General features: G+C 42.4%; 1 protein-coding gene across 1 annotated transcript; it reads left to right on the top strand.

The window, feature by feature from the left end:
* The first annotated feature begins 12359 nt into the window (after positions 1-12359).
* Positions 12360-36248, top strand: SLC40A1 (solute carrier family 40 member 1). The gene is made up of 8 exons (XM_006113332.4): positions 12360-12675; positions 14146-14213; positions 22796-22955; positions 23908-24023; positions 24469-24595; positions 27689-27934; positions 32043-32699; positions 34074-36248. The coding sequence occupies exons 1-8, from the start codon at positions 12633-12635 to the stop codon at positions 34391-34393; spliced, it is 1737 nt and encodes a 578-aa protein (XP_006113394.2). The 5' UTR covers positions 12360-12632; the 3' UTR covers positions 34394-36248.
* Positions 36249-72089: the final 35841 nt, after the last annotated feature.

Genomic DNA, 72089 nt, shown 5'->3' with positions numbered 1-72089 from the left:
GGTTAAGCTAAAAGGGGTAAAAAACGAGGGTGATATCATGCTAGGAGTTTACTACAGGCCACCTAGCCAGGTGGAAGAGGTGGATGAGGCCTTTTTTAAACAATTAACAAAACTATCCAAAGCCCAAGATTTGGTGGTGATGGGGGACTTCAACTATCCAGACATATGTTGGGAAACTAACACAGCAGGGCACAGGCTATCCAATAAGTTTCTGGACTGCATTGGAGACAACTTTCTGTTTCAGAAGGTTGAAAAAGCTACCAGAGGAGAAGCTGTTCTGGATTTGGTTTTAACAAATAGGGAGGAACTAGTTGAGAACTTGAAAGTGGAAGACAGTATAGGGGACAGTGATCACGAAATAATAGAGTTCATGATCTTAAGGAAAGGTAGAAGGGAGACCAGCACAATTGAGGTAATGGATTTCAGGAAGGCAGATTTTGATAAGCTCAGATAACTTGTAGGTAAGGTCCCATGGGAAGCAAGACTGAAGGGAAAAACAACTGAGGAGAGTTGGAAGTATTTCAAAGGGACGTTGTTAAGGGCCCAAAAGCAAACAATTCCGCTGTGTAGGAAAGATAGAAAATATGGCAAAAGACCAGCTTGGCTTAACAAGGAGATCTTGCATGATCTCAAAATAAAAAAGGAGTCATATAAAAAATGGAAACTAGGACAAATAACAAAGGATGAACATAGGCAAGCAACACGGGAATGCAAGGGCAAGATTAGAAAGGCAAAGGCACAAAATGAGATCAAACTAGCTACAGGCATAAAGGGAAACAAGAAGACCTTTTATAAATACATTAAAAGCAAGAGGAAGACCAAGGACAGGGTAGGCCCATTGCTTAGTGAGGAGGGAGAAGCAGTAACAGGAAACTTGGAAATGGCAGAGATGCTCAATGACTTCTTTGTTTCGGTCTTCACCGAGAAGTCTGGAGGTGTGCCTAACGTAGTGAATACAAGCAGAGAGAGGGTACGTTTAGAAGATAGGATACACAAAGAAAAAGTTAAAAATCACTTAGGAAAGTTAGATGTCAGCAAGTCACCAGGTCCTGATGAAATGCATCCCAGGATACTCAAGGAGCTGATAGAGGAGGTATCTGAGCCTTTAGCTATGATCTTTGAAAAATCATGGCAGACAGGGGAGATTCCAGAAGACTGGAAAAGGGCAAATATTGTGCCCATCTATAAAAAGGGGAATAAGAACAACCCAGGAAACTACAGACCAGTCAGTTTAACGTCTGTCCCAGGGAAGATAATGGAGCAGGTAATTAAGGAAATCATATGCAAACACTTGGAAGGTAATAAAGTGATAGGGAATAGCCAGCATGGGTTTGTGAAGAACAAGTCATGCCAAACTAATGATAGCTTTCTTTGATAGGTTAACGAGCCTTGTGGATAAGGGAGAAGCGGTGGATGTCATATACCTAGACTTTAGTAAGACATTTGATACGGTCTCGCATGACAGTCTTATTGATAAACTAGGCAAATATAACTTAGATAGGGCCACAATAAGGTGGGTGCATAATTGGCTGGATAACCGTAGTCAGAGAGTTGTTGTTAACGGTTCTAAATCCTGCTGGAAAGGGATAACAAGTGGAGTTCCTCAAGGGTCTGTTTTGGGACCCGTACTGTTCAATATCTTCATCAATGATGTAGATATTGGGATAGAGAGTACGCTTATTAAGTTTGCAGATGATACCAAACTGGGTGGGGTTGCGACTTCTTTGGAGGATAGGAACATAATTCAAAATGACCTTAGCAAGTTAGAGAAATGGTCAGAGGTAAACAGGATGAGGTTTAATAAAGAGAAATGCAAAGTGCTCCACTTAGGAAGGAACAATCAGTTCCATACATACAAGATGGAAAGCGACTGTCTAGGAATGAGCATGGCGGAAAGGGATTTAGGGGTCATAGTGGACCACAAGTTGAATATGAGTCAACAGTGTGATGCTGTTGCCAAAAAAGCAAATATGATTCTAGGTTGTATCAACAGGTGTGTGTTGTAAGCAAAACTCGTGAAGTCATTCTGCCGCTCTACTCTGCACTAGTTAAGCCTCAGCTGGAGTACTGTGTCCAGTTCTGGGCGCCACATTTCAAGAAAGATGTGGAGAAATTGGAAAGGGTACAGAGAAGAGCGACAAGAATGATTAAAGGTTTAGAGACCATGACCTATGAAGCCAGGCTTCATGAACTGGGCTTGTTTAGTTTGGAAAAAAGAAGATTAAGGGGGGACATGATAGCAGTTTTCAAATATCTAAAAGGGTGTCACAAGGAGGAAGGAGAAAATTTGTTCCTCTTGGTTTCTGAGGACAGGACAAGGAGTAATGGGCTTAAAGTGCAGCAGGGGAGGTTTAGATTGGACATTAGGAAAAAATTCCTAACTGTCAGGGTGGTCAAATATTGGAATAAATTGCCAAGGGAGGTGGTGGAATCTCCCTCTCTGGAGATATTTAAGAACAGGTTAGATAGACATCTGTCAGGGATGGTGTAGACGGAGCTTGGTCCTGCCTTGAGGGCGGGGGGCTGGACTCGATGACCTCTTGAGGTCCCTTCCAGTCCTATTATTCTATGATTCTATGATTATGATGCACTGTCATGGACATAGATTTCTGTCACTCATGCAAATGTTTGCATATTCCATTTTTTAATTTTGTGAAATTTGAAATAAAACCTTGTACATTACATTATACTGGACATATTAGTCTATTCTTTTTATTCACAACATGTATTTTTAAATTAATAAGAAGTATTTTATATGCCTTCCTCTCATTCCAAGATATTCTGTACCTTCAATTGGTTTTTTGTACCATCTACTACTACTGTCCTGTTATTTATTTCTTTTTGTGAGTTCTAGTGCACCTGTTGCCAGAACAGCTAGACACTGAGGGTGTGTCTACGCAGCCCCCGAAACTTGAAATAAGATACACAATTTGTGCTATGCAAATTGTATAGCTTATTTCGAGTCTATTTCGAAATAGCTTATTTTGTCATTTGGTGCTATCAATGCAGCGCCAGATTACGAAATAAAGCACTATTTCGTGCCTTCCCTTACTCCTTGTAGAATGAGGTTTACAGGGATGGCGAAATAGCACATCCACTATATTTTGAAATAGTGGACATGTTCAAAAAATGTGGGGTAGCTATTTTGGGATACCTGTGATATCCCGAAATAACTTTGCTGTGTAGATATACCCTTATTTACAACATTTTCAAACACATTAACTAAAGCTACTCGTGGCAGTAGTAACAACCATATTTTCAAGGAGAGGAAAATCAACCCAAAGGTATCTATTATATATGTGAGAGAGTCTGTCTGTTTGTCCAAGAACTCCTAACCTGTAAGAGGTAGGTCCACCAAATTGGGTATACAGCTTCCTCTAATCATAACTTAAAGCAAGGTAAGGGTGTGGTTGTGCCAGGAAAGTGGAATGTGCCTGGAATGGGACTGCCTTTCAGAAAAGAGACAGAATCACCAGGCAGGTGAAAGGGGCTGGCTACCCATCCCAGACTGCCCCATCTCTGAGCCTTCCTCCCCTCCAGGTGCACTTTAGGGAGGGTGGGGGAACCAATTCATACCGGAGCATCGCTGGCTGTTCCCCTGCCAGCAAGTGAGGGGAAAGTGCAGAATTTGCTTCATTCCTCCCTCTGGCTGGGGAGTGCAGGGGGCAGATGAACCTGGACTTGCCCCAGCTTGGGGACATGTATCCCTCCTGCAGCTGTGGCCACTGGAGCTGCAGCAGCCATAGAGACGTGCTTCTTGCTTGGCTTCAAACTGCTGCAGTAAGAGAGGGCTGGGGTAGTCCTCTTTCCCTGGGGTAGCCTTCGTCCTGAACGCCTCATCCCCAGCCACACCCCAGAGCAACGATTCAAATGAAGCATGTACATTTTCATTTTATTTTTCAAAAACCAAAATTACTTGAGTTAAGGACCTAAGTGACGCTGGGTCAATCTTCTAGTTCTAAATAAATGCAACTTGCCTCACGTTTCAAAGACTGCTAGTACTGGGTTCTGGCAGACTACAAAGGGAGTGAATTCCAAAATCAAAGACTTTTAACTGAGAAAGTCCTGCTGGAGGACTGGGAAGGTATGGTACTAGGAGCTGTCAGTAAAAGCCTTCTAGAAGCTATGAACAGCCACAAAAAGTATAGGGCTTGGGGATAGTCTCAGGTAATTAAATCCACACCAATCTGAGCCTCAGACACTTTCCATCACCCACAGGTGACTTGTGGTAACACTCGGGAGGTGCATTGGTCCCCTGGGCCCCTGCCAACATTTTAATTGCCAAATGAGGTGCCTCCTCATGCCCTCTCCCTGCTCATGTGAATGGCCCTCCCTGTACCTTCTACCCCTGCAGGCATCAATCACCTAATTGCTCCCCACCACTTTGAACTGCACACAGACGCAAACAGGGAGCCAGTGTAGACACAAGACTACAGGGTTAATAGATGCTTGGAGAGGTCTACATAATTCAGGCAAACCACTGTATTTTACACCGGCTGGTGCTTCTGAATGGTTTAAACTTATTTTAGAAGACAGTAGAACATACCAAGCATGGCCAGACTTTAACCCTCTGAGCCACATATGACAATCTTCAAAAATTTGAGAGCCCCTGGGCACACCTGTTGGAGCTCAGGGCTTCTTGTCTGCTGATCCTTCAAATCCCAGCAAGCATTCTTGGTAAGGCTGAAGTACTGAGATCCTCCTCTTCTAGCTGGGCAGAAGTTCCTTCCCCCATACCCTACAGCAAAGCAGCGGTCCCGAGCTATCTCACCCCCCCCCCCAAAAAAAAGACTTGTAGTTAGAGAATGGGAGGTGACGTGTGGGGCTCAGCGAGGCACATTTTAATTGCAAAAATACTGCATATGGCTTGTGAGTCCTACCGGATTCTGATTTAATTCTGCAACTGAATCCATGTGAGTATATTCCTATGCAAAACCCAACAGATTTCAGTGGGGATTCACACAGGTCTGGAGGGAATAATACAGAGGCAAAGTTTGGAGGGAAAAGGATGCAAGAGAGATTGTGAACTTAGCACACATCTTGTTAGTTCAATTTTTATGTTCAGAGTCTTGTTTTTGGTTGTTGTTTTTTCACCCATCGCAACACGTCTTTGAAGAAGGTCCTAAGTTATTTGGCAGAAATGTGTTTCAAGGAGGAAAAGATAGAAACATACTGACCTCAGTCAGAGATGGGGCCTCAGATGTAAGTGCTGAAAAAAATAAAGCTCATTGGTAAGATGGAGAGAAAGATATGAAGATGGTAGATGGAGAGGTGTGAGACATGAGAAGAGACATTCCAGAGTTCAACAGTTTTATAAGTAGAATGCACCTAGCTGAGAATGAGCACACTAAATAGGAGGCTTGGTGAGCATGAAGAACTTTTCCACCCCTCTTGTTCCCCTGCACATGGGCTAGGCATATGCTTGGTCCTCATGCTGCAGGTGTCCACGGCCTAGGAGACAAACCCTGATAGCTAAAATCCATAAAGCCAGAGGAGGACAGAACCCTAGCACTACTGCCTCTGCACATGGGCCAGCATAGTAAGGTTTCTGATTGCTGCACCCTATAAAACTGCAGCAGAATCTCCCACTATGTACGCTCCCTAGCACTACTGTCTCTGTCTACACTAGAGAAGTTCACAGAGAAACTCATATCAGAATGGGAGCCCTGATACAGAAAGGATTACAGCAGCCTCTGGCGTTTTTTACCATCCTGTTAATTAAACTTACTGACATCTTTAAGTAATCTGGACAGAGAATCACATTCTACATGAAGTCTCATGCTGACACTAACGCCTTTTCTAAATCAGTAGTAGAAATGGTGAGTAATATGTTGTAAGGTTCCCCAGTATAGATAGGGCTCTGGTTGCACCATGCAGACCTGAATCTATAGGCTGGGAGCACTGGCTATATCTGACCAAAAGATATTTAGCTTCTTATTCCAATTCAGGTGACAGGGAGAGAGAGAGCTCTATCTCAGATAAAGAATTTAGGGGCACGTGGCAAGGGCAAACTGAAGACAATACTAATTTATTGAAACCATTATTAAAACAAACAAACAAAAAGAACAACAAACATTATGAAGCATAATGTTACAACAACATAATATAATTCTAGTACTACTTCTGGTAACATTTCTAAGACAAAGAATTTCTTAGTCTAGTATACTCACACCCCTTCCTGAAGATTTGATGTTAAGAGAAGTAGACGAGGTGTGCCCCTGGCATGCCCAATGAAGTTGAAGGGCCAAGCAGATAGAGTATTGAGTGGCTAAGCTATACTGTAAAGCTGCACTAATAGTTTATAGAGCATTGAAACACAGGGCGACAAAAACTTAAGCTGAAATGATGATGGCAACAACTACCTTTTATAGTTTTTCATGGATATTTTTATAGGGCCTTGACACTGGTTGATTCTGGCCCAACCCAGCATGACCAAATTTTATTTCTTCACCCTAAGAAATGTTTGGGTACAGTTACTCTATAGGTTAGTAGATTATGACACATATCTCTACATATTAATGAGGGAAACCATTATCTTTGGCCTTTTTCACAGCTTCCTTACCCTGTAGTCTGTCCTGTGGTTACCCACTGGTTCTGGGCACTGGATGAACCGGCTGAGCTCTGTGTTCAGTTCCCTTAATTTAGTTCCCCAAAATTGAGGAGTAGCCAAGTAGGCATTTTATTTAGGTCACAGGTCACTTATGCTAATTTATTTTACTAATTTGCTTTAGGTGTTCATACAGGATACAGGCTTGTAGGTTTCTTGCATTACAACTTAATACTATGGATAACCATGAATACCTAAACAAATACCTATAGCAAATACATACTATTATACTAGATATAATATCAAATTAGTATAAATCAACTCAAGAGGCATGTTATCTGGTATGGCAGGCAAGCATCTTAACATAATGGGCTACAACTGTCTCTGCCACAGGCTCAGTGCCTCTAGTGGGCAATGGCTCAAAGGCACATACAACTCCCCCAATAGTTTTATGTAAGTATTTTTCCTGAAAATATATTTTAGTATCCCTTTAATCCAGTTTATGTCACAATTACACACATACTAATAATTAAAACATTTGTTGTTGTACTTTGCAATGTTATTGTTACAACACACTGTTAGTCAGAGATGGGTTGATATGTCACAATTCCTTTCAAGTAGGAATAAGAAATCCTCCAGAAAAGGGCTTATTTTCCGGAGAATCACGTCTAGACTGGCGCTTTTCTCCAGCTTATCCCCAAGCCGGAAAAAAGCGGCAGCCATGTAAATGCAAATGCCGCGGGGGATATTTAAATCCCCCGCGGAATTTGCAATTCCGAAGTCTACATTAGCATCCCTTTTCCGGAAAGGGTGCCAATGTAGACACAGCCAACGTGTATGGAGTCATTCCAGTTGTTATTAGCATTTTATACTGTATTTTGTAATTTTATTGTATTAGTGTTTCTGTATTTAAATTCATCCCACCTTCATCTTGTGACGCTCAAAATAGAAAAAAAAAAAGCATGAATAACTTTCTATCTTAATACTGTTTTCCTAATATGGGTCATTAACATTAAATGTATTTGAAGAATCATAGCAATAATAGAAAACTATCTAGGTCCAGTTCTGCCTAACAGAGAAACATCATAATTGACATATTGAATGAAAATCAATATTCTTGGAGGCCAGCATCCTGCCTTTGACAGTGGTCAGATCCAGAGGACTGTGATAGACTACTTCTATGCTGTGGAGCTATTTCGGGATACCAGAGGTATCCCAAAATAGCTATCCTGCATCTTAACAGCACACCCATTATTTCCAAATATTTCTGGTTATTTAAAAAACTACTAAATAAGCTATTTTGAAATTAACTCAAAAAAAAAAAGCTACGCAATTTGCATAGCTCAAATTGTGTAGCTCATTGTTTCTCAAACTGTGCTCTGTGGAGCCCCCGGAGCTCCCGAGACATCTCCAGGGGCTCCATGAGGTTGACAAACTGGAAACATCGATAGGTACAACACATACAATCAGTGGACTGCTGGGGCTCCGCATAAATTTTTACGTATGTTAAGGGCTCCGGAGCCCAAAAAGTTTGAGAACCGCTGGTGTATCTTATTTCAGACTTTGGGTAGAGTGTAGATGCACCATTAGAAACCAAATGTGGGACTCACCACTACCTTTCACACAGATCTAACCAAGCATCTTATAACTAGAGATTAGTTTAAAGGCTGAAGCATAGTGTTCAATATCCCTTGAGTAATGCCTTAAGGTACTTCCCTTGAAATCAATAGGACTACTCACAGAGTAAAATACTATTTTTTGTGAGTAAAGGACACAGAATCAAGCCTTTAGTAAATAGGTCTAATCATCAACTAAATATTGGTTAATTTGGACATAATATATAATATGTATTTGTCATGCCATAATCTTAATTCTGTATGCTAACAAGAAAAAAATCAAGGGCTAGAAAAAGAAATTTTACCTGTTGATGAAATGCAGTACATGAAGGCACTTAGGCTTTGTAATATAAGCATTCCTAAAACTTCCTCTGCCTTTGATTCCAACCTGAGAGAAAGATTTGGTATATATTCTAGTTATTAGTTAATATACGCTGTGGAAAAACTACTGAACTCATTTCAGGCTATCCAATCTTTCCATAAAAATAGCAATGGTAGTCCTCCTTTTTTATATGCAGGTGTATTACCTTTTCCCCAAGGCTAGTGCTTTTATTATACAAGGAATAAACTATGATTCGCCAATAAAAAATGTAGTCATATCTTCAATAAATACTTTGAACAGGATCATAGGCATGACCATACCTGAATGGATTACTGGTCCATAGAATTTGGTATCCCGTCTCCAGTAATGACCTATATACCCAATATTTCTGGTGAAGAAAACTCTCTCCCATAAATTCACCAGGCCAATTTTGCAATGCTCTACAATAGGAAGATAATCTCCTGCATGAGTTCCCTTAGGAGCAATTATAATGAATTATGAAACATAATATTTCGTATTCTTTAAAACACTTGCATGACATCCTAACTAGAAATACTGCATATTGTTCATTTAAATTTCTGCCATTTTAAAATTCTACAAAATTATTTGTTTCTGTAATTTGTGCTCACTGTGGCTGCTGCAAGTTGCCTGTATAGTGAGGAAAGAAGTATACAGAAACCTGTACTAGAGACCACCTTTATTGTGCCATCTCTGGTCTAAAAAGATCACCCTAAACTATCTTTGTTGGTCCCTTGCTTCATATTCCAAAGTAGCTTTGACTATATATAAACTTTGATTCAGAAAGGCTTGAAAGCCTTGAGGGCTTGAAATCCAGAAGGCAAATAAGAAGATCCCAAAATGTATTTTAATTGATCATTTTTGTAACCAAACTCATTATTGTTTGGGGTCCTGACTTCATAAAATATGAATGCTTGGGGTTGGCAATACTGGCATGAGATCTGACTCAATATGTTTCTTTTTTCTCCTTGTCCTAGTGCAGCGGTTCTCAAACTTTTTGGGTTCCGGAGCCCTTTACATGCGTAAAAATTTACGTGGAGCCCCAGTGGTCCACTGATTGTATGTGTTGTACCTATCGATGTTTTCAGTTTGTCAACCTCGCAGAGTCCCTGGAGATGTCTCGCAGAGCCCTGGGACTCTGTGGAGCACAGTTTGAGAAACACTGTCCTAGTGGATCATAAAATGTCACATATTGTATTTATATATACACCAGAGTACTAGCAGAATGTTTTCCTTTTCCTTTCCATTAGTACCTAATATTAATGTTCCCTGTCTTAATACATTTGAATTACATCACATTTCCTAACCTCAAAGGTCACCAATGGCACCATTTTGGACACATAGGAGGGCAGCAGTCATGCACTCTGGGACGTGGCTTGCTTTTCATCTCATTCCCTGGATGCTAAAGGAGTGAAGGGAAAGTGCTTACGTTCTGTGCATGCCTCTCACATTTGGCTGGTGATCGGAGCTCATCAGCCATGTGTGAGAGGAATGCATGGAATGCAAGCACTTTCCATTCACTCCCTTAGTGTCTGGGGAACAGGATGAAAAGCAAGCCACATCCTGGAGCACACAGTTGCTGCACCCCCATACACACCCAAAATGGCGCCCTTGAAGGCCACTTGGTTTTCAAGCCAGGAAAATGAGCAATCAATACATGAAAATACTGCCTTCTTACATACTTTAGGATTCTAGGAGAGGGAAGCAGACAAAGAATTCAACATTACCTGTTCTGAGACGCTGGTGTCACTTACTTCATAATGGTCAGGGATGTGTTTTATATCCGAATTACTCTGCAACAGCTAAGCAGGATTAGATCCTTTTAAGACATCTCAGAGCAGCAGGACCTATCAGAGGAGGGTCCAGGAGGGCCATTTGGCCTGGGCCTCAAGGGACAAACAGGCTTCAGATTTTGACATTTTTCTACCAAGTCATTTCCATTTATTATATACCTTGCAGTTACAACAGAGACAACAGAAGAAGCTCTCTATACCTGCAAAATAATTGATTTAAATCAGTGTGGAATCTCGGGCTTGACCTATTTTTTGGACACATCCAAGTTTTCATCTGTGTGACTGGAGACTGGAGTACCTTCTGTGATTAGTGATTCTACATTATGAAACACCGTTTACCTTTGCATAGTTTAAAGGTTTTTAAAGTCGTAATTAATTCTGTTACTGTAAAGTGATTTTCTTGGTCTGATGGTGAGTTTAACTTTAAATTAGACGTTTATCTCTGCATAGGAGATTTTCATATTCCTGTTTTTTCTTATGTGTCTTTGTATATAATAACCATATCAGGCTCATCTGTAAGCTACCTCTTCATCCAGTTCTACATTCACCTTTAAAGGCTTTTTTTTTGGTGACAATAAGCTTTTAATTCTAGTTGTTTAATAAACTTTATATCTAATCTAGCAATTGCCCCATGTTCATATCATATATATAGTAGCCCAATGTCTGTGAGTCTGTAATGCTGATGTACACGGCCACACTCCGCTTCATTAGCAATTGCAATACGTCTAATTTACATCCCTTTTCCGAAAAAGGGATGTAGTCTAGACGTAGCCTGAGGGTACATCTACACAGCAGGGCTAAAGTCAAATGAAGCTAGGCAACTTCAGCTACGTCAACTGCATAGCTTAAGTCGAAATAGCTTAAATAGGCTTTTGGTGCTGTCTACGCAGCAGGAAGTCAAAGGAAGAACACTCTTCTTTTGACCTCCCTTATTCTTCATGTATTGAAGGTTGCCATGAGTCAGAGTAAGAAGTGTTCTAGCTAGACATTATTTCAGAATAGAGGCTTGCAGTGTAGACACGCTCTTTGATGTTATTCTGAAATAAGACTGCTGTATAGACATACTCTGAGGCTACCTCTACATTGTGCATTCTTGCGCTAGAAGATATGCAAATGAGGTGCAGCAATTAATATTGCCATGCCTCATTTGCATACCTAACGAGCTGCCATTTTTGCGCAAGGGGCTTTTGCACAAGAAGGATTCTTGAGACTGCTCCTTCTTGCACAAAAGCCCCTTGTGCAAAAATGGCAACTCATTAGGTATGCAAATGAGGCACGGCAATATTCATTGCCATGGCTTAGTTGCATATCTTCTTGAGCAAGTCTATGCAATGTAGACATAGCCTGTGTGGGCCTGCAGAGCAGTACCATGTAAGTCTGCAACTTTAAAAATAACTAGTAGTCTGTGGCACCTTAGAGACTAACAAAATATATAGAATATCATGAGCTTTGGTGGGCAAAACCCATTTCTTCAGATAAGCTAGAGTGGACAAAGAAACCAGGAAGCCAGAATTTGTAACAGAAAAAGAAGGGTGAGGAAAATAACCTGTGAGTTGTAGTAGGGGTGCTAATGATGCTGAGTGGGCTAGTTGGAAGTGTCCCACACTTAGCTTTTAATGTAAATGAGGTGTTAAATGTATGGAAGGCTGGTTTTATATTGGAATGACCAGTTAATGTCTTTGTTCAAGCCTAGGGAAACAGTGTCAAATTGTGTGTGTGGGGGGGGAGACACCTGGGAGCCCATAGCGATGCAGCCCTTGCTCCCTACGCCTGGCCAACCTCTCTATTCCCTACTCTCCCCTTCAGTGTACAATCCCCAACCTGCTCTACGCCCGCCGCATCCCCCCCACGCCCGGCCGGCGCTCAGCTCCGCGTCCCCGCGGCGGCCACTCTGCCGAAGACAGGGTTCGGACGGCCAAGCAGCGCCCTGCCTTGCGGGCTCACCGGCCCGGCTCTGCAGCTCGCCCCGCGGGGCGGAGATATGCAAATCAGCCTGGCGCTGATAGGCGGCGCCCGGTCCTTGTCGCCCGCCTTCGGCCCAGCCTGGCCATAAAGGGTCGCGAGGCTCGAGCGCTGCAGTAGCGGCCGGAGGAGCTGGGCGCCCGCTTGGGCCCCCTTTTCGGTGGAGCGAAGCCCCGCCAGCCCCGCGCGCATACGGCCATCGCTTTCCAACTTCAGCTACAGTGATAGCTAAGTTGGGAAAGACAAACACTAAGAGACGCCGCTTCTGCTCCCTGTGCCTCTCCTGCCTACACCCGCCTGTTGCGCGTCTCCGTCACCGGGGGTCCAGGACTGGCAGCGCAGAAGGGCGAGAGGGAACCAGGCTACTAGCTGATATGACTCGGGCCGCAGATCAGGGAAGCCGCGAAGGATGCTGCGGTGAGTCTCCTGCGGGCACCAGGCTGTTGATCTGAAGGTGGCTGCTAGAGAAGGGATGCAGCCCGTCTGGGGGGGTACTCTGCTGCCTGGGAAGGCGGGCAAGAACATGCACGGGGGCACGTTCAGGCTCTTCATTATGTGCAGCTCATGTGTATGACATTACATGCGTGGGTTACAGGGGAAGGGAGCACATGCACATAGGGCTGTGCCAGAGGTAACACGGATGTTAAGGCCAGAATGGCCCCTAATGATAATATAGTGATAGAGATGCAGCGGTGTTGGTCTGGTCTTGCTGAAACAAAAGACAGGACTATGCAGCACTTTAAAAACTAACAAGATGGTTTATTAGGTGATGAGCTTTCGTGGGCCAGACCCACTTCCTCAGATCAATTTGTGGAAGAAAATCAGCACGACCATATATACCATAGTGCCAATTTTACTTTGGTATATATGGTCGTGCCGATTTTCTTCCACAAATTGATCTGAGGAAGTGGGTCTGGCCCACGAAAGCTCATCACCTAATAAACCATCTTGTTAGTTTTTAAAGTGTTGCATAGGCCTGTCTTTTGTGTCAATGATAATATAGTGAGATCTCCTACCCTGCTTTTCTGTAACCCTGGGCCATAGAATTACATTGTGTAATTCTTGAATAGAGTCTAGTTAATTGTGGTTGAACTAGAGCCTGTGTGTGTGTGCTTGTGCTGTGTGGAAAGAGGGGCACACAGAAATGGTGTAGTGTAGTGTTGCTCAATCTTTCTTATACCAGGGACTGGCTTGTCCATAGACCTGCTGTGGAGAAACACTGGTATTGCTTGTTGGATGGGTTACAGTCTGGTGTCATGGTCTAAACTTGCTGCAAAACTTTATGTTCCTATTTAGATAGTAAGCCATGTTGAGATCTGTTAGGTATTTCTTCATCTAGTATGTTTTTTTTTCTTGCACAACTGGTATGCTGTAGCTATTCCAGTTGTGTGGAATTAAAACACATATAGCGAACATCTTATTTTATTTTTGCAGTGCAGATTGCTAGCTTTAAAATTAATACAATTTATTAGCAACTAGAGATATGAAATATTAACCAGTGAGGGTGGAACAGCTTCTCACCTGCCAGGGGCTTGGGGTTGCTCTAGCTCCACCAGGGACTCACTGTGGATAGGGGCTGTTCTTGTCCAGAGCAGCCTCTCTCTGTGGTGGGCCTGGGAGCCCCACATTGCAAGGGTTGCTCTGGTGTGGGCTGGAAGCTGGTGGCAGCCCCAACACGGGGCTGGGGGCTGCTCCAGCTGGGCTAGAGTAGTCTCTAGCCTGGATCCCACCTTAGTTGATTAACAGTTAAATGTTAGGTTTACCTGATGTTTAACCAGTTAACTGATTAACTGGAATTTTACCTCTAGTAGCAGCCTTACCTCTTCAAGTAAATAGGCAAAATGCATTCAAATTCTCTTTAGCATTTATCTCTTATCTTTATTTTAGGATCCTGTGTCAATTATTTTACATCCGCAAAGTTTCTTCTTTACCTTGGTCATGCGCTGTCCACTTGGGTAAGTCAAAAATGTAGCTACATAATGCAGTGGATCCTCATTAATTTGCTTTTGACTAGTCTGCACTGCACACTAATGTGTATACAAAAGGTGGTCTTTGGCAAAAGCTTAATTGCAAAGGGCTGTGGTGAGATCTCTCTGTCTTCCTAATCTTTGCAAGATATGGTATGGTATATTTGCTAATATTCCAATAAATAAAAGTTCAGAGCTTACAAATGTCTAAGGCCTGATTTACTACCCTCCTGCACGCTGAATAATACCTTACTTCTTGAGGTCTATCATTGAAACCAGTAAGGCTTCTTACAGAGTAAGACGCTATTCAAAGTGGGTGGAGGATAACAATAAAACAGAGTCCTGCCAATCAAACTGTATTCTGTGCTGCCTTGTCCTTGATTTTTATAATTCAAAGAGCATATATAACTGCTCACCAAGGAAAATTAATGAATGTTGGACAATGCACAAACCTCTTTTTCTGAAACTGTAATAGCCTTACCTCTCGCAAAGTGCTTGTTCACTGAAACACTTTCACCTGCATCTAAACCAACCTTTCTTAGTGCTTCAAGGCAAATGAAGTAGATCTAGAAATTGATTTGGGTGAAATGTATCTCCTAGTTCACTGAAGTCATATGTAATAGCAAAATCTAGCTGAGAAATGCTATGTTATATTCTTAATCTAGTATCTTGCTAGTGAATGACAAGTATTAGATTAAGAAGAGGAATAAAAGCACTTTTGAAAAGTAACTTGTTCCTCTTGAATACTTGTCTTTCTATGTCTGTTCTAATTTGTAAACTCAGGGATAGGGACTGGTTTGTTATGTACTTTGTACAGCGCTGAGTACACTGTTGTAGGACTACAAGATGAATGCTCACTTCCATTAATATAAAGGTCACAGTTGTGTTCCTTTTGAAAAGGCTTGGAGAAAAACTACTGGTTTAAACAGGTGCAGAGTTTCTAGCAATGAATTATTTTAGTTCACAGATTTTTTTGTAGGTGCTACTGCTGTTACAAAAAGTAGTATCTTCAGTCAACAAAACAGACAGCTTAACTAGCAGCACAATGCACCTGACTGCATTTCTACTAACATGGTGTGGTGCCTTACTATGTGAATGGGGGCTACTTGCAGATTATGGTAAGATATAATTCAACATGAGTAAGGGTGACTGAATCAGAACATAAGATACTAGCTTGGACTAGTGCAAACTATTGAGTGGAAAAATACTTTTATTTGATGAAAAACTTCAGCTTTTAGAAATAGTATATGGTGTTTAATGTTATTTTAAGGGCAATTGAGGATATGAAGCAGTTGCCCCAATCAGGAAAATACTCCTATTTAAACAAGAAAAGTTTAGTCTATCTAGACAAGTGCAGAACTTGGCCTTAGAAGTTCTTTAACACACTCTTTGGAGCCTAAAATCAGACTTTCGGTAATGGCAAAAAGGAGGAGGAGAGAAGGGGAAAGTTATTTTCCGATTTTTTTTTTCCTCCTGTGCCCCTCAAGATGGAAACAAACCTCTGATATGGCTTTTGTATAGTTTTCATTCTGAAAAATCACAGTGATCTGTATTCATATTACAAAATCTTTCATAGATAAATGTCTTTAATGTAGTTGGGAAAGCTTAAACAACTCCCATACTGTTAAGCACACATTCTTAAATACAGAAGGAAACTAATTGATTAAACATACTTGCCTATTATATCCACAATAATTCAGAGAACTGACGGAAGCCCTGAATACAACTACTAGGCCGCCGCTCAGCAAAGCGCTTAAGCACATACTTAAGTATTGCAGATGTCAAGGACAAGCTAAGGTACATCTACACAGCAGTGTTGTTTCGGAATAACTTACGTTATTCTGAAATAACATAGTCCCCATCTACACTACAAGCAGTTATTTCAACATTATGTTGAAATAATGTTGAGCTAGAGGACTTCTTACTCCTACTGCTGTAACCCTCATTATACGAGGAGTAAGGGAAGTGGAAGGAAAAGTGTTCTTCCTCGGAATTCCTGCTGTGTAGATGTGCCCTACATGCTATATTGAGCTGGTGCATTAGGCCCAGTTCCATGAGGTATTTTGAAATCCGTGGCAGTTAGGAGACTAAATACCTCTGTGGATCTGGGCCTTAACCATATTCTTTCAACTCTATACTGTTATAACACAGTACTAGAGATCAACAAACTGCCATTCAAGGAGGACTTGTTTCTTCGTACAGGAATAGGTTTTAATATAAATAATTAGAAAGATACCAAAAATAGCAGGATTAACCTGTGATGTGGTTCTGCCTCTTCAGTAAGGCTAAATGTGTTACAGTATTAAAATTTGGAGTCCTAGCTATAGTTTAAAAATGCTTGTTCCTGGCGTGTTTTCTGTTTGTACTGCTTAACTATCAGTTCACTGTTGATCTGTGTCATTAACTGATACTTGACCTTTTAAAAAGTTGATTTAAAAACACAAACTCAAACCAAAACTCAGTATGCTTCCCTGTTGAAAACTGCTAGCTTTGGAGAAGCGGCAGCAATGTGGAATAGCATGACCCAAGGACTGTGGGTAAACACAATAGATAAATTGCTCAGCTTTAATGCACTCCAGAACAACTGATTCTGTAGCAGTAGCTTTGAGCAGTATCATAGCCTAAACAAGACAATATTGCTTTTTAAAATGTTCACATTTTAAAAATTAAAGAGTAATGTATAGCATGCTCATGCAATGTAGTGCAAGCATAGGAAACCAAGAGAAGCTATACTTAATATGTGGGTTCATAGTATCCAGTAGCAAGATCTTGTCTTGCAGATACTGAAGGAGAAATCCGGTGTGCATTTAAGTCCATTGAAGTTTGCCACTGACTTCACTGGAGCCAGGATTTTACCTTGAGTGTAATGGGTGTCACAGTGCATAATTTTCAAATATTTAAAAAGTGGTGTGTGAGGGATATTTTTATAACTCCTCTTTAAAATTTAATCCGTTTCAACAACTAAAACTTTGATGCAGGAATAAAAGTATATCAGGCCTTAACCATTATGAAAATAGTATTTTCTCTGGCATTAACTTTTTACCTGAATGAATAATAAAATAGGCTAGCCAGATTTTAGGGTTCAGTGACCACCTAGGTATGTTGTAAGTGAAAGTTGCATAACTTTAATTATACTGAATTCTTTTGATTGCAAGATTCAGGAAAACACTTAATTCTTTCATAAATGGAATTTATGTATAGTTCTCCCTGCCCTCCCCCCCCATTCATACGGAATGTAACTATAGCCTGTTAGAGGGAATTTGTTTTTATCCTTGCATGTGGAAAAGTCAAGTCAGTTCTTTGGGTGAAGGGGAAGACTTCTATTTGCAGGATCCCAAGCCTATGGGATTTGATGGTGTGGTGATCTGACGCAGAGACACAGTGCTGCTTATTTTTGTCCCACCTGCCTCTCCATTACAGTGGAGATGGCCAGACCATATTAGAGTGATGATGTGATCCTGTGCGCCATATCCTGATGCCTAGAGCGAGTAGACACAGGACAACTGCTACTGCTGCAAGGTGAATGTGGTATAGGGATGTGGAAGGTTGACCGGTTAACCAGTAAGCATCATTGGACATCTGGAGCAGCTTACAGCAGGGCAGGGCACGCCACAGGCAGGACTAGACTGAAAGGGCCACTCTAGCCCAGCTGAGGCAGGTGGAGTGGTTGCTCTAGCCCAATGGGATTGGAGCATCCCCACCCTGTATCCCCTTTAATTGTTAACCAGTTAAACATCACGTTTAACCTGTTAACCCATTAAACAGTATTTTATATCCCTTTGGTCTCCAGAAACTCCCTTACAGGGGCCTCAATTTCAGACTGAGCCCCGAAAAATCTGTGGCCCTGCTTCTGATCACTATTACAGGTACTTGTATGAATGACAGAGCTTTTTACAATTACAAGTGTTTGAAGCAACTCCATCTCCAGAAGCTTCAGGAAGTAGCCAAGTTAGTCTGTACAGGTAAACTGAAAAAACAACCAATAGTCTGGTAGCACTTTATAGACCATCTCCAGAAGAGCCACAGTTAAATCTTCTAACGAATCCCAAAGGCCATATTAATCACTGGGATATGCTGCTGCTACTCCCCTGGATTTCCATTGTCAGTCCCAAACAGTGTGTTTCTTAAGGCCTTTTCCTTTTTTATCATCTTGTTCACTTGTTACAGGTTACTTAGTATCTGTTCTAAGACTTTTTTTTAAAACAAACTTGGCACACTCTGCTTTTCAAAGTCCTTTGTACTGCACAAAAAATGATTACTAAAAATGACAGTCAAAAGAAAAGAGCCTTTCAAAACAGGCTGACTGAAGACTCTATCTCTCTATCTAACTATCTGTATTAAAATGCCTGCCCACCCAGCTCCAACTATATTTTAAATGCATATTACAGCCCTATCCAGAACACCCCATAAACTATAAGAACTAGGACCACCAAATTTGTATGCAGCTTCCTCTTACCCTAACTTAAACCAAAGTCAGGCAGGGTTTGATTGTGCCCAGAAAATGTAAAGTTCTGGGAATGGGACTGTTTTCCATAACCTGGAAAGGGAGGAGATAGGGGAGGGAAGCAATACTGAGAGGGGCAGCTGAGGCACCAAGAGTGACCAGCAAGTGTGGGGCTCAGCAGTCTTCCCTGCCAGCACACTGGTAAGGAGCCCCCTTTCCCAAACCTAGAGCATGCCCCCCCCATGGGAGCCTGCATGCTGGGAGGGGGCCACTGGAGGGGAGACAGCCTTGGGAGTTTGATACCACCCCAGACAGCCTGCCAGGGCTTAGCCCCTCCATGGACAGCCTGCAGGACCATGAGGGTAGGAGCTGCTGGAGGAAGGGGCAGCCCCCAGAACTTCACCCCCTTAACCCTGATGGCCTTCAGGGTTCGCTTGTGGCCTGCAGGCTAGGGGCAGCCCACGGAGCCTGGCCGGCCTTCCAGAGTGCTGCCCTCTGCAACAGGCTGAAGGAAGGAAGGGGCTGCTGAAGGCCAGGAGTAGCCTCTGAAGCGCTTCCCTCTCCCCCAACCAGTTGAAGGGCAGGGAGGCAGCAGGAGGCCAGTGCCAACCTGTAGAAAGCTGCCCCTCCCAACAGATTGCAGGGCGGTGTGAGGGGCACTGTCCCAAACAAGGCCCCCAGAGCAGCTGTAAGCTCAGGGGCAGCTGCTGCAGGCTGAGGGTTGCTGCTCCTCACATCAGTCTGCAGCCTGGGGGCGGAGGACAGCTGGAGACCAGGGCTGACCCACAGAGCCTCAGCTTCTATCTGACAAGTGCACAGACCCAAATCTCTAACCCTCCTGGGAAGAGCTGCCCTTCAGGGAGCACAGCTCCAGCCCCTTGGGAGGGGCTACTGACCAGGGAGCACTGTCTCAGCCCCCTGAGAGGAGCCATGGCTGGAGCCGCGCCACCCTTACAGTCACAGGTGGCCCCGGTAAACCCTCTCCCAGTTCCCTGTCCTGAGCCCTCTGCAATGGGTCCTGCACCTCCCACCTGTCTTGACTTCTGCACTCCCTACCCCTTGCCTTGAGCACCCCCCACATACCTCCCAACCCTCTTCCCTAAGTCACCCACCCCTGCCTCTCCTTACCCCTGAACTCTCACTCCAGCCTTCATTTTCCTTCATTTTCAAAAAATACAATGGAAAAAGCACATACATTTTTTATTTATTTAAAAACACAATCTTCATTTTTAAAAGACCTGATCAACGCCGGGTACATCTGCTAGTATATGCATATTGCTTAGCATTGTTAATAAAGCACAATCATGGAAACTTGTTTTGAATAAAATTAAGAATGGCTACCTTTGCACTAGATCTTTGAACCCCTTTAGCACTTGCTTTTATAGTATCTCAATTAGCAACTATCAAAAGTCTTGCTCCACCTTGGTGGTGTTACAGTATGTGAAGGATAAATTGTTCAAATAACACTCTTTACTGGAAAAGTAAGGATGCTTAATTTGAAACCTATTCAGTTTGAAAAACTAAACAAAATGATTTTGTGTTCAAAACCTGCCCTCTGTATCCCTACTAATTTGTGGTTTTACAATAATATTTTTCTATCTATTTGTTCTTTTCTTTGACCAAATAGATGCTCCATACAAATGCAAGAGGAATCTGACCCTATGTACTGAGGAAACAATACAATAGAAAAAGTAAAACTGACTGCCTAGGAAATCCATTTATTCCCTGCTCTCTTTCAATTAACAGTTGTCTTAGAACAGTGGTCTCCAACCTTTTTACACCCAAGATCACTTTTTAAATTTCAGAACAAGCTAAGATCTACCGCCCCATACTTCCCTCAAGACCCCATCCCTTCCTTGAAGCCCCGCCCTCTTTATTCTCCTCCTCTCCATCACTTGCTATCCCCAGCCCTTATACACTCTACACTGCCACTTTTTCTCCCCAATTCTTCTGTAGGAAGAGGTTTTTCCAACATTTGGCCTGTCTAGACTGGACTAATTGTCAGGAAAAACCCCTTCTTTTGGAAGCCCCCTTATTCCTCATGGAACGAGGAATACAGAGGTTACCGAAAGAGCATGTTTGCTCTTCCACTAAAAAAACAGAACAATAAATGCATCCCTGTATGCAGAAGAGTTTTTCTGGGATATCTCTGGAATCCTGGGAAAAACTCCTGCAGTCTAGCTGTACCCTCACTGGGTTGAGACAGGATATGTGGGCTCTGGAGGAGGAATGAGGGATTTGGGTATGGGAAGGGGTGAGAGGAGCAAGCTCTGGGTGGAAATTTGGATGCAGGAGGAGGTGGAGAAGGGGACTCTGGCTCAGGGAGGGGGCTCCAGACTGGCGAGTGTTGGGGTCAGATTGAGGGTTGGGGTGATGAGCAAGCCACAGGCTTGTGGATGTGAGGGTGCAGGAATTTGGGTTGGGGTATGTAAGGGGCTCAGGGAAGGGGGGGTCCAATGTATGATAGGCTCAGATCTAGGGTCTGGGGGGGTGCAGGAGTGTTATAATGCTGCAGCCAGAGGGGGGCTTGGCCCCAATTGGGGGTTTGTTGGCCAGGCTTCATTTTTAAATAAAAGACTATGTCAAACACAAAGTTTCTGCATTGTCTTTATTTATAAGAAGGGCAGGGAACCTTTTTTAGTCGGGGTCACTGACCCACAGAAAAGTCAGTTGGGGCCACACAAGGAAGATGCAAAAAAACCCAGCCTCCAAAACCCCACCAAGCCTCACTAATATGGCCCCAACTGTGCTGGTGGGGGGAGGGGACATGGTACTGGGGAAGGGTGCTAGTGAGTGCTGGGGCAAGGGACAGGATGGCAGTGGGGGCAGGGAACAGGGTTCTGGGGTGAGGGCAGGGTGCCAGTTGGGGGGGAAGGGACAGGGTGCCGAGGGGGCAGGGTTCTGCAGCAGCGGTCAGGGTGCCAGTGGAAGCAGAGTCCCGTATACCCGCCTCCTCCCAGGACTTCTTCTCACCCTTTCCTCCTTCTCCTCCCCGCCCCCCTCCCGGCGGAGCCAGGAAACCCCAGCTCGCACCTCCTCTGAGGCCAGCTCCCCCCTCCTGCAGAGAAGGCTGCACCTAGGCTGAACACCATGGTGAGCTGACTGGGCAGCCGCTCCTCTTTGCTCCAGCCCAGCTGCCCTGAGCTCAGCCTGGGGAAGCTGTGCCGTGCTCCTGCTGATCGGGAAGCCCTTCCTCTTTGCTCCAGCCCAGCTGGAATGAGGCACAGCCTCTCCAGGCTGAACTCAGGGCAGCTGGGCTGGAGCAAAGAGGAGCAGCTGCCCGGCCAGGTGGCCATGGCACTCAGCTAGGGTGCACCACGCTCCACGTGGGCTGGAGCAGAGGGAAAGCCACCTGATCAGCTGGAGCATGGTGCAACCCCTTGATCCCACCATGCTGCCACAGCTATTCACTTGTGTTGCTGCTCCGTGAGTAGCTGCTCTGCAAATCAAGAGTGCCAATTTAAAATTAGCACGGAGGCGCGCAGTTCAGAGGGAGCTGAAGAGCAACTCATAGAGCCCCTGTGATCAACCAGTAGATTGCGATCTATTGGTTGGTGACCACAGTCTTAGAAGGTTTTTGTAGGTGAAATGTATTCAGATAGTACTACTGATTTAAGCTGGCAGTATCATTTTAAGCTTGCACAACTAGAATAGATGAAAGTTGCTTTGTCAATGTGAAACTAAAGTTTTAAAGGTGGAACAAAGTTACATTTTCTAAAAGAGCACTGATGATGATGATCATAAAAAAATGTATTTGTAGCTGTTGGAGGGATCTGTGATGAAGGATCTTTATAAAAATTAGTCTGTTTCTCAGGCTCGTTGGTTGTAACTGAGTACAGAATTTTGGCTCCTAATTCTGTCATAGAGAGTCTTTGGTACTATGGCATATTGGGGGGGATAACCAACATTAAATGGGGCCAAAAATAGTCTTGATGTAGACCCAAGCTCCATGCCCACAGTGTGGCAGATAGGGCTTCCATTAGAAGGAGGAAGGATCGAAGGGGAGTAACAAAGTTGGTAAATTCCATGTTAATCTAGGTAGTAATTTTTGAGCTATTACAACATAGAAATCAGTTACCACCTTGAAAAATGCAAATACTAATATCAGCTTTTTTTCTTATTAAAGGGAGATCGGATGTGGCACTTCGCAGTGTCTGTCTTTCTGGTTGAACTTTATGGAAACAGCTTACTCTTGACTGCAGTCTATGGTTTGGTTGTGGCAGGATCAGTTCTTCTTTTGGGAGCCATTATCGGAGACTGGGTGGACAAGAACTCAAGGCTTAAAGGTTAGCAATCTACCTGTTACGGTTAGCAATCTACCTCAAATCAGAATTGGAAGAGGAGGCTGTCTAAAGGATCTGACTGCAAATGGCTTGCTAGAAAAATCCTCTGGTTAAATATGAAAACCAGGCTCAAATGTATTAACAGTCAATAAATATGAAACTATTCAGAAGAATAATGGACTAAATAATTCTTTAGTCACCTCTTATGTGGTCATATTAATTGAAAACATGTTCTGTATAATAAAGATTCATTTTAAAGAATTTACACAATAGAACTCAGTTTAATAATTTATTAAAAATAAATTTCAGCATCCAAACTAAGTATTTCTTTATTGGCTGCTTTTTAAAAACAGTATTGCCATTTAGTCACAAATACTCCTGAAGTAAATGCTCAATGAAGGAAAACCCCTGCTTTCCTTCTAGGGTGCGTCTACACAGCACCCTAAACGCGAAATAAGGTACGCAATTTGCACTATGCAAATTGCATATCTTATTTCAAATCTATTTTGAAATTTGGCACATCTACACACCACCAAATTTCGAAATAATATGCTATTTTGAGACATCCCTTAACCATCGTGGAATGAGGATTCCTGGGACACCGAAATAGGGTGCCTGTTTCGAAAAATATTTTGAAATACCAGACAGCTTGTGTAGACATGGGGTAGCTATTTCGGGATACTGGACTGGGCAATGGAGACATATCCTGAGTGTATTACACTGTAAAGCCAGTGGTGCTATACCAGGAATGAATTTGATTCACAGTGGTTGATCCAAATTTAAATTAGATCTCTGCACACTTAAAACAGTTTTTAACTTGTAAATAAACTTAGTTTTTAAATGAAAAAAGGTTTTAAATAATTTAGATCAGATAAAAAAAACCCTAATCATTAAATAATTTCAAAGATGGGGAATATCCACAGATGCTATAACTTACTTTTTTTATCTGAAACAGTGGCTCAGACTTCCTTGATTATACAGAATTCATCTGTCATCCTGTGTGGTATTATCCTGATGATTGTCTTCTTGTTTAAGACCCAGCTTATGACCTTATACTATGGATGGCTTCTTGTAAGTGCTCACATTTAAGATTTCTTATGTCATTGGTAAAGGAAGGTAACTTGTAAACTTGTGAATTTGACTCCAGTGGAGCTATGACAACTTATATCTGATCTGAGAGTCTGCACCAGTAAGTCTGTTCCTGCTCTCATGAACATTAATGACATAGTCACCATTGGCTTCAATGATGCAGGATGAGGCCATTGATTCTTTCTTACTGTCTTTAGCTTTGTTGCCCAAGGGATCAGGAGAACACACCTCTTTGCTAATAAATAAATGATTGTTTTTAATGTTCAGAGTACCATTGTACTGTCTGAAAAGTAATACCCACGTGAAATGGTTAAAATACAGAACTATAATTTTGATTGTCCAAGAAACTCACGGTCGTGCCTTTTTTCGTCATTAATTTGGCCCATCATTTTACTCATGTTTAACACTTCTTCTTTACTTTCCCCAGACCATGTGCTATATACTGGTAATCACAATAGCAAATATTGCAAATTTGGCCAGCACTGCCACAACAATCACAATTCAGAGAGACTGGATTGTTGTGGTTGCAGGTGATGACAGAAGCAAATTGGCAGGTAATATATATTATTTCCACTGTGTAAAACCATCTTAATGGGTGGGCTTGACTTTTTTTAAACAGACAGCAGTTTTACTCTGAAGTCAGCACATTCTTCTGTGTTCCAGGAGCCGTGAGAGAACAACAGTTTAAAAGGGCAGCTTTTTCCCCTACCGTATTCCTCTCTATTTACAGAGATTAGAAATGGCTGTTGTAAAACTGATTACAGTGTAATTACCTAGCCATAAAACTGTCTAGTTCTTGTTTTAATCCAACTCTAACACTATCGGGGGAGATCAGGTTTATTTCTGCAAACAAAATGTATATTGTTCCCTGGAGCAAGGGAGGATTAGGTTGGACATTAGGAAAAACTTCCTAAATGTCAGGGTGGTTAAACACTAGAATAAATTGTTTAGGGAGGTTGTGGAATCTCCATTTCTGGAGATATTTAAGAGTAGGTTAGATAGATATCTATTAGGGATGGTCTAGACTGTGCTTGTTCCTGTCATGAGGTCAGGGTACTGGAGTCGATGACCTCTCAAGGTTCCTTCCAGTTTTAGTGTTCTATGATTCTATGATTTTGTGCTTGTTCCTGCCATGAGGTCAGGGGACTAGACTCGATGACCTCTCAAGGTCCCTTCCAGTTCTGGTGTTCTACGATTCTATGATTTTAATCAAATCACTTATGTTCAGCATTTAATACATAATCACATCCTGTTAATCTAAGCATTCAACTACTAAGATTTATCAGCATTTATAACCATTAAGGAAATCCCACATCAAAAGAACACCAGAGATTAAACCTCTTATTAGGTAAAGAGAATGTACAACTTGTAACCTTTTCTGATTTTTATTTCCCAAATTAAACTGTCACTGTTAGTCCCCTATTTTGATCTTGCAGTAGTTTCTTTGCAATTACCTTTTGTAGAGCAATGATATCCTACAGTTTCTTTGAACCTTCTTCAAACACACAACTAGTTGGAAGGAATTTCTCACCTTTGCAGAGTCTTAATGGTTCTCAATCGTTCTTGTTTGTACTTGACAAATCACGTCTTCTCTGCTTCTTCCCAGAAGAAGAGATGAATGTCACCCCCGGGGAGAACTATCCTGTAATAGGCAATTCATTTATATTACATCACACTTTTTTTTGTCTTTCATCAATACTGACTGGTTAATGCAGCATGATGACCACTTGTATTTGATGCTAGTTCCTGGGAAATCTGGCAGTATTTTCCTTCTTTCAACTCTGTTCCAAACAAATATCTAGGGGACTGGACTTGATGACCTCTCAAGGTTGCTTCCAGTTCTTGTATTCGATGGTTCTAACACAGCAAACCTGTTCCATTTCATAGAACTCTCCCAAGGAAAGCTGTGTCTAGTGTTTTTTTTTAAACTTAGTTTTAACAATATCTGAAACAAAATGAGGATTATATTGTAAGAATCATCTGTAAAATATTATCCTTTGCATAGAAAAATTACCTGGATTTGTGAATTATGCAGAATGACCAAAGGCCAAATGGTCCTATTACTGTTCATATGCTTTTCACAAAGAAGGCTCACAGCTTTGTAACTTAGCCAAACAAACGAACAAAAAAAACTGTGTTCTCTCCTCACTTACCTAGATGGTTCTCTCCATCCATCTTGATTCCCACAGGGCTTCTCTTCCAACTTATTTTGGAGGAGGGATATTACAGGAGAAATTGTACGCTCCCCAGCTCCTTGCTGAAACAATCTACTTCCACAGTAGATCATATAGGTCATCTTATTTCTGTCACTTCTGTCATGTGTGCTTTGATCAGGAGTAGATTGATTATTAATAATGACACTTAATTTGTGATCTTTAGAATTCAGAATTAATTCCTTGAAAGAAACAAGCAATTTCAGGCTGTCTGTAGACTCAGGAAAATACTCCTATATTGACTTATACTTGGTTCATCTTTTTACTGAAAGCTTAGGCCAAGATTTTCCAAAATAGGACTCTAAAATTAGACTCACACATATGTGGCCTGTTGTGAGGGTAGGTGAGGGGGGCAATGGAGGCAGCTTAGCACCTCATAATTTCTATTGGTTACCAAACTCTCATAGAAATGTGAGGCTGGAAGGGACCTCAAGAGATTATCAAATCTAGATACCTTCATTGAGGCGGAAACAAGTTAAACCTAGATCATCTCTGATTAGTTTGTCCAACTTGTCCTTAAAACATTCAGTGATGAAAATTCTATCCTCTCAAGATGGAAGCCTCTTCTTTAACTAAATGCTCTAGTTATATTGCAAATAATGATTAGTCACTGCTATATTCACAGCAATTTGGTGGAGAAAATAAAGCAAAAGTTTATGGGTTTGGGAGAAGGAAGAAGGAGGACTCTTATGAGAGTGAACCATGATCTGTCTATTAGTGTCAGAACCCAAGGAGACTGCTCCTTAATGTGCATGAGTAGTACAGAATGGGGAAAGAACTTTGCTCTCTGAAACTCCAGGATGATTGATGAGCAGTACGTGCCTCTATAAGGAAACGTAGTCATATCAAAGGTCTTTTGCTATCACAATGGGTGTTATATGGTCACTTGTTATTCGAGAGAGGTGAACTGAGGAAACCAAGAATTAAATATTTCAGTATGGGACAGATAATTTCAGAAACTTGTCATTAATTATAGAAATATTTTTTCATAGGACATACAACTCCCCTGTAGTTAGTTGATCATATGTGGAGTTGCTTCAGAATTGGGCCAGGAGTGCATTTAATGAAAGGGAAATTGCTTGATAATATTTATCTGAAGACATTTGATATATGCCCCCTTACTTTAATCCCAGTTTGCCCAGTCATGAACCTTTCACTCAGACAAAACTCTCGACAACAACGGAGTTTAGTTTGATCAGCTTGATACAATTACAATATACTTCAGTGTCTGATAAAAATTACTTATAGGAGCCCGTGTCCTAGTTTATCATACATATTGGCCAAATCCTAGTCCCAGTGAAGTTGAGAGTTTTGCTGTTTTTTTTTTTTTTTATAGGGACTGGGATTTGGTTTCATGTATATGCAATATAACTGATTGAAATGAATGCTTCTGTAAGTTTTCATTAATATTTTCCTTATCAAATTAAATGATAGATATGAATGCTACAATACGAAGAATTGACCAGCTGACCAACATCTTGGCTCCAATGGCAGTTGGCCAAATAATGACCTTTGGCTCACCAGTGATTGGCTGTGGATTCATTTCTGGTTGGAATCTGTTGTCTATGTGTATGGAATATTTCCTGCTCTGGGAAGTCTATCAGAAAACACCTGCTCTGGCTCATAAAGCAACTTCAAAAATTGAAGAATCAGAACTGAAACAACTAAATGTACAGAAAGGTATAACTGATAAATTAAAAACTGATGGTGTATATACTACATTAGTTATACTAAAACTGGAAACCATTCATTTTCCCCTTCATTTTCCTATAGATCATTTTGCTTAAAACATTGGCTGTGTCTACATTGGCACCCCTTTCCGGAAAAGGGATGCTAATGTAGACTTTGGAATAGGCAAATCCGTGGGGGATTTAAATATCCCCCGCGGTATTTGCATTAACATGGCTGCCGCTTTTTTCCGGCTTGGGGAAAAGCCGGAGAAAAGCGCCAGTCTAGACGTTATTCTCCAGAAAATAAAGCCTTTTCCGGAGGATTTCTTATTCCTTCTTATTCCAAGCCAGAAAAAAGCGGCAGCCATGTTAATGCAAATACCGCGGGGGATATTTAAATCCCCCGCGGATTTGCCTATTCCAACGTGCTACATTAGCATCCCTTTTCCGAAAGGGGTGCCAATGTAGATGTAGCCATTCTGTTTAGTATTTCTCTCTTCTTTCTGAGAGCAATGAACTTAGTTTTGAGTAACAATATTTGAGTTTGCAGTTGGCTGGAATACCCTATAAACAGTAGCCAGGGAATGGGAATTTTAGTACTGTCGTTGAAATGGCCTCTTAACCTCATAAATTTTGAAATAAGGCTGTCAAGCAATTTTTAAAAATCCACATTTTAATCATACTGTTAAACAATAATAGATTCAGAATACTTAAATTGGCAATGTGTTCTACATATTAAAATATTTATTTCAATTACAACATAGCATATGAAGTGTTCAGTGCTTACTGTTTTTTTTACAATGCAAATATTTATAAACAATATTTTTCAATTAATCCAATACAAGTATTGTAGTGCAATCTCTTTATTATGAAAGTAAAACTCACAAATTTATAATTATATACAAAAAAGCTGCATTCAGAAACAAAATGTCCATTCAGTCCTACTTATTCATCCAGTAGCTCAGTCAAACAAGTTTGTTTATATTTTCAGGAGATAATGCTGCCCGCTTGTTGTTCACAACATCATTTGAAAGTGAGAAGTGGCATTCACATGGCACTGTTGTAGCCATGCACAAGATATGAATCTTTAGTGCATATGACATGTAAATATGTCCCTTCATGCTTCAACCTCCATTCCAGAGGACATGTCCATGCTTGAAAATGATCCAAAGCAGAGCAGACCAACACAAATTCATTTTCATTATTTGAGTCAGATGCCATCAGCAGAAAGCTGATTTTTTTTTCCTACCCTTTGTTGGTGGCTTGTGTTCTATAGTTTCTGCATCAGCGTTGCTCTGAAGATTTCTGAAAACATGCTGCACACCTCGTCCCTCTCATATTTTGGAAAGTGCTTCAGAATCTTAAACCTTGGGTCGAATGCTGTAGCTATTTTTAGAAATCTGACATGAGTACTTTTTTGTGTTTGGTCAAATCTGCTGTGAAAATGACCTTAAAATGAGAACGTGCTGGGTCATCATCCTAGACTATGATAACATGAAATATGATACAGTACAGGTAGAACACAGCATGAGACTTACAGTTCTCCCCCCAAGGAGTTTAGTCACAAATTTAATTAACACATTTTTTTAAAAAGCATTATCAGAATGGAAACATGTCCTCTGGAATGATGGCTGAAGCATCAAGGAGCTTCTGAAGCTTTGGCATATCCAGCACAAATACCTTGCAATGCCAGCTACGAAAGTGACATGCAGACACCTAGTTCTCACTTTCAGGTGACATTGTAAATAAGAAGCATCTCCCGTAAATGTAATCAAACTTGTTTGTTTCATTGGTTGGCTAAACAAGAAGTAGGACTGAGTGGATTTGTAGGCTTTGACATTTTATATTGTTTTGTTTGAGTTATGGTTATGTAACCAATAACTACATTTCTAAGTTACACTTTCATGATAGATATAACCAGTGCTTTTTTTTCTGATGGTACTGCTCAACAACTTTTCCCCTGGAGTACCAGCACCTCTTTCTTTTATTTAAAAAAAGAAAAGAAAAAAGGAAAAAAGAACACTGGATATAACTCTAGTATGTGTATGGGGGGAACTGAAAATATTGTTTTTGCAGTGAAAATATCTGTAATAAAATAGAAAGTAAGCACTATGTACTTTGTGTTCTATGTTGTAATTGAAATTAATATATTTGAAAATGTAGAAAAACATCCAAATATTTAATAAATCTCAGTTGGTATGTACTATTTAACAATGATAATCACTTAATTTTTTTTTTAGTTAATAGTGTGAGCTAACTGCAATTAATCAACAGCCCCTAATTAGAACCCTTTTAGAAACTAACTAGTATTACTTACAGAATGTATCAAAAATGTGGCACATGATAGAATATAGAGTCTAAAGAAAATTATTCCTTTGAAAAATTAGACATCTAGCATAGAAATGCCACTCAAAGCATCTAGGAGAAACCGCTTCCAAACATCCCATCAAGGATATGGAATTTTTTGCTGTAGTTTGTGAAGTACCATTAAATGAGGACTCTTTTCTAAGATTTAGTGTTTGATTAGGGTTCTTAAGAAGGTACCAGAGTAGTTCCAGGGGGACATGTGGGTGGGACCATTGTAAGAAAAAACATCTTGATAAATTCTAGGACAACTTAAAATCTATTGGTAGAGTAAAAAGATGGTGAAGGAGAGACCATTTTAGCAGCCTACTGCTAGTGCCACACTACAGTTTAGGAGATCTTAGTAACACTTCCTGGGTGCTTTTCTCCCCAACCAGCAGATCATACGACTCCAAAGAGCACATTTAGCCTTTCTGTGAGAATGAGAACTGCAGTTAACCTTGGGGTTAATACTGCAGCAGTGGTGATATGCTCTAGAAAGAACCATGGTCACCTCTCTTATGCTAAGAGGTTGGTGACAACACAGGTTCATGGGGTAAAGTAAAGAGGTTAAAAGGTGAGTGCAGCTCCTTGAAGCTTTGAAAGGGGCTTCTCCAAACTCCTTAAGACGGAGGACACATTTAGCAACTGGCAACATTTAGAAAACCTGTCTCGTCCCTCACTATTTTGACTTGGTTTAAAACCAGACTTGTTATGGCTGTAAATATACCTCAGACATAGGCATATCTGTTTGCAGGGGTTTGTGTGAAGCTTCAGGGTAAAATCAACTCCAGAACACACACTAAAGTTCAGCCATCCCCAAAGTGTCAGATGGCTTCCTCTAGCTGAGACTTTTGAATCTTTGCCAACTCTTTCCTGGCTTTAGGTTTGCAACACAATAAGAACTTGACATTGGGTAGCTTTTGTTTTTTGTTTTTTAATGGAAGTGTGATCTAGGATTGGAAACCAAGGGTATGTCTAGACTACATGGCTCAGTCGACGGAGCCATGTAGATTAGGTTTCTAGACATAGGGAAATTGAAGCGGCGATTTAAATAATTGCCACTTCATTTATATCAAAATGGCTGCCGTGCTGTGCCGATAAGCTGTTTGGCGGCACAGCATGGTAGTCTAGACGCTCTGCGGTTGACAAGGACCGCCCCGTTATGCCTCGTGGAATGGCATATTTCCCTTTTTCGAGTACACTAATCTACATGGCTCTGTTGACGGAGTCATGTAGTTTAGACGTACCCTAAGAATGACTTCTGTATTAGAATCCCAGCTCTCACAAAGACTCCCTAAGTAGTCTTCAGCAGGTCTCTAAGTTCTCTATCTTGGTTTATTCATCAATAACATGGTGAATAATAATTGTTTGCCTATCTCATGGCTAATTAATGTTTTTCTTTAATGTTTGTAAAGTGCTTTGAACACAAAGCCCTATGTAAGTGCCCAGTGTCATCATTTAGGTAAATTATTTCTGCACAAGTAATTACTGAGGGTCCACAATTCACAAGAAACCTAGTGTGAGAAGAGAGTAAACTACCCTCTCCCGACCAATGTATTAAACTGAGCTGGTTTTTTAATCATGAAAATTAGTTTTATTTTTTGGTTCCCCTATTCAGTACTGGTTTTATAATTTATAATTAATCAAATATATTTAAGATGATAAATCTCCATAAAAAGAATGTACCTTTTATTAAATAGATACAGCATAATGAGCTAAACTCCTTAGTTCTTTTGCAGGAAAGCACTTAATAGTTATATTTCTATTTACAGATAGTGAATTGAAGCCCACTGAGGGCATCCAATTAATTGGTGAGAAAGATGTTGCAGTCTTTGAGCCCCAGGAGAAGGAAATCAGCTGCAGTACCAGAATTTCTGAACCTTTCATCACATTTCGTGATGGATGGGTTGCATACTACAACCAACCTGTGTTCCTTGCAGGCATGGCTCTTGCATTCCTCTATATGACTGTGCTAGGTTTTGATTGCATTACCACAGGTTATGCATATACTCAGGGTTTGAGCGGTTCTGTACTAAGCCTTCTGATGGGGGCCTCAGCCATAACTGGAATCACGGGAACAGTAGCCTTTACCTGGCTCCATCGCAAATGTGGCCTGGTTCGCACCGGCTTCATCTCTGGAATAGCCCAACTTGCCTGCTTGGTCTTATGTGTGATTTCTGTGTTCATGCCTGGGAGTCCTTTGGATTTGACTGTTTCCCCATTTGCTGACATCCGTACCAGGTTATTGGAAGGACAACCATTGCCTACTGTGCTTCCAGCTGATATGTCTGAAACCTCCTTTACAACTGGAATGCACAACTGGTTAAACAGCTCTAGCTCTGTTAATAGTGACCTAGAGATGAGTTCTAATTCTGTGCCTTTAATCTCTGTTAGCCTTCTATTTGCAGGAGTCATTGCTGCTAGAATTGGTAAGTATTTTCAGAAGTTTAATTAAAAATTGCTATAGTTTGATAGTTTTGATAGTTTGATTGCTATAGTTTAAAAGCTTTGAGGGAATTGCTAGATAGTATAGTATTAACATTGCAAGAGAATCAAAGAACAGAATGATTTAGTTATACATTGCATGAATGAAGCATAATTTTGTAGTACTCCTCTTAATCTTATGGCTTTTCTAATTGTTTTGGAAAGAAGTACTTGTTTTGCATGAGTCTAGAGGTACTTGCAAAGAAAACTTTAAATCTTGATGAATACGACACAGTAGCTGCCACAATGAATTTCTTCTTGAAATAAAACTTTTCAAGTGTAAACACTGCAGGAAACATGTATTTCCCCCCAAACACATTAACCTTCCCCCAGGACAGAATTGTTGTTAATTACAGCCATAAACTTTAGGCTATGTTTACACTGCCGCCTCTTGCGCAAAAAAATTGCAAATGAGGTGAAGTGTGGAATATCGCCGCACCTAATTTGTATAATTCATGAGGCTCTGTTTTTGCACAAGAGGCTTTTGTGCAAAAAGAAGCCGTCTACATGGCTCCTTTTTGTGTAAAAACCCCCTCTTGAGCAAGAGCTGTTCTTCCTGAAAAAAAGAGGAAGAATGACTCTTGCGTAAGAGGGGTTTTTTGCACAAAAAGGAGTCATGTAGATGGGCTCCTTTTTGTGCAAAAGCCTCTTGCGCAAAACCAGAGCCTCATTAATTATACAAATGAGGCACAGTGATATTTCATGCTTTGCCTCATTTGCATTTTTTTGCGCAAGAGGGGGCAGTGTAGACAGCCTTAGAGATGACCATTAGAATGAAAAATTCTTTAAACAATAAGTAGATGATGATTATAATCTACATACATTTAATCTTTAACTTTCTTCTGAAGTAAAATTAGTCTTACTGTATCTCTACATTTTTCTCTCTTGCACGTGGAGCATTTAAATGACTTAAGTTTATTAAAAATGCTTGTATTGCTCAGTTTTATCGTGAGTGAGTGTCAGACACTCTAGGATTATTTTCATTAATAAGAAAGGGATTCTCTCAGACTCTCTTTAATAAGAAAAGGATTCTTGCATAAAGCATTGTTTGACAGGAATACTTGATTCAGTGTTGCACCAGTACTCACTATCCATAAGAAATATTAGAAAAGGGCCAAATGCTGCCATTAGCTACACTTCTGGGAAATCTATTAAAATAAGATGAAAGCACAACTTTACACAGATGTTTAACTGTAAATCAATGCTCGTTATAATGAAGATTATGTTGCTAAAGAAATAACTTATAATGAAAATCTAACCCTTCCATATAGATAATGAAGGTTTTTCTTTTTTCTTTTTTTTTCCCCCCCTCCACATAGGCCTCTGGTCCTTTGATTTGACTGTCACACAATTGCTCCAAGAAAACGTGATAGAGTCCGAAAGAGGCATTATAAATGGTGTCCAGAATTCCATGAATTACCTTCTTGATCTGCTGCATTTCATCATGGTCATCTTGGCCCCAAACCCTGAAGCTTTCGGCTTACTGGTGCTTATTTCTGTGTCCTTTGTTGCAATGGGCCACATAATGTACTTCCGATTTGCCCAGAAGACCTTGGGGAATCAACTCTTTGCTTGCTGCGGTCCTAAATCCAAAGCAGTCTCTAATGATTCACCAACTTGTAATACATCCACTGTATAGGGGGCTGAAACGAATGCCCCCCTTCTTAATTATAATACATATATGCAATTAGATGCTTTAAAATAGCCATAAAGGGCAAAGTAAGGTGTTTCTCTACAGGCTAACAGTCATAGTGTGCTCACTTCAAGGAAGACATCCAAACTAGCTAAGAAGCTTGGCCAAACAACCATCCATATGTTTCAAGTTTGGGTTGAAATTAGTCTGACTCAAGTTTAGGGTCTAAATTGAACCACCAAAATACGTACAGTAGGAATGCAACGATATTTATCATAATAGTAATTTTGAATTTCTTCCCTTTTGAACCTTGAAGAAGACTATGGCTTCAATGACGTGAATGCATATTTTTAGCTGATGTACATGTGTAGTCTTCACCTGAATTCAGTGCAATTTGCCCATTGGGTAATATACTCCATGTTTAGTAGCATGAGTAAACTTGCCTTCATTTTTCCACTTTACATAAATATGGTAGTTTCTGCCTATATGCTGCTCCAGTTAAGAGAATTGGATTCTTTTTCTAAACTGGCTGAAATGTTATACAGGTTGTGTTGTGTGTACTGTGTGGGATTTTTAAAGTTATGATGTTTATCTAAAACATCTCTACCCTTTATCCATTTGTATTAATATTAGAGAAACACCTTTGCAGTTTTAGCTTATTTCTTCACAAACTAGAATAGAATGAATACAAAATATTGTATTACATGTATGTAGCACTTCATAAAATTAAGTACAGTATAACCTCAGTAAGCCAAAGCTATAAATATAATGTAGCATTGTAAAGCAAAGGTCTTCTGTTGAAGCATACCAGATATTCTAAAGAGGGTTTGACAGAGTGGGTAGTGTTAAGGGTCATGAGTTTTGGACATAGAAAGATAGGTCAAGAGTTAAGTCTCCTGGTGGCCGCCTTTTTGAAAATATCTGAATCTGAGCAGCTTCAATTTCATTTTAATCTATTTCCATGGCTTTAAGAAATCCTGATATCAGCCTGGTGTATTAGAAAAATATTATGAATCTAGGCTAAACTAAATGTAAAGAACGAAATAACAACTTAAATATTTTAACACTGTCTTAAATTCTATTGTAAAATATCGTACACATTTTTAATTAATAGAAACTTTTATTTTTAAATATCTGTAAAATTAAAACAAGACTGACAGTTTGACCCTTTTAAAAAGCAATTTTGGAAAGAGCAATGGAGAATGTTTCCTCCTTTAAAACAAAGGAGTCATTTTTCAATGTGCAGGCATGGACTGAGCTTTTATATTAACCATTTATGCACTTTTGTGGGAACTGCACTAATGTTGCTTTAGTATTCTGAGTTTCTATGATAAATCTTTGTGAAATATTTGCAGAAATATAATTTTTTTCCACTTTGACTGTTTTTGTACTATCTTTAAAAAAGCCTTGTGTTGGCTAACTTCAATCTTGATGTAAGCAACTACAAATCTATTGAAATTATTGGTGATTACCATGGTGACCATGTCTGAATCTGGGTCACTTTCCTTAAAACTGTGATAATTTTGTATTGTATTTCCATTTTAAATAGAATGTAAGAATACTTAGCTTTTGTTTCTGACCAATATTTTGTGAAAGGGAATCCTCCCTCATTCCTTTCAGATTCTATCAAAATCTAAACTTTTTAAATGAAGCAGTAGTCCTCAAAATTCAGTAAGTGTTTGTAACAATGACTCTTCTTTACCCCCCCACCCCCCACCCTACAAAGGACCAATGTTAATTATTGATGCTTTACTGAATGGCACTCAGGGACTCTTTCATTAAATTTATGCTTTCCAACAAAGAATCTGGTTTTACATGATGATAAAATGTCACACGTATAAAATAGCTTCTTTTTTTTTTTTCTTAAAAAAAAATCAGTGGCTCAAGCCTGGTACATATTTTGCCATCGACAGAACTTGGGAAATAAATTTACATCAGGACTTGTTTCTGTGGACAATCTATTTATAGAATAAAGGTACCTACAATGTTAGACATTGAACATGATGGAATATTCACTAGAGAGAATAACTTGGGGCAGTGGATTAAACAATAAAGCTTAGATCTCTGAATTGCTAAACGTCTCATTTATTTCTGATTATCTGTAATCACACTTGAGGCCACTTTCTAATATTCTAGAATGTGAATAAAGATTCCTTTCTCTACTAGTGGGCTTATTAAAGTCAATGGGACTACTTGTGGCATAAAGTGCTACTCCATACAAAGTGAAGTTCTTAATAACATGATATCATTAAGGGCTTTGATTTCATATTTTGTGCACACAAAAATCTCACTGATTTGAATGAGAGTTTGGGGTATGCAAGCAATGCACAACTGAGTGCCAAGAAGTCATCCTAAAAATAAAGATAAATGGAAGAAAGGAAGGCTATTTCATAAGTCTGGAATGTTTTGGACCTCACCCAAACATGTCAGGAAACAAATGTACTGTTTAAATACATAGGTTTGTGATTTCAAGCATCATGGATCCTAAGGTAGTATTACTTTATGGCAATTTTCCTGAGCAAGCATTTCAAAAGTCTAGCATTTTGTTGTTTTTCTTTAACATGCCCAAATTAGATGGGGAAGAATCTTTTAATGTGCGTAGTAAAATCAATCTTGAAAAGTAGCATATTTGTTGAATTTTATGCAGATTATAGTTGTTGATATATTTTCTTGAGTAAAGCTTATGAATAAATCCAGGTAAGCAGCTTTAGTTTTGTTTGGTTTTATTCTGTATATATTTGGTTGTATTTGACAGATCAAAGTCTGCCCCATTTTAGTTTGGCTTTTATAATAAGGCAGAATAAGTTAAGGAACAGACCAAAGTAAAGCTTGATAGATACAATCAGAAGATGCAAACAAATGGAATAAAAAAAGTAACAGAAGTTACCACAAGAAGTCATTGGCAAAATTCCCCTTGACTTTAGTGGAGCCAAACATTCATCTGTGGAGGGGAGCCAAACCTCTCTCTGGACTTCAGATATTTTGTCTACAATAGTAGTGTACACACAGTATTGCTTTGGAACACTAGTCTTAACATTACAAAATACTTTAATGCAGAGCATGAATTTTGTATTTAAGGCCTTTTTTTATTAGATGTTTTCTTTTAAAGTAAATTGTAAAGGACTATTGTGATCACCAAATCTGACTTCTGCGATAACACTGGTCATAGCACTTTTCTAAATTCATTCCTGTTTGAGCTACAAAATTCTATTTTAGGAAAAATATCCAATGGCAGATCTTCCTCAATTACGTCATGCAAAAGTATATGTAAATCAACTATGTAACATAAAAATTGGAAAATTATAAATTTAAAATAGAGTTGTTGCCAAGTTAAAGCATGTATAGAGGAAATCAACATTTAGAAATACCATAAAGAACAATCTAATGAGGACTCTTGTTTAGGAATTAAATGTATGTTATAAAATCAAGTTAAAATCGAGCTAAAATAACTAAATGTATCTTCACCACTGCCTCTTATCTTAGAAAATATTGGAATACTAAATATGTTATACTTCACACAGACACATGCACACTGACAACATAATATACACAATATAGAATGATTTGTAACTGGATTTTTTTTCTTTACCTAAGCATTGATCATAGGCTGTAAGCTTGAGAGTTGCTGAGTTCCCTGGAATTCAATATACTACATCCCTAGAGATCTTCTAAAGTGGGCTGCTTACAATTACCAATAAACTATTCTGCAGTAAAAATGCCCTATTCCATGGTCAATGACTTTGAGCATGGGAACTGTTCAATGCATTCTCTTTTCAAAACTTAAAGAAGAGTAAATCGCAGGTAAAATATTCTAATGTGGGTTTCAAAACTCAAATGTGGTAAAAAGCGAAGGATATAGTGAACTTGTTCCCTTCCACTCAGAATCAACTCTTAGCATATGGGTCAAGGAAAATGACTATCACTGTTCAGAAAGTTGTGAGCTTGTAACTAGCAGTTTTATTTACTCTTAAATTTCTCTTTTATAGAATGTACAGTGGAATTCCCTTATTTCCAAACTGCTTGTTTCAGCATTATTTTGGCCACATCCCCATCAGAACCTCTATATTCTCCCCACTCTAAGCTCTAATCATACTCTCATAGTGTGCACTATTCTGTTCCCACCATTCAGGACGCTGGAGAGAACTCCTTTGATTCCAACACTTAGCCATTTTTGGAACAGCATAAACCCTTCCACACCTCACGTGTACTCCAAGTATTTCACAGGATTTGTTGCTCACTTCATCTTCAGTTACTAGTCCCACCAACCAAGATACCTAAAGAAAGCAAACTGTGATGGAAATAGGCAGTTTGAGTTTTCCTTTTTCCTCCCTGGTTGTTCAAACAATTAGATCACATCTACACAGCAGGACTAAACTTGAAATAAACTATGCAACTTGAGCTACACTAATTTCATAGCTCAAGTCAAAATAGCTTATTTTGACTTTTGGCACAGCAGTTATTTTGAGATAGAGCACTCTTCCACTGTCTTCCCTTATTCCTCGTACAATGAGGGTTACAGGAGTTGGAGTAAGCAGTCCTCCATTATGTCGAAATAACTGCTTGTGTGTAGATGTGGATGTTATTTTGGAATAACATCAGTTATTACAAAACAACACTGCTGTATAGATATAGCATTAGTGAATTTCAACACTTTTACACCTGATGGATATCATTGACTGGAAGCTGCCAGGAAGCCTGTTGACGCTGTGCCACCCTGAAACAGTGCTTCACAACTACAAGCAAGTGTGGTTTATTTTACCCTATACTTATCTGGAGCTGTTCCTGGTAGAGAAAAGTCAAACTAGCACAACTGACTTCTCAGTAGTCTGTCCCCTGACTTTGCAGTGGGTGGATCATTCTCGATCTGTTCCTATTCCCTTTAAGCTCATTGGGAGTTTTGATAGTGGCTTCAAATGCCAGCATAATTGGGCCCTCTTGTTTCTATCTTAAATTAGGTAGAATTAGTGTTTCAAGTCTGGGGGACAAAAAGCTGAGTAAGTGTGTTTATTTAAAGACCTGCAAAGTGTGAGGACAAAGTGCATGCTGTTCTGTAATGCTTTCTACAAATACTTCAACCTGTCCTAGTGTGAGTCAACATTTCATTATAGTTAAACTTTTCCTTTATTGCATTTTGCCAGAAGAAAAGTACACAATGAAGTGCAGAGAGCAATCCTATTCCAAATACCTGTAATAAAGTCAAGAGCTAAGTGTCACTCATGAAAGCATAGGGTTCTGACTCTGTCTCAAGGAAAGAAGTTTTCTCTATGAAGGTCCTGTTCCTGATCCCACTGCAGTCAAGGGAATAAGTGTGAAGTGATATCAGACACCCCTAAGTCTCTGCAACATGAAAGAAAAAAAAGACATTTAGTTAGCTCTCATGGAGCTAATTATGAGAGCTCTATGGAACCATAAGCAAAAGTATTCCGCATTTGAAGTTAGCAATACAGGTTCAGGCTGTGTCTATTACCTCTAGATAGAAGAAAAATTAGAGAATATTGCTACCATCTAGTCAACATATATTATTTCAGAGTCTGAAAAAAAATTGGGTATATGCAATAGATCTTTAAATAAATCTAGCTCTTTGCTAAAACTGCAAAGAGCATACCTCTATAGTCTGTTTAACTCAATTTTATCTTTCACATCCTGTATGGCCAATAGGCCAATCCAGGTATTGACTTTTCACACTTCATAACCACCATCACTTATTTCCCAGAGTTCTGTCTAATAGATGTTGCCCAATCATAGCACCAATAAATGTAGCTTTTTTCTCCATTTAAGATCTTGAGTATGACTGGCAGTATATAGTAAGTCTGTAAAACCTGCTATTACAGGCAGCTCTGCCCAGACATTCAAGATTTCAAAATACATTTTATAAGAATTGAAATTTGCCTTGATGTCCTTAATGTCAAAGCCACTTTTCCATTACAGTGTGCCTTAGCCAAACTTCCCACAGCAGTGGAGCAGAAGACCCTGTCTCCAAAACATCAGGTAATGGCCACTATCAAAGACAGGATGCTGAATCAGCTGGATGAAAGTCAGGAATAGGATCAGGTATGCAAATCATCTAATCACAGGAAGAACAAGAGTAATGAGGCTTCATCTCCTTCATTATATAGGGTTGTTTTTTTTTAAAGGAGGACAATCTCTGTCTTTCTGGGTGGTGCAAGTGAGCTGAGGTCAGAAAATAAAGTATAATTTATACTTTTTATATGGAACCTTTAATATAGGTCAAGCCACTTCAGAGATTTTAACATGAGCTCAGAGAATCAGAATAAAGCCTTCTGATGTCCTTATGTATGCTTTTCATGTGACACCTATTTACAGTCTTGAAATAAATGGGATCCGCCTCATTCTTGCTTAGCATGAGGGCATACATTTGTTAGCAGAGACGCAAACATCAAACATTGTTCTAAAGCCATTGACTGACCTCCAGAGAATATTTCACAATATGCTTTGGTTTTAAGTGCCATAATATAATTGCAGAGGACCTTAGACTATGTACGTGATGTCTACATACCCAACGTTTTAAGACATGTAAAGATGCTTCAAGCAAGGCACATCTTTGATCTTCGGGAGGTTTTAAGTGTCCCCTTAGCTTATAAAAAAAGTACTTAAGTATATTTTTATACTTTTATTAACAGCAGTTCATTGCCACAAGCAGGATATGCTAGACATCAGCAGCGACTGGAAAAAATGTGGTCTTTCCAGGCAGACGCAGGAGGAGGGCAAGTTGCCAATGTTAGAAATATTTGTTCAGCTGTTACTGGAGTGAGCCCAGTAGAAGTTAATGTTTATAATCTAATATGTCCTGCACTCCAGTTAACCATTGAAGTGAAATGTGGGAAAAAACAAAACATTAAAATACAGTAACCATTGTAATGGTATAAACTTTGACTAAAGATTCAAAGGGGGAAAACTGAACAAATTTATATTGCGTAATTGTTTTTAATTCACTGTGTATGAAAAAGCTCTCTGAGTTTACTAAAATCTGCCTTTCTGAAATTCATTGTCTTTATTTTGCTGTTCTTCCTTCTACCATTCCTTAGAATCATGAACTCTATGATTTTATGGTCACTTTCATGCAAGCTGTCTTCCACTTTCAAATTCTCAACCAGTTCCTCTCTCTTTGTTAAATCTTATCTCCATTTGAGATAAGATTTGTGCATATCATTTTTTATTAATGAAATGACAGACCTCATATGAGTGCATGTTGTCCAGAAGGATAGGGGGCAGTACAAGAGATGCATTTCTGAGGGCAAGTCCAAGACTGGGAGTCTGCTGGTGTTACCCTCTAATGTAATTCATGAGTGGCTGGCCAGCACTCATGCATTGTAGCTGGGAATGATTTACATGCTGGAGGCTGTGTGAGAGCAGGCTGAGGAGTAGTTACTCTCACAGTGAAGCAGTGTAGAAGGCACTGTAGGCTGGAGAACTGAAGGGACACAGCTGTTCATCAGTCCAGAGTGTACCCAGGAGAATATCACTGGGTTGCCATTTACTCCCCTCTTAGTTGAAAAAAATGCCTACATATGACCAGGGCTTGACAAACCGCGGTGAAATCCACTCGCCAGCCCTGCACTGCGCATGCACCAGACCCGCATTGTGTATGCGTGCGCTGCCAGTGTGAAAGTAGAAAGAATTATATTGTAAGAGAAAGATTAATTATACTAAGTTGAAAGAATACTGTTTGTCTTTGAACAGGAAAGAGATTATTATGTTTGTAGGTATGCAGATCAGAATGAAGCCAGGTGTGCCTGGGATAACAGGAAAAGGAACATTAGGTGATAGGTAGAAAGTAATTGATGTAGCCAAAGAGATATGGACAGGAGATTGCTGTGTGCTTGATATGGAAATGAAGATACTTGACTAGTCTCATACTAATCATGTGAAGTTTTGCCACCTTTTAATCTTGTTAAGTTGGCTTTCTTTTGACTGTATAAATCAAAGGGGTTTGAGCCTTGTATGGTTCTCACATTTTCTGGGTGTATTAGCAGAGTGGCTTTGCTAATAAACAAAGCGGTCTGACAAATCTGTGAGTCCTGTGTATCTGACTTTTACACCGGTAAATGGGGCAACCGGCTGAAATCTACTCTCCTCGGGCAAGTAGATACACTGATTTGTCGAACCCTGCATATGACCATGCTTACGTAATAGAATTAAGGTGCCTGCTCACAAGAAGATCTGGCCATTTTATTAAGGCATAACTGACAAATACCAAATAGGAATTTAGCTTTACGGTTTATATATTTCTATAAGTTGTAAGACTCATGTTTCTGCAACAAACCCCTTTTAAGGCGAAGTCCACGTGATGAGGTATTGGTCCCATATCCGATCATAGCTACAGACACTTGAAAGCAGAACAAAGAAAGACTTGGAATGCTCCTGAGGCTTGGGATAGGAGCCTGAGAATAGAATCGTACCTCCATTTATGCTGTGGTAAAAGTTTTTCCTTTCTTTTTTCTAAAAGCTTGAATGTTTGTAGTAGAGTAGAATAGTGATAGAAATGTAGCCGTGTTAGTCTGGTGTAGCTGAAACAAAATACAGGACTATGTAGCACTTTAAAGACTAACAAGATGGTTTATTAGATGATGAGCTTTCGTGGGCCAGACCCACTTCCTCAGATCAAATAGTGGAAGAAAATAGTCACAGCCATATATACCAAAGGATACAATTTTAAAAAAATGAACACATATGAAAAGGACAAATCACATTTCAGAACAGACGGGGGATGCAGGGGGAGGAGGGGAAAGGAAGGTGAATGCCAGTGATATTAGAGGTGGGGAAGGGTAGATGTCTGTGAGTTAATAGTATTAGAGGTGATAATTGGGGAAGCTATCTTTGTAATGGGTAAGATAGCTGGAGTCTTTGTTAAGTCCCCTGCGGAGAGTGTCGAATTTTAGCATGAATGCCAGTTCAGAGGATTCCCTTTCAAGTGCAGATTTAAATGTCTTCTGAAGTAGGATGCAGGTTAGCAGGTCATTGAGACAGTGTCCTTTCTGGTTGAAATGACAAGCAACTGTTTTTTCTTTGTGATCCTGTCTAATGTCTGTTTTGTGGGCATTGATTCTTTGGCGAAGTGTCTGAGACGTTTGTCCAATGTACATAGCAGACGGACACTTTTGGCACATGATAGCATAGATTATATTTCTGGAGGCGCAAGAATATGTATTCTTGATCTTATAACTCGCTTGGTTAGGCCCAATAATGGTGTCAGCAGAGTGAATATGTGGACAAAGCTGGCAACGGGGTTTGTTGCAAGGGAAAGTGCCAGGGTTGGTATTAGTGTGGTATGTCCTGTGGTTGTTGGTAAGAATCATCTTGAGGTTAGGTGGTTGTCTATAGGAGACTATGAGTCTGTCTCCCGGAGCTTCTTGGAGTTTAGTGTCCTGTTCCAGTATAGGCTGTAATTTATTGATAATGTGTTGGACAGGTTTAAGTTGGGAGCTGTAGGTGATGACAAGTGGTGTTCTATTGTTGGTTTTCTTGGGTCTGTCTTGTAGTAGATGGTTTCTAGGTATTCGTTTGGCTCTTTCAATTTGCTTTTTTATTTCTCCGGGTGCTAGCTACTTCTCATTTATTTCTCATTGGCAAAGAATGTTGTGTGTATATATATATACCAGACAACACCAATGATGTAATAAATCGCGCTAGCTACTTAGAAAAGATTGCATATCTTCCTCACGAAGAGCCAAGTTCCCTGTGGAAATGGCTGAGTAACTTGTTCAATTTCTCTGGCATAGGAAACTGATTGTTTCAGGGAGCCCTAACTATCCTATTTGGGATCTTAATGATTTTTGTATGTTTTCAGTTAATCTCCTGTTGTATCCAAAACTGTAAACACAGCTAGCTAACCCTCCCCAGAGTGCTAATCTGATGATTTTAAATATCACTGATGAACAGAGAGACAAAGAACGGTTAATGCAAGGAACCCAGTAATTGTTGGTCATAGGCGAAGCTTGACCAAAAGGAGGGATTGTGAAAGTAGAAAGAATTATACTGTAAGAGAAAGATGAATTGTACTGTAATAATTGAATAAGTTGAAGGAATTCTGTTTGTCTTTTAAGAGGAAGAAGAAAAGTATGTTAATGTTGATTGTAGGTATGCAGATCAAGGTGCTAGCCAATTTGGGCCTGAGTTTAACAGGAAAAGGAACATTAGGTGTTAGACAGAAAGCAATTCCAGATAATCAGGGAGATATAGCCAGGAGATTGCTGTGTGCTTGATATTGAAATGAAGATACTTAACCACACTAATAATGTGAAGTTTTGCCACACCCTTTGATCTTGTTAACTTGGCCTTTTGACTGTATAAAATCAAGGGGTTTGAACCTTGTATGGTACTCACATTTTCTGAATGCATTTTAGCAGAGCTTTGCTGAAATAAACAGAAGCGGTCTAACAAATCTGTGAGTCCTGTCTGACTTTGACAACCTCCTGGGTTAGTCCACCAAACCTACTGAGGCCATCTCTGAATGACCAGTGAATTCCCACAGTGGACTAATGCCTCCTCCCAGGTCCCTGAGGCCATGGCAGCAATGTTTTAAACCTTTCTCTTTAATGGAGTATGAAAGGGGAATCACCATAAAATATAGCTGACAAAGGACAAAAACGGATAATAGATAAAAATCCCCACACAGGATAGGAGACGGTTAAGAAACTTACAAATAAGGAGCAATGTTTTGTTAGAGGTTGGACTGGCTAATCCTTAGTGGCATCCTCACTTCATAGAAGCTGCCTCCATGAGCTGGGGGCTCCACTGGCCCTCAGGACTCTGACTGAGAGAAGGCTGGAATCTATTGCAATATCCTCCCTCATACCTAAGTATTTACAGTTAGCATAATCTTGTAGTGCTTCACCCCTCTGTGCTCAGAAACACAACCTCTGATCTGGGGAAACATCAACTGGACATTTGACATGATGAGAGAAAGGGAAGCAGAATCATACAGAATATGTATGTTTTTGTTGATCACCCAGATGTTGGCCTTTGCACTTTTGTTCTTCCTTCTTGTTCTATTTATCCTTGCTGGAGTGGCTACTGCCTGCTAGAATTATATAAGTACTGATCCTTCCATTTGTTTCTACAATTAAGCTGCTTCTTCTTGTTTGGGCTAGTGGTTCTTCCTTGTAAATCCAAAGGGCAGATATCATCGGCCAAATTCTTTCAATGATTTTACAGTTCTTATCTGCCAAATGACTGTAGCTCCACAAGCTCACAAAACATCACCTCCCAGGAAAGAAATGCCCCAGTGCGAGAACAATACTTTTTTATTTCTTTTGGCTGGACCTAAGTCTGCTAACACTGAGTTGAAGGACAGAATTAAAGGTTATGAAATGTTTTATCTGAAACTGTTCTGTGGAAAGATAGAGGTCTTAAGGCTCCAGTGCTGTGAGGTTGGGGTGCTATTCAACAACACTACTCTACTACAAAATACAGGACTATGTAGCACTTTAAAGACTAACAAGATGGTTTATTAGATGATGAGCTTTCGTGGGCCAGACCCACTTCCTCAGATCAAATAGTGGAAGAAAATAGTCACAGCCATATATACCAAAGGTTACAATTTAAAAAAAAATGAACACATATGAAAAGGACAAATCACATTTCAGAACAGACAGGGGATGCAGGGGGAGGGGGGGAAAGGAAGGTGAATGCCAGTGAGTTAATGATATTAGAGGTGGGGAAGGGTAGATGTCTGTGAGGGTATGTCTACACTACCCCCCTAGTTCGAACTAGGGGGGTAATGTATGCATACCGAACTTGCTAATGAAGCCCGGGATTTGAATTTCCTGGGCTTTGTTAGCATAAAGCCGGCGCCGCCATTTTTAAAAGCCGGCTAGTGCGAACCCCGTGCAGCGCGGTTACACGTGGCATGGACTAGATAGTTCGGATTAGGGTTCCTAATCCGAACTATGGGTACACGCATGGCCCCCCAGTATGCTAATATCTTTATGGCTGACCTAGAACAATGTTTCCTCAACTCCCGTCCCCTTTTACCCCTTCTCTACTTACGCTACATCGATGACATCTTTATGATCTGGACGCAAGGCCAAGAAACACCTGGAGACATTCCACAGAGATTTCAACAACCTACACCCCACCATTAACCTCAGCCTGGACCATTCCACATGAGAGATCCATTTCCTGGACACCACAGTACAAATCAACAATGGAAAATTAGACACCACCCTCTACAGAAAACCCACCGACTCATACAGTTACCTACATGCTTCCAGCTCCCATCCAGCACACACCATACGATCCATCATCTATAGCCAAGCCCTTCGGTACAACCGCATCTGCTCTAATCCCACTGACAGAGACCAGAAACTTCAGGATCTCTACCAAGCATTTATAAACCTCAACTACCCACCTTCATTCCACAAGGAGTACAGATAGTTCGGATTAGAAGCCTAATCCGAACTAGCTACTCTGTGCCGCGTGTAGCTGCGCAGCACGGGGTTCGAACTAGCCAAGATTTAAAAATGGCGGCGCCCGGTTTATGCAAATGAAGCCCGGGAAATTCAAATCCCAGGCTTCATTTGCAAGTGCGGTATGCCTACATTACCCTCCTAGTTCGAATTAGGAGGGTAGTGTAGACATACCCTAAGGGAATAATGGCCCCATGTGTACCCCTTTATTGTAAAAATCCAAATAAAATGTACTTTGAAAAGCATGACAAGTAAGTATTTTTAGAAATCTTTATATAAAGTTTATTTATATAACAGATTTATTGGGCTACAGCTACATTGCACATTTATTTTGGAATAAGCTATTCCAGAAGAGATTTTCCAGAATATCTTATTTCGAAATAGCTCGCCTACACATAAAAAATGCATCGAAAAGCGCTTAGCAATTTTGAAATAGAATGTCCACACCAATTGGACACTGAATTGCATTTAAGGCCACCCAGAACCAGTTCAGGCAGGGCATCAGGTCAGTAGTTACTTGAGACTTTCTGAGGCTTCTGCTTAAAGGGACCCCCCTCTGGCCAGCTGTTTCTCAGATTTTTCAGCTTGCTTGCCTACCTCTCTGATGGATAGCAAAGCATTTCTACTGTATGCATTAGTTGCCCTGTTTCAGGACACCACAGCACTCCCTGCTATGGCACTGGAGCTGCCTCCGGGCAGTCTTTGGCTATTGCAGACTGTGCTGCAAGTCATGCAGCAATTTCTGCATGCAGCCTCACAGGCTCTGCAGTTATTCAACCCCCCGCACTTCTGGGAGACGTGCTGATCCCACCGCCATGGGTGCGGGGGCCTCGGCATCCATGGGTGGGCTGGAGAGCGTATAGGGGGAGAAGCAGGAGTGGGAGAGGGAGTGGGTGGAGGAACTATAGCAACAGCAGGAGTGGGACCAGAAGCTGGAGCAGGAGCAGGCATCATACTGAGAACAAGAGAGTGCACATCCGTGCAGAGGGTGCGGCCCTGCTCCAGAAGCTCCTGCCAGGCCTCTCAACGCAGCTGGATGTCCTCCTGGAGCCTGTGGTCGATGGTCTGCTCCAGGGATTGGAGTGTCGCTAGGTGCTGCCTCTGGAACTCATCCATGGGCCTGTGGCACTTGCAGATGCCTCAGGTTCGGGAGGCTGTTCCAGGTTCTGTCGACCATCCCCCTCTTGCATCTGGTCTGGCTGTGGAGAATAAAGAGAGATGGTCAGTCAGCCCAAGGGACACTGTGCCTGAAGCCCAGCTTTCATCTGTGAGCCAAGAGTGACAGTTTTCTGGTCAGTCGAAGGCAACGTACTTGGAGCAAGGCCATGTGCGCTCTGGCCAGCGGACCCTGATGTCCCCGAGAGTGGGTGCTGCCCTGAGCGAGTGGGCATGCCTGTGTGCGGGACTGCTGTGTGTGTGTCTGTGTGTTGATGTCCCCAGCCTCCTACTAGAGGTGGCTTGTGGAGGGAGGGTATCCCACCCATGGAAGGCCTCTCCAGACACCCTGTGGCCAATAGCACAAGGATCCTTTATGGCAGCCGCCTGGGGCTGTGTGGCCAGGAGCGGCAGGACGCATGCTTCCACGTGCACAGACTGCTGCATGATCCCTGGGTAGCAAGGACCAAGTGAGGAGTGCCCAGCTACCTCCTGCCACCCATCCCCTCCACCCCTTGTGTGAAGGGAAAGTGTTGGCCACTCACATGATGTTCCTTCCCTGGCCTTGGATGATGCCTGGGACAAATCCACAGGGAGGGGTACTGGCTCCAGGGTCAGCAGGATACTGATGCTGGCCTTATCCAGCTCCTGCTCCTCCTCTACCTCCTCCTCTTCCTCATCTCTCTCCCCATAAAGACAATGATGGGCATCTTGAGCCTGGAGTCCACAACTGAGGGGGGGGATTGCCCTCCCTCCCCCCCGGATGTGGTGAAGGTCTTTGAAATAAGGGCAGGTGTGGGATTCTGCTCTGGAGTGGGAGTTGCCCTCCCTGGCCCTGGCATATGCCTGGCACAGCTCTTTGACCTTCATCTGCACCTGCTCCTGGGTGCGGATGTGCCCCCTGTTGGCCAGGTTATCGGCCATCCCGCCATAGACATCCGCATTCCTGCATCTGGTGTGGAGATCCTGGAGGCTGGTCTCATCACCCACACCTCAATAAGATCAAGGATCCCCACACCAGACCAGGAAGGCGCGTGTCTTTTTTGGCCCCTGGCAGGCTCCTGGGAGCTGTCTGACTGCTCCCTGGGAGCAGTGGAGTGCTGAGTGGGAGCAGCAGACTGGCTCATTTTAGGGAAAAGTGAGGCATCTGCAGCTGCAGGGTGGCTCTGGGCTGTCAGGACCTCCTGTGTGCCACAAGCCCTTTCTGCAGAGCCTGCAGCTCTAAGGGCTCCAGGGAAAGGAGGCGGATAGTGTTTGGCTGAGTATGAACAGAGCGGCCAGCAGGGCACCCTGGGAAGGGCTGGAGGCCCCCTATTTTGAAAGCTTTTACCCTGTCTACACAGCCCCTATTCCAAAATACCTATTTCAGAATAGGTGTTATTCTTTGTAGAATGAGGTTTACATAAGCTGGAATAAGACATCTGTTATTTCAAAATTATTTCGAAATAGTGGAATTGCTGTCTAGACTCTCATATTTATTTGGGAATAACAGACATTATTCCAAAATACCTTTACTATGTAGACACAGAGTTAGCGACCTTTTTGGTCTTCTATCTTTAGGGTGAGACAAAAAAAATCATTAAGCAACTTTTACATTTCTAATCCTTTTGGTAAACACTTTTTAAAAGGACAATTCTATATTATCCTCAATGCTATGACAATGGCTGAGTATATATTTAATTTTTTTAAATGTTGCCTATGAATGCACCTACTGAGAAAGAAAAGTTTGTATATTATGTATGCGTAAGTAATAAAACAAATGTGAATAATTTGTTTGGCTGCACCCACAGTACTGGCTTTGACTTTTGCAACATACTTGCACATGACTGGCTTTGCTTAAGTGCTTGAAGAGTATTGTTAAAAAGGAAAAAGCAGTTATGCAAGATAAATCTGAGGAAGTGATACAATGCATAACTGGCTGTAGTTAGAGGTGACTCAGCAATTCTCATACAAGAGCTGGCTACTTGATTATTACAGCAAGCTTGGTTACCAACACAAAAATGGCACAAGAAAGATGAACACAGCTGGCAAGCCTGCCATTTATGAAGAATGTGCATTTTTTAAAAACCCAGTGCGAAGTTTATGAGTGTGTTTCAGAGTGGAAAAACTATCCGGTAGCTACAGTTAAACTCGCCCTTTAGGGACAATTTAGTGTTCCTTCAGACTGCAGCAAGTATAGACTCTGTTCAGATTCTTACACTGCACTCATCACTGTAAGTCTGCCACATAAATATTCTGACAACTAAAAATCTACATGTACTGTAACTATTTGGATAGCTTCCTTTAACATCTCAATCAATGAAATCTATGCTTGTGTTTTGGCAAGGATTTTAAAGGACTATTCATTCAGGTAAACAGAACAGAACCAGATTGTGTTTCATCAGTAATGATCATTAGTGTGTCCTGACATGTCCTTCGCTAAAGGGGAATGACGAATTGACATAGGGAAGGCTCAAAGTGGAGCGGGGAAAATGTAGAAACTTGCGTAATGATACAGTGCCAAGCTGACCTATGGTAGCGTACAAGGGGCATATAAAAAAGCACACATGAGCACTACAGAGTGAGATTCATCAGCCCCACACATTACCTCTTCTCTGTTCTCTAATCTTGCTTTCAAATGTTATGACCGTCATCCTATTTCATTTTTTGTGCTTTTTCCCCTCTTGTTAAAAGCCTGATTGGCACCTGCTGGGTAACTAGTTGTAGAACTCAACTGCTGAAAGTGCGATTTCAATCAGGCCAGCTCATAAACTCTGTCACTCGGGCCTTGAGTTAGCCTAATGCCATTCATGAGGGGTGAATTAAAAGCCATTATCATGAGATCTGGGCTTTGTGGTCTGAGGAGATCCAATGAAGCAGTGAAGCACTGAGAAACCAAGAGTCTGTTTGGGTTAGATGGCAAGATGAAGGAATCAGTAATGGGAGAGGTTGAAGGAATAACCTGAAGGAAGAGGACTGAGAGGAAAAATCCACTAAGGAGTTTTGGGACAAAGAGCTAAATGCTGAGCCTGGGGATTATATAAAAGACCAGGTATAGAAAGAAGTGCTAAAGTGCCCACTTGAGTGGGATCAAGGTACCGTGAGTAAAACCAAATGCATAATTTTAGTACATGCAATTTCATAATGAAAAAAGAAGGCAGATGAGGATTTGTATCAGTATAAAGCCACTGCAACCTCCTCTACCTTGATATTCTAGAGGAGGCAAGTGCTACCCAAACAGTGGACCACACTGGATGGGTGAGAGTCCAAGACAACAGGGAAATATGCCGACCCAATACAAAGCACTTCAGCAAATTCTGCATCAGACTCTAATTTCAAGCTGCTTATTACTGGAGGAAAAAAGTTTACTAATATTACTCTGATCGCTCACAGGATGAGCCCCCATTCTCTGGGGCAGAAGGAGCTAGGATGGGCACACTTTTCAACTTGTGCTTTAATTAATCTAACTTTCAAAAATGGATTTTATCTGGAAAAAGGTGGCACAGACTGTATATGTAATACAGCAGTGATGCCGGACACCTACAATGGTTCTCAGTGCAGGTATCTGTCCTACTCCCTGTAATGTAAATGCTTAGGAAAGTTGTAAAGGTGTGGGTCATCCCTGCATACCCACTTGTAGCCAGTTGCAGTATGGCAGGTGAGCTCTACTTTACTTTTACATGACTTTAAAAGATCCACCAAGAAGAAGTCAACTCAAACTGACCAAATAGCAAGTCACTTTTTCATAAGATGACAGGGAAGGTGCAATTACAACAACCAGTTGGTGAGGTCCTCATCTCGTGACCATGGTTCTGGATCCAGAAAGAGACCACCATGTCTTATTACCTAGATGGCTTGTTGTTACCTCTCCTAAGTCTCTCTGACTTTACAGGTACTCCCAGGCCTGTTAGGGTCCACTGGCCATTTCGTAAGCTTCTGGAGCATTACAGGCTTCCCCAGGGAACTCCTGTCCACCATACCTGCCCCTCTATAAACTTCCAATCCCTAAAGACAGCATGATCATATCCCCTCAGTAGTGACAGACCTGTTCTGAAAGCACAGGGAGATAGCTGAATCTGAGGTAATAGTCCCTCCCAGGCCAAGGGGAGCCCTGCACTAGACATTCTTACCCTCCCCGGTTTTCCTCTCTGTCTTTTTCTGTGCATCAATGTGCAGGATCAAGGTAATGGTGTACAGTCCCAAAGAGTGGGTTTTAATGTGCAGTGGGAAGTCAAAGACACCTCTGCTGGCAGAAGGATAGTAGAATCAGCTCAGAAAACAAGAGCCTGTAGCAGAGAAAGTGTACGGAATGGAATGTGTTGTGCCCGAATAGGAGTGCCCAATCTACTTTGTATGGACTTTACAAAGCTTTCATCTGCTCTGCTGATAAGTGCAGGACTTCAGTCATCCAGCCTCAGTAAGAGGGCGGCGGGTGAAAGAATATAGAGGGACGTAATCAAGTGCCAAAAGAAACCCAAGAATTTCAGGTGATAGTTCTGGGTTCTCTTCTGTTGCCTTTTGGATTCCATAATAGTTGGGTACATTGCCAAATTGAAAACTGTTAAATTCTAGCTGTGAATGTGTTAGCTCCGCTTTGTTTTTTTAATCTCTCCCCCTTCTGCATGACATCATGTGGGTGTTCCCTGTCAAGAACTAGGGAGTCTGCTTTCCCAGCACCTCACCCAAAATAATACTTTTACGAATTACAAAATAGTTTTCAGGATTTAAAAATACCATAATGTGTATTGAGAACAATAGATTTACCCCAGGGCTGGATTTGAGCCCCAAATTACAACGGACATGGAACCATGTACTGCAATCATTGGGTCTGGGCACATGAGAAAGCAAGCAGGGTTTGCCCTTAAGTTTACTGTTGAAATATTCTGAGTATTTTCTTACTTTTACAATTATAAAATAACAAGATCTGATAAGAGGGAATAAATCTAACTCTGCCAGCTCTCCATATAGTCTACTTTCCATCTTGAAAATAGTAAGTGGTGTGGGAGAATCCTTTTTAATCAGCAAAAGCTCAGCAGTCTTTAAATGGTATTCAGTTTCCAACTATTAATAATTAGAGTGGATTGCTTTTTTGCACTTTGCCAGATCAAATATAGTTTTCATTATGAATCTAAGCACATGACTCAGCAATTTTCTAGTCAGCAAGTAGTCCGGACTTATCGTTGTTTTTGAACACATGGTAAATTCATCAGTCTGTGTCATTCATTAATTAAAAAAAAAGTAGGAGTATTAGATTATATTTTACAGTTATACAGCTGAAAATCCACAGTGGTTAATTACTAACCATGTTCCTGTAGCTAGCAATTCCTCGTGTAAGTCTTCAAAAATATGTAAATGTATAAATTTGTTCTGAGAAAATGCAGGTTTCTATTCATTTCCATAGGTTTCTGTTCTTTTTATCTCAATGTCAGGGCTGATTTGTTATTAATTGCTTACACTGCAGAGCTGCGTATGACACATGGCAGACATGTTGCAAAACAAGGTGGCCAACTTAGTCACATTACCCAAGTGAATAAAGTTACACATGTGCGTCAGCTTAATTAGAATTCTAATGGTCCCTGAGCCTTTCCTTTGGAGGATCTGGCACTGCAATCAGGAGGAATTTAGCTTAAGCGAGGACTGGACTTCAGGACTGGACAGTAATTCAGAAGTACTACCTCAAAGGTGGGGGACTAGGAGTGTGAATCCTGTAGTTGCCTTAGCATCCTATTTGTGTTCTCACCAACTTCAGGATCCTCCCGCTCTTCCTCCGTGGTTTTAACATTAAACATTAGCCTGTTTTCTCATCAGCAATCAGTCCAAACTTATTCTTGTCTTTGATTATATGGTAAATTCGTCAGTGTGTCACCCATTAATTTAAAAATAAGATAGAAATACAGGCCTACCAACAGGGAGGGTGGCCAGGGGGCAGTTTCCTCAGGGCCTGGCAATAAAAAAGGGTCTGGGACTCTCAGCTGCCGCTACTGCAGGAGTGGAGGTAGTTGGTGCCCTGATCCCATTAAATTGCTGATGGAGCATCATACAGTGTGCTCTAGGCAGCTCTGAGGACTGGTTGAGGCAGAAGGGGCCTTGGACTGAGCACTCAAGAGGGCATTGCTGTGGATGTCATTTCTGTGTTTAGATGTGGGCACAGTCTGTGAATTCTTTTTATACACCAGAACTTTATTGCCATGAGCAGCAATATTCTTGTTGCATTTATGACAGGCATTGCCTTTGCCATAAAAATCTTAACTACAAGAGAACATGAAATAAAACTCATGTGGAAATCATTTCAGCAGTTTATAATGCATCTTTTCTGGTATGTGAAGGAATATTCTGTGCAATAAATCCCATTTGACGCACTGTCTTTTCAGCTTGCTGATTGGCTGGCAGTGGCTAGTTCAGCGCTTGACAAAGCAAGAAAGCATTTACTCAAAATCAGCACAAAAGCAGCTCTCTCACTTTATCAAGGACAGACTCCCAAAATGAAGAGAGCCAGATCAATGAATGGAAGCTTGTTTACTGTAGGCAGGACAGACTCATTTACTGCATGGGAAATGGGAGAGTTCTGCTCCTGTGGCACCGTACCCCACCCCAGCCTCCTTAAATACCTTTTTGTGGGTGCCTCATAGACTTCTGCATCTATGGGTAGTTGTCCCTTTCTGCATCATCATCATCCCCTTTTTCGATCCCAGAATGGAAATCCAAGCAAGAGGTAATTGAGCTTCTGGGTCCTCTCTGCAGCTATCACTGATGAGCCACAGAGGCAGACTGCAAATGGCTGCAGGATTCTAGCAGGAGCAATATCCCCAAGGGGAAATGGGTAATAGCAGATGCCTTGTCTGTGGACCCTCGGGATCTCTGGAGAATTAAGGGGGCAGCCTCCAAAACCTGTTCTGCCCTATCAATCACGTCCTTGCAGAGGGGAACCTCACAGTGTGTTCCCACAAACTGTGTGTGTGTGTATGAGAGAGATCTGGCCTAATAGGCTACGTCTACATTGGCAAGATTTTGCGCAAATACTTTTAACTCAAGAGTTTTTGCGTTAAAGTATTTGCGCAAGAGAGCGTCTACACTGGCATGTGCTTTTGTGCAAGAGCATCCGTGCCAGTGTAGACACTCTCTTGTGCAAGAAAGCTCCGATGGCCATTTTAACCAGAGGGCTTTCTTGCGCAAGAAATTCATGTGGCCTGTCTACACTGGCCTTTTGCGCAAGAACAGTTGCCCAAGAGGGCTTATTCCTGAGCGGGAGCAGCATAGTTCTTGCACAAGAAGCACTGATTTCACACATTAGAAAGTCAGTGTTCTTGCGCAAGAACTCCCCGCCAGTGTAGACAGGCAGCAAGTATTTGCCTGCTTTTGCGCAAAATCTTGCCAATGTAGATATAGCCATAATGTTTCCTGCTAACTAAATACTGTAACCTATTGGTGACTCACCATTCCTGCATCTGTACAGAGTGTACAGCAATGAGTTGGTGATATCCGTGTTGTGTCAGAAGGGGGCGGTAGGTGAGCAGAAAAGCCACACCCAAGGAATTGTATGGTTTAACCACTTAAATTAGTAGGGTCATTCTGTGTCACTAGTAATCTATCTAACCAGCAAGGTACTCTGGATTTTTTGCTGCTCCTCAACTTACTCAGCAACACATAGGCTATTAGTCCCCTCATGAGGCAACAGGACTGGAAGGTGAGGCAACTCACAGCTTAACTTTCCCCTTCACTGCTTCTGGCAATAGGGGAAGTCAGTATGCAGAAAAACGTGTTTAAAAAGAGAAGGGATGTTGAAAAATGCTATGCTAAGACCAGCTTCATGATACAGCCACAAAATCATCTGCAGCCACTGCCGTGACAAATACTAATTTGTATCTTAAAAGTAGTTTTCTCTGGGCTCCCGGAGATTTTACATTTTCAGTAAGTAAGTGCTGAATGGAAATATGAAAGCATTACAGATATCTAGGCTTATCAGCTATACTGTAAGGCAAAGTTCAGTTCCATGTCTCTCTCTTTCACGCTCACTTTTGGCAGGTACCCTGAAGTTTTCATCCCAACACAAATGAAATTTTGCCACATTCTCTATTTTGACTGCTTTCTTATATTAGTCCCTACAAAGCTGACAGGGGACTTTTATTTTCAATGCATGCCTATTTTCTATCATAGAGGGAGAAAAGGAAAAATCCAGAACATTATGACAGCTGATATTATTTAAGAAATACTAAAAATATTGAAATTGGTCAAAGTACCAAACAACACAGCAAACTGAGATCTCTCATGAAAGTTAAACACTTAAGTATATTGTACAATTCTTTAAATAGAAATCAGTGATAATCCAGAGTATTATCAAGCAAATGAAAATTAAAAGAGTATAGTAATCTCTTAGGGTATGTCTACACTACAGCGCTAATTCAAACTAATTTATTTCGAATTAGTTAATTCGAAATAAGCTAATTTGAAATAACACATCTAGACTCAAAAACTAATTCGAATTAGCATTTTGCTAATTTGAAATAGTGCATCCACACTGATTGGACACTGGGTCGCATTTAAGGACAGCTGAAACCGGTTTCAGTAGGGCATCAGGTCAGTAGTTGCTTTGTGTGGCTGCTGTCTGAGTCTATCTGAGGCTCGTGTTTAAAGGGACCCCCCTGGACAGCCAGTTCTCAGCTTTTCTGCTTGCTTGCCTACCTCGCTGAGGGACAGCAAAGCGTTTTACTCTCTGCCTGTCTGTGTCAGTGGTTCCCATTGGGGACACCACTGCAGTTGGCACCATGGAGCCAGAGCTCGCCCTGGGCATTCTGCTCCAGTTTTTGGACTTGCAGCTGCAAGCCTGCCAGCAATGGATGGAGGCTGCCTGGCACCATCTGGTGCACATCAGCCCCCTGCCCCTCCCCCTGGCCTCCCTGGGGGCCGTGGAGGAGCTGCAGCAGCGCCCGGACGCCAGTGTGCCCCACCGCATCTGGCGTCTGGACACCAGCAGCGACTGGTGAGACCGCATTGTCCTGGAGCACTGGGGAGACCAACAGTGGACCCAGAACTTAAGGATGAAGAAGGACACCTTCCTGGACCTCTGCGAGTGGCTCGCCCCTGCTCTGCGGTGATGGGACACTCGCATGAGGCTTGCCATCACCCTCCAGAAGTGTGTGGCCATCGCCCTGTGGAAGCTCACCATGCCGGACAGCTACCAATCTGTCGGGAACCAATTCAGTGGGGAAATCCACCATTGGAGCAGTGCTCATGCAGTTACAGCACTCACCGGGGGACAACAACGGGGGACTGCAAGGAAGGGATGGGCTGCCACAGGGAAAATGGGGGGGGGGGGGGTGAAAGTGCCCCGCACAGGAGGGTTTGGTCTGTCCCGGCCATACTACACGCCGCCTGCAGGGGTTGCTTCTGGAAGTGGGGCGCGGGGCAGTGCCAAGGAATGAACACTCCCAGCCACCCGGGCACCCCAGTGATTTGCAGTTTGTCTGTCTCTCTGAAGGTGGTCAAGGCCATCAACAGGGTGCTGCTCTGCAGGGTGATCTGCCTCACCGACCTGGACGCAGTCATTCAGGGGTTCGGTGCCCTCGGCTTCCCCAACTGAGGGGGGGGCCATTGACGGGACGCACATTCCCATCCGTGCCCCGGAACACCAGGCTTCCCTCTACATTAACTGTTAGGGGTACTTCTCTGTGATCCTGCAGGCCGTGTCTGACTACTGGGGCCAGTTCACGGACATTAATGTGGGCTGGTCTGGCAAGGCACATGACGCCAGGGTGTTCTACAACTCTTCCGTGTGCCAGAGGCTGCATGCTGGGAACCTTCTTCCCTGACCGCCACATCAGGGTCAGGGACGTGGACATGCCCATCTGCCTGGTGGGGGATGCAGCCTACCCCTTAAAGCCATTGCTCATGAAGCCCTACATGGGACACCTCAACCCCTCCCGGCAGGACTTCAAGGCCAGGCTCGCTAGCGCCCACATCATGGTCGAGGGGGCCTTCGGCTGACTGAAAGCCCAATTCCGGTGCCTCCTCACCCGCCTTGACCTCGCCGAGCACAATATCTCTCCCGTGGTGGCAGCATGTTGTGTGCTGCACAATTTATGTGAGCGGAAGGGGGAGGCTTTCCTGCCAGCCAGTATGGCTGCGGCTGACCGCGTGGCTAGCAAGGACGTGCAGGCTCGCACCGCCGCCATCCGAGAGGCTTAGCAGTGGTCCATCCAGATCCAGGAAGCCCTGTGGGAGAGCTTCCTGGTGGGGGAGGACTGAACTCTCCCTGCATGCCTCACTGGGGCCTTCTTCCACCCTCCCCTCCTTTCCCTTTCCCCTCCCTAGCCCCCCTTCCTAATGTCAAATAAAGACACCTGTTTTGCCAACAAAAATCTCTTTTTATTTTACATAACTGGGGTGAGGGGAGGGAGGAGGAAGCCTGGGCAGAGGGAGCTGGAAGGGGAGGAAGGGAAGGGAAAGCTCAGGGCTCGGGGTTCTGCTGGCTCTCCTGTCTTGCAGCACTGTGGGTGCGGGGGTGTGGAGGGTAGGGCAGGGGGACGGGGGGTGTGGAAGAAGCAGGAGGGGGAGCAGGAGTGGGAGGAGGAGCGAGAGCTGGGGCGGCTGCAGGGGCTGGAGCAGGAGGAGGCAGGAACCTGTCCACCAGGGTCTGGAGGTGACCTCAAAGGGCATGGCCTTGCTCCTCCAACTCCTCCAAGCTCTGCTGCTGCAGCCGCAGGTCCTCCCGGACTCTGTGGTCCTGGGTGTGGAGCTGCTGCTCCAGTAGCCACAGGTGCCGCCGCTGGTACTCCTCCTAGTTGCGGGTGTTCCTGCTGGCCCGGGTGCAGGTGGCTGTTGCAGGAGGGGTGGTGCACCCTGCAGTCCAGGTGCTGTGGCTGTGGCGAAACAAGAGCAGTGGTCAGTTCTCACTGGGGACACGGTGGATGAAACCCAGCCCCACTCTGCAAGGTGAGGTCGGCGTGTGGGGAACGGGTGAGGGCCCCTGCATGACACCCAGCTACTGCTCCATGGTGGGCAAGGCCCAGGTGCACGGTCCCTGGAATCCCTTTCCACCCCCCCACCCATACACATAAGGGGAGCATGATGGCACTCCCCAGCCTTAGACGACGCAGCACATGGGCTCTATGGGATGCCTCGGGGGTCCTGGGTCCTGAGCAGGCTCCCTGCAGGCTCCTGGCTCTCGGCGTCCTCCTCCTCCATGTCAGGGACCCCTCTGCCCCGGGGTCGATCACCACCTGGAAGGCATGGACAGCGTGAGCCCCCAGGATGCGGTCCAGGGCCTCAAAGTGGGGACAGGCCTCTGGGTTGGCCCCTGGCTGGGAAGCCCTGGAGTAGGCCTGCCACAGGTCCTTTAGTTTGCAGCAGACCTGCTCCTGGGTCAGCATGTGGCCTCTGGAGGCCAGGCTAGCAGCCATGCGGCTGTAGACGGCCGCATTCCTCTGCCTAGTGCGGAGATCGTGGACGTTGGAGGCCTCTCCCCAAACCTCAATGAGGTCCACGATCTCCGCACTAGACCAGGCGGGTGCCTGCCTCTTGTGGCCCTGGGCAGGCTCCTGTGAGCCGCCAGCCTGGTCCTGGGAAGAGGGGGAGGGCTAGGTGACACCGGGTGGCTGGCTCATGGCGTGCCAGATGCAGGGTCTGCTGGCTGGGTGCTGGCAGGCTTGCAACTGGCACAAGCACTGTAGCCAGACCTTGCTCCTTTAAGGGCTCCGGGGCCGGGAGGGGGGGCAGAAGAATTTCCCTGGTTGTGCCCAGAGTGGCCACCAGGGCAACCTGGGAAGGGCTAGCCTCCAGCTAGTTCGAATGAAGTGGCTATACAGCCCTTAATTCGAACTATTTAATTCGAACTAGGCGTTATTCCTCGTAGAATGAAGTTTACCTAGTTCAAATTAAGCGCTCCGCTAGTTCGAATTAAATTCGAAATAGCAGTTTGCATGTATAGCCACTATTAAAGTTAATTAGAACTAACGGCTGTTAGTTCTAATTAACTTTGTAGTGTAGACATACCCTATGTCTTATAACCTTTTAGCCAAAGTACTCTATTGACTTCGGGCCAGATCCTCACCTGTTGTAAATCAGCCCAGCATCACTGAGCACTGAGGATTTGACCCTTTATATAGATTGGGATTACACATCCTCTACAGCAGTGGTTCTCAAAGTGTGGTCCATGAATCACCAGGAGTCCATGACCATATTGCAGGAGGGCTGCAGACTTGGGGCTTGCCTCTCCTCCCCTGCAGCAGGGAGCCTGCCCTGGTGTTTCAGTCCCACTCCTGCCCGCAAGGCTGTGGAAAGGGAGGTGAGCCTCATGAGCCAGATCTGGCTTGCAGGGTGGAGGAAGGGTTCTGAGCACTGCAGTTCCCTTCCCCTCAGCTGGGGAAATGGAAGAACAGGAAACTGCTCTCCTGGAGGCTTTCACTCCTGCTCCCATTGGCTGGAATCATCTAGGAGTCATTATGGACAAGCTATATATGAGTCAACAGTGTGACACTGCTGCAAAAAAAGCTAACATAATACCAGGATGCATTAACAGGGGTGTTGTGAGCAAGACATGAGAAATACTTCTTCCCCTTCTTGATCCATGCTGTCTATGGGAGTTTTGTTCTCTGGTACAGGAATGTATTTAGTCCATTGTTGGGCCAGGTGCATGACTACGATATTAATTTTAAAAATCACATTCAGGTACAAACTTTAGTTTCCATTGCAAATTTCACAAAGTTGCTATATAAAACAGTCCGGGTATGTCTATAATGCATTCCTCTTTCAAGAGAGCAAAGCAAATGCAGCTGACCAAAATTGCAAATGAAGCACGGATTTGAATTTCCTGCACTTCATTTGCATTATTGTGTCCGGGCGCTTTTTCAAAATATCCTATTTCGAAAGAAAAAATGAAGTTTAGATGAGGTTATTTTTTAAAAAAAACCTTCTTTCGAAATAACCCTTATTCCTTAAAAAATTAGGTTTATCATCTAGAGCCTCATATGCTCACTCCCATTCACCCTGGTCACATCGTTCATCTCACTGGGAACACTCTAGCCATACTTACTTTGATCAAAGATCACCTCTTGAAAGACTCTATTACTGTGACGGCCATTACCATTGGTACTCGTCTTCTCCACGCTCATATTATTTACCACTTCAGGTCATGTAGAAGCTCATGTTGTGACTGCACACTGACGAGACAGTCCCCAATTCTGGTCCCTCCCACTCCAACGGGCCAACCTGCCTCTCCCCAATGTGAACCGTCGGAACCAGATGACACACACCTTTCTATCAAAGAGGACCAACCCCAAGAGATTTCCCCCATGGACCGTTCCTCTTCATCACCAGATGAGGCTATAATTCTTGGAGACATCTCCCCACCTGACAATCTTTGTCAATTCCAAGAACTTTTCAAAAGGGTAGCCATAAGCCAGGAAATACACCTGGATGAAATAAAGGAGAAACATCATTGCCTCCTCAAGAACCTTCAACCACAGCACAGAGTAAGAATAGCCATACCGCTCGATGAAGCCATTCTGGAGGTCTCCGAAGAGATATGGCAGACCCCTGCTTCTGCTCCACCAACTAGCAAAAGGGCGGACAGAAAATATTTTGTGCCACCTAAGGGGATGGAGTTCCTTTTCAGCTATCCCCAACCAAAATCTTTAGTGGTGGATGCAGCACTTCAAAGATTGAAAGCTCCTCAGTACAGAAACACCTCTGACAAAGAAGCAAAGAGACTGGACTTACTTGGTAAAAAGGTGTACACGTCCGTGACACTCATGCTCTGGATAGCAAACTATACAGCGCACCTTTCTAACCACATATTTGACTATTTCACCAAACTCACACCTCTGTTAGACCATTTACCAGAATCAAAGCAACCCATTCTCAAATCGGTTGTCCAGGAGAGCTCCACATCAGCCAGAACTGCCCTACAAATAGCCATGGACATAGAGGACACAGCAGCAAGATCCACCTCCACAGTGGTAGTGATGCGACGAATGTCTTATTTACAATAAGCTGCAGTCCCCAATGACCTTCAGACCAAGGTCGAGGATTTGCCTTTTGACAGGGATGAGCTGTTCTCTGAAAAAATGGATAGTGTACTGCACTCTTCCAAAGACTCCTGCACAACGCTGCGGACATTGGGGATGTACACCCCCCTGTATAGACGACGGCGTTATCCTCCATACCAGAGACAGTATGATTACCCTTACATCTGACAACAATGGTAGAATCAGCAAAGAACTCTTGATCACCAATGAAACAAACAGAGACCTCAGAGGCGTTGAAACCAGGGCAATCACACCCAGAGCCCAATGAACAATGAACCAAAGAGCAGGTTTGACGCCTCGGTCAAGGGTACGCAGACAAATGCGAATACCAGCCAAGGTCATAAATATCATCACCACCTGAGGCCCTTTTATCATCAATAGGCCTCAATCACCACAGACAGGTGGGTGTTAGAAATAATCCAATCAGGATACTCCATACCCTTCGTCATCATTCCTCCCACTTCCCCCCTCACCCCGTCTCTCTTCAGGGACCCATCTCACGAAACCCGGCTATGCACCCACGTCAATCACCTCCTCTCCATTGGTGTGATAGAACCAGTTCCAGCAGAATTCGTAGGCAGGGGATTCTACTCCCACAATTTCCTCACTCAAGAAGTCGGGTGGATGGCGACCGATATTAGATCTCCAGAACTTGAACAAGTTCTTACAAAAACAATGTTTCAAAATGGTGACCCTAGCTTCGATAACACCTGCGTTAGATCAACATGACTGGTTTGCGGCTCTCGACCTTCAGGACGCGTATTTTCACATCACAGTCCATCCTGCGCACAGACGTTTCTTGTGATTCACAGTCGGAACAAGACACTTGCAATACAGAGTTCTTCCCTCTGGCCTTTCCACCGCCCCCAGGGTATTCTCAAAAATCCTGGCGATAGTAGCTGCACACCCCCGTCGAGAAGGGGTTATCATATTCCCCTACTTAGATGATTGCCTACTGAAAGGCGGTTCTCGAACCGATGTCCTCGGTATGCTCAAGACCACCGTGACAACTTTCCATGCCCTTGGTCTACTCATAAACACCCAAAAGTCCACTTTTGAACCGACTCAACAACTAGAATTCATTGGTGCCTGCCTAGATGCAACCACCGCAAGAGCATACTTACCCGATCAAAGATTTCAGAATATCTAAGACCTCACAGCAATTGTTCGAGGCAGCCCATCCGTCCAAGTACTTACCTGTCTAAAGCTCATGGGCCACATGGCAGCTACAACTTATGTCATCCGCTACACCAGACTTCATCTTCGCTGCCTTCAATATTGGCTAGGCACCATATACTCCTCCACCAGCTGTTACCCAATCACTCCAGTGTTGGACAAATCCCGCAAACCTGCTTGCTGGCGTGCCTTTTCACACTCAACAACCTAGGATTCCTATTCCGAACTACCGGTACACCTCGTTCCACTAGCGGGGTAGTGTAGACATACCCTCTGGGACAACAGTTATCCTCCCAGCATATTTCTAAACTTGTAAGTTATAACCATGTGCATAACACAGTCTTATGCCACTAAGGGGGTACCTCTCCCAACACAACCCCAAACACATTCCACATGAGCAATGTCAGCGTCAGCAGGGTTTCTCAAAGGTGTTTCTCTGAAATACATTTGCAGAGCAGCCACATCATCATCACATGACACCTTTGTGAAACACTATGCTATCCCTCAAACGAGGCTCTCAGACATTGCGGTGGCCTCAGCAGTGCTCTCATCAGTGGACAATCAGGGACTCCGTATCCCACCTTCCAGATCATGAGGGTACTGCTGCTTAGCCACCTACAGTGGAGCACCCAAGGGGACTCCACTCGAAGGAGAAAGCGAAGTTACTCACCCTGGCGTAGTAACTGTCGTTCTTCAAGCTGGTCCCTGTGGATGCTCCACTACCCACCCTCCTTCCCACTTCAGAGTCTGTCTCATTCTTTTTCTCCTGTTCACAGATTCCAAGGTGGCTTTCGAGAAACTGATGGGGGCCAGACCGGGCTAGCACAGAAAAGAGCACAAACACCATGAGACGTTGCAGTGCATGTGCGGTCCGGATGAGTACTGCTACTCAAGAGTCTCCATTCTGAGGTGCTGGGGCAAGCCCAGCACCTACAGCGGAGCAGCCACGGGGACCATCTCGAAGAACAACTGTTACTGCACCAAGGTGAGTAACTTCGCTTTAATATGGTCACTCAGTTGATATGAATATCAATCTGCTTTGCAGCATGGTTAAGTGCATATCATTTTTTCTAGTTCAAATTGACTGAAGTGGCAGATTATTATTTTAAACCAGGCAGATTATTATTTTAAACTGCAATGAGGAGTAACGGTAGTTTGAATTAGGAGCTTTAATTTGAACTACCTAGTCTTCGCCGCGTGTAGCCTTGGGCAGATAGTTTGAACTACGGGGCATTTAAAAATGGCGGTGCCCGGGAACATGCAAATGAAGCCCGGGATATTTAAATCCCGGGCTTCATTTGCAAGTTCGAATGCCTACATTAGCCTCCCTAGTTCGAACTAGGGTGGCAGTGTAGACACACCCTCACTTACATATATGAAAAAGATTTGTTGTCATCAAGTTGTCTCTTGCAGTAAAATACTCTATTTTACCAAGGAAATGAATTAATGCATGAAGAACAAAAGAACACTGTGAGGGTTTTAAATATTCCATCAAGATTAATTTAAAATTTTCCAATAACATAAAAACTGGGATAAAACTGTGGAATATAAACTGGGTCCACATGTTAAAGTAAGGGTAGAGATTCACTGGTCAAGGCAAAATACCACTAAGGGAACTAGCTAAAACATTTCTTGCTACAACATTTTAAAATGTGCAGCATGTACTCTCTTCTATGCTGTCTCAGCTCAGCCAGCCAATGTAGTGGGAGACAACAGCCAAGGCCTGCCCTCACATGTCTTTTTTAAAACTGACTACAGGTTGAACCTCTCATAACTAGGACCCTTTGATCTGGCAGGACCCGGGATGTCCCAGGACCAGAGAGTCCTGTTAGAGGGCTTGCTGCTGGGAGCCCTGCAGAGGGGCTAGAGCCTGGTCCCAACACTGTGGGGAGTAAGGGGTGGAGGAAGGCGTGAGGCAGTGGGGCTGGAGCACAGCAGCGACACTGCCTGGCAAGACTGGGAGGCAGTGGGCCACCTAGCAGCACAACCAGGAGCTCGGCAGCCCTGCTACTGTCCAGCAAGAAGGCAGCGTGTCAGCCGCGTGGAGATGGGAGACTGTCTGCGGGGATGCCTGGCAGCAGGGCCAAGAACCTGGGAGTGAGGCAGTTGCCCAGCACTGCAGCAAAGAGCCTGGCAGCCCCACTGACGCCTGGTGGTCCTACCTAGTGAGGCAGGGAGGTAGCGGGGCTGCTAGCGAGGCTGAAGCCCAAGCGGGACTGTCGCCCTGCAGAGAAGCTGGACTCCAGCAGGGAGGCTGCCCCGCAGGGCTGGGAGCCCAGCACTGGTGTAGTGAGTGCCGGTGGCAGAGCTGCCGCAGTGGGGCCAGGAGCCTTGCGTGTGGAGGGGCCAGTGGCAGGGCAAAATTGGTGGGAGGCTGACAGCAAAGCCATGTCTGGGGGGCCGGTGATAGGGGGTGCCAAGAAATGACCTTCTGGGGTCTGGCAAAATCCCTCACCAGAGACCAGTCAGGTCCTGAGGGTGCCGGACCAAGGAGGTCCGACCTGTACCACTAATGTCAGCACTAGCCAAACTAAATGGAAGATTGACACTGCCATGGTTGATCTTCTGGAGTTCAATTTAGTGCCTCTATCACTACATCGAACTCACAGGGTGCTCCTGTCAGTGTCTGGTACTCGTGTGAGGAGTAAGGGAAGCCGATGGGACCATTTGCTCCTGTTGGCTTTCCGCTGTGGGGATGGCGGGGAAACTCAAAACAAGATACATTGACTCCAGCTATGTAATTAACGTAGCTGAAGTTGTGTATCTTGATTTGACTTTCCCCGTTAGTGTAGACCTGGCCTAAGATCCTAATCCAATAAAGGAGTAAAACTTCTGTGTAAGTACATGAATAGTCTTCTTGTTGAATCTAAAGGTAGAGCCAAAATAACATATACTTAAAGTTATGCTTGTGTTTATGTATTTTGCTGGATTGGGGCTGCAAGATCTGATACAAAACCAGGTGAAATCAGTGGGAGTTTTTCAATGTGGATTGGATCGGGTCCATAATCCATACATTTGGGAAGTTCAAGTTATAATTAGGCCCTGCTCAAAAATGCACAAAGATGTCCTCCATTTCTCATGTAAAAGCTGCTCACATTCTAGTTTGTGTTTACCAGAAGTGTCTCTTTGAGAATTTCAGTTTTAAACTCATGTTTCTTGGATCAGATATAATAACTGTAATCACACAGTTACTGGTAAACATGTAGTTTCATTTCCTTGAAATTACTTCTTGTTTGCTCTATGCTTGAAAAAGCAGAAATGTAATTAGGAAGTTGAGCTTCTGAGCCTAGCTTCTATAGGTAACTTATGAATAATGGACACATTCTTCACATGATGTTTTTCCAAGCAAAAATCATCTCATTCACTTCCTTTATTTTTTTTAATCTCCTGCATTTAACTTTGGCGGGTCTCTGTTTAAATCTGAGAGAGAGAGAAGTGACTTTTGGCAAATAAAAATCTAAGGATTAATAATAAAACAAAATGACATTTGAAATGGAAAAGACTATATTTGTATTATTTTGCTGTGTGTTATTCTTCTGATCAATGTTTTAATTGGTTCTAACCACCGGACCTGCCCCACTGGATCCTGGAGCTGTTGGGGGAAACAGCGAAAAATCCCATCCTGTCCTCAGATGGAAAGGGAAAAATTAGCTCCAAATGGACTGTTAGTGCATTACCCACAACAGACCACAAAACCCCAGTCTATTCTGATCCTATGGCTGAGAGTTGCTGATCTGGGAGCAAGAAAGGGGTTTGTGAAGCTGGAGATAGCCAATGGCTTACCTGAGCTCTTTTGGACAGGTCCTAGATCAGCTGTGCCTTCCTCTTCTTTGTCTCACATCCTTTTTTCCCCCAAAGGAATGTGAAATCCTTTATTTCTATTTGACCAAAGACTCCTGCCTTTCAGATTGCAGGAGTTGTTGTGGCTGAGAAATCTGGTCTTTTTTTTTTTTGAAGGTAGGGAAATGTAAGACACCCGAAGCTGATCACACACCCTGCTGAGGAGCACAGAATGAAACACACAAGTAAAATGGGATAGAACCACTACAGCAGAGGGGTCTCAAACTCCCAGCCCATGGGCCATCCCCGGCAATAGCAATTGCACAATCCAACCTGGGGGGGTGTCCATTACTGTTCCCCAAGTTCCACATCTGCCTGCCACCACCCTGCCCTCCGCACCGCGACACTCCATCCTCAGAGGAGCGCAGCAGAGCAAGCGTGCCCGTCAACTGTGCTCCGCTTTCCTGCAATTCCTGTCATTCCATACCAGGCGCCCTCCCAGTAATCCCCAAGGCCGCACCCTCAGGAATGGGGTGCTATGAGAGGGAGGATGGGGTTTATGGAATGGTAATGGACAGCCCTTCCCAGCCTGCCAGGATTTTGGGGCTCGATTGTGCATCTTCTCTGGCAGGGGATGATGAGAAAATTGATCACCTGATTTTTTGGCCTGCCATGACTCTGCCTCACTCTTTTAAATTAGTATGGTTTTGGGGGCTAATACTGTTCTTGGCTTAATAAATATAACCTTGATATAATAACAGCCATAGTGGAGTAGACCAGAGGTCCATGAAGCCCAATATCATGTCTCCTGGCAGCAGCCAATGTCAGATGCTTCAGAGGGAATGTACAGAACTGGGGAATTTTGAGTGATCCATCCCATATCATCCATTCCTAGTTTCAGGCAGTTTGAGATTAAAGTATGCTCCAGAGCAGGGGATTGCATCCCTCAGCATCTTCATTAATAGCCATCCATGCACCTATCATCCATGCAATTTATCTAATTGTAACTCACTTAAACTATTGGCCTTTACAACATCCATGGCAATGAGTTCTGCCGGTTCACAGAGCGCTGTGTGAAAAGTACTTTCTTTTGTTTGTTTTAAATCTTCTCCCATTTGTTTTCATTGGATGACTCCTATTTCTTGTGTTACGTGAAGAGAGAAATAATAATTCCGTATTCTCTTTCTCCAAATCTTTTGTGATTGTATAGACCTCTATCATATCCCCTTTTAGCAATCTCTGTTCTAAAATAAACTGTCCCCGTTTTTATAATCTCTCTTTGTGTGGAAGCTATTCTATGACCCGAATATTTTGTGTTGCTTTTCTCTACCTTTTCCAACTCTAATACATCTTTTTTTGAGATGGGGTGACCAGAACTGCATACTGTATTCAAGGTGTGAGTATTCTAGGTTTTATATAGTGCCATTATATCATCTGTTTATGCTTTCCATCATGACTGTAACCCATTTATAGTTACTTTCTGGGAATGGTTATCCAATCAGTTTTGCACCCACCTTATAGTAGCCCCATTTAGATTGTATTTCCCTAGTTTATCTATAAGGTCATGCAAGACTGTATCAAATGCTTTACTAAAGTTTTGGTATTCCAAATCTACTGCTTGCTTCTTATCCACGAGGCTTGTTATCCTGTCAAAGAAAGCTATCAGACTGGTTTGAGATTTGTTCTTGACAAATCCATTCTGACTATTACTTATCACCTTATTATCTTCCAGAGGTTTGCAGAGTGATTCCTTAATTATTTGCTCTATTCTCTTTCCTGGTACAGAAGTTAAGCTGACTGGTATGTAGTTTCCTGGGTAGTCCTGATTTCCCTTTTCATATATAGGCACTATATTTGCCCTTTTCCAGTCTTCTGGAATCTCTCCCATCTTCCATGACTGTTCAAAGATGATAGTGAATGGAACAGATACTTCCTCTATCAGCTCCTTGAGTATTCTAAGATGCATTTCATCAAGACACTGGTGTCTTGAAAACATCTAACTTTTCCAAGTAATTTTTAACTTGTTCTTTTCCTATTTTAACTTCTGAAGCTCCCCCATTTTCACTGGAATTCACTATGTTAGGTGGCCAGTTGCCACCAACCTTCTTGTTGAAAACCAAAACAAAGAAATCATTAAGCATCTCTGCCATTTCCACATTTCCACATCTGTTATTGTTTCTTCCACTTCACTTAGCAATGGGCCTTCCCTGTCCTTGGTCTTCCTCTTGCTTCTAATTTATTGGTAGAATTTTTTCTTGTTACCCTTTATGTCTCTTGCTAGCTTGAACTTGTTTTGTGCCTTGGCCTTTCTAAAATTTTGCTCCTCTATACTTGTGTTATTTGTTTATACTCATCCTTTCACTTTAATCTAGTTTCCACTTTTTATAGGACTCTTTTTTTTTTTTAAATTTCAGATCATGTAAGATCTCCTAGTTAAGCCAGGGTAGTTTCTTCCCATACTTCCTATTTTTCCTACACAGTTGAATAGTGTGCTCCTGCGCCCTTAATAACGTCTCTTTGAAAATAGTTGGCAGCTTTTCAATTGTTTTCCCTCTTATTCTAGATTCCCATGGGACTTTATGTACCAGTTCCATGAGTTTGCTAAAGTCTGCCTTCTTGAAATCCATTGTCTTTATTTTGCTGTTCTCCATCCTACCATTTCTTACAGTCATGAATGCTATCATTTCTTGATCACTTTCACCCAATCTGTCTTCCACTTTCAAATTCTCAACCAGCTCCTCACTATTAAAATCAAATCTAAAACAACTTCCCCCCATCACTTTCTCAGCCTTCTGAAATAAAAAATTGTCTCCAATACAGTCCAAGAACCTGTTGGATAATCGATGCCCTGCTGTGTTAGTTTCCCATATGTCTGGACAGTTGAAGTCCCCCACCACCATCAAGTCCTGTGCTTCGGATTATTTTGTGAGTTGTTAAAAAAAAGCCTCATCCACCTCTGTTGCCTGGTTAGATGGCCTTTAATAGACTCCCACCTGGACATCAACCTTGTTTTTACCCCTTTTAACCTTAGCCAGAGACTTTCAACAAGTCTGTCTCCCATGTCCATCTCAACTTCAGACCAACTGTATATATGAGGCAACACCTCCTCCCTTTTTTTCCTCACCTATCCTTCCTGAGCAAGCTGTACCCCTCTATACCAATATTCCAGTCTTGCTTATTATCTCACTAAGTCTGTCTGACATCAACTATGTCATAACTGTGTTTGTTTACTAGCATTTTAAGTTATTTCTGCTTGTTCCTAATACTTCTTGCATTTGTATACAGACAACTAAGATACTGATTTGGTTTTGCCCTCGTTTTGCCTTGTTTCTCTTTTATCCCCACTATTGTAACCCATGCTCCCCCCAGTTTCTTACCTGTCTTCCAGATCTCCAAGTTTTTAAACTTACCTATAGGCTTTGGCTCTAAGGTCTCTTTCCTGAGTGCTAATATTTGCAAATTTTGCCACCTCTCTGTGTAGGGGTAACATATTAATGTATTAAAAATGTGATTCCCCCAAATGGAAGTGACTCCCCATAATTTGTTCCCCACAACTTAGTGTTTAGATTTATTATTAATTCTTCTTCTTATTATTATTATTATTTGTTAAGATTGTTAAATGTTTAGATTTATTATTATTATTGCCCCCTTTAGAATATAATGTATTAGGTAATGTAACTTAAAACTGTTAAAAATATAATCCTCTGTAACCAGAAACAGCCCCCCCCCCTCTGTGCTCCAGGGCATGCTCAAGCTTGTGCAAGGGGCTGCTTGAAATTGACATTGCAAAGATACATTGTAACAATGCATTGTCAAGCCACTAACTCTGCTATGGGAGCCAAGCCCTGTAATTGACTAAGGGCATTGTTACTTAATTGACGCCTGTTCTCTTTAAAACATTGTAACTTTACTCAGCACTCAGAGAATGTTTTAAGCAATACCATCCAGAAACGTTTTGTAACTACAACTCTGATATATGTAAAGTTATTATTACCAGAAATACAACTCTGATATATGTAAAGTTATTATTATACAAAAACATTGTATGGGAAACATTAAGGAATGTATGTAAGAGAGAGAGAGTGCTTGGATGATGAGTGAATGGTTCTAAGAGGTGCCAGCCTGAGAATACAGCAACAAAGGGCTGAAGAAGGCGTCAGGTGCCAGTGCAACCAAAAGGTGTCAAGTGGAGAAACTGGAGGTCCACCCGATGAGATCACTGATGAGCACCTGGCAGCCACCCTGGAGACATCAGCATGATACAGCAATTTCCATAGACTGGCATAGGAAGAAATTCCTATAAGAACTGGACTAAAAAACTATGGAATCAGAGTCCAAGGTTCTGCTGCCAGCCTACCAGGAGCTTCAGATGCGCATCTGATCAGGACTTCGCTCCCCACTACCATCACTTGTGTACAGAATACCTGGCCAGTATTCTGTCACAAGCAACTTCCAGGCTGGTAACTATACACAGAACTTGAATGAATGGATGTATGAATGAATGGTTATATATATATATATATAATATACATACAAGGGTATAAGGGTTAAGTAGTGTTAGGAATAAGTAGTTAAACAACGTTGTTTGCTTCTATCTTTTCTCTATTTTTTATTATTATCTTTACAATAAATGTGGCTTTTTGCCTTATCCCCCTCATAAGATCCTGCTTGCTTTTATTTGGTACAACATCTGTTCACCAGATCACTTATTAATATGTTGAACAGAATAGACCTTGTACAGATCCTTTGGGGACCCAGCTATTTACCTCTCTTCTTCGGGAAAACTGACCATTTATTCCTACCTTTTGTTTCTTATCTTTTAACCAGTTATTGGTCCATGAGAAGACATTCCTTATCCCATAACAGCTTAGTTTGCTTAAGTGCCATTAGTAAGGGACCTTGAAAAAGGATTTTCTGAAAGTCCAACTACACTAAATCCACTGGATCATCCTTGTCCACATGATTGTTGACTCCTTCAAAGAATTCTAGTAGATTGGTGAAACATGATTTCCCCTTTATAAAAACTTTCTCAATAAATCATGTTCTTCTATGTGTCAGGTAATTCTATTCTTTACTATGGTTTACAACCAATTCTCCTGGTAATAAAGATAGACTTAACCTGCAATTGCCAGGCTTGCCTTGGAAGTCTTCTAAAAATGGGTA

The sequence above is a fragment of the Pelodiscus sinensis genome, chromosome 7, assembly GCF_049634645.1.
Source record: "Pelodiscus sinensis isolate JC-2024 chromosome 7, ASM4963464v1, whole genome shotgun sequence".
Classification (NCBI taxonomy): Eukaryota; Metazoa; Chordata; order Testudines; family Trionychidae; genus Pelodiscus; species Pelodiscus sinensis.
The sequence above is the reverse complement of the archived record's forward strand: the minus strand, read 5'-3'. Positions and strand labels throughout refer to the sequence as shown.

Coding starts and splice junctions, on each gene's coding strand:
- SLC40A1 (XM_006113332.4), top strand. CDS start 12,633: ATGACTCGGGCCGCAGATCAGGGAAGCCGCGAAGGATGCTGCG. Junction 22,956..23,907: donor CAAGAACTCAAGGCTTAAAG/GTTAGCAATCTA, acceptor TATCTGAAACAG/TGGCTCAGACTTCCTTGATT. Junction 24,596..27,688: donor TGACAGAAGCAAATTGGCAG/GTAATATATATT, acceptor ATTAAATGATAG/ATATGAATGCTACAATACGA.